The sequence below is a fragment of the Dama dama genome, chromosome 22, assembly GCF_033118175.1.
Source record: "Dama dama isolate Ldn47 chromosome 22, ASM3311817v1, whole genome shotgun sequence".
NCBI classification, from domain to species: domain Eukaryota; kingdom Metazoa; phylum Chordata; class Mammalia; order Artiodactyla; family Cervidae; genus Dama; species Dama dama.
The window spans coordinates 59,211,887-59,283,975 of record NC_083702.1 but is presented as its reverse complement, the minus strand read 5'-3'; the positions used below and the strand labels follow the sequence as shown (position 1 = coordinate 59,283,975).

Below are 72,089 nucleotides of genomic sequence, written 5' to 3'. Positions count from 1 at the left end.
GGCCCAACCGAGTCTGGTCCTTTGTGGAGTACCCGAGAACCTGAGGGGCTTAGGCCTGAGAAGTGCATGCAACTCAGGGCCCACTCCCTGTAGAACAGCCTGGAGCCTGAGCAGTGTAGACGGGGGAAGCACACACCGGGAGCGGGGGCAAACCCAGTGTGGCCGGAACACTGCGAGTGCGCCCCACACACGCCAGTGACATTTGTCTGCAGCGTCCCTCCCTCCCCGCAGCGACTGAACAAGCGAACCTAAAGAAGAGACCACCTCCACCCACTTGTGTCAGGGCGGAAATTAGACACTGAAGAGACCTGCAAACCGAAGCCAAATAAACAAAGGGAACCGCTTCAGAAGGGACAGATGCAACAGACTAAAATCCCTGTAGTTAACATCGACTACACAGGAAGGGGCCTATAGATATCGAGAAGTGTAAGCTGGAACAAGGAGCTATCTGAAACTTAACTGAACCCACACTGCCCACAACAGCTCCAGAGAAATTCCTAGATATATTTTTACTATAATTTTTTTATTTTTTAATTAAAATTTTTTTCTTTTCTTTTTTAAAGTCCTCTATTTTCACGTTTCATGCATTGGAGAAGGAAATGGCAACCCACTCCAATGTTCTTGCCTGGAGAATCCCAGAGAAGGGGAGCCTGACGGGGGGCCATCTATGGCGTCAGAGAGTCGGACACAACTGAAGTGACTTAGCAGCAGCAGCAGCAGCAGCAGCAGCATTACTCCTCTATTACTGCTTAATTTTCATAACCTTGCAAAAAAACTTTCTATAACCGTGTGAAAAAAAGGAACCTATTTTTAAAGCAAACTTCACACATATTTCTTAAATTTTTTGTGTTTTTTGTTTTTTTTAATATTGTATTTTTAAGAATATAACTTCTACTCTAGATTTTTAACCTTTGTTTTTCAGTATTTGATATCAATTTTGGACATTTAAGGATACAACCTTCAGTACCCATTTTTACTCAGGAGTGTGATTACTGGCTTGATTACTCTCTCCCCCTTTTGACTCTCCTTTTTCTCCCCCAGATCACCTCGATTTCTTCCCTCCCCCTTTTCTTCTCAATCCAATTCTGTGAATCTCTGTGGGTAGGGAACAGAGTACTGCCTACATCTGTCTCTCTCCTCTTGAGTCACCCTTTTTCTCCTCCTGCTCACCTCTATCTCCTTCCTCCCTCTCCTCTTCTTCATGTAACTCTGTGAACCTCTCTGGGTGTCCCTCACGGTGGAGAATCTTTCACCATTAACCTAGAAGTTTTATTATCAGTGCTGTATGGATGGAGAAGTTTTGAGGCTACTGGAAGAATAAAACTGAAATCCAGAGGCAGGAGGCTTAAGCCCAAAACCTGAGAACACCAGAGAAATCCTGACTAAAGGGAACATTAATTAATAAGAGATTATCCAAAAGCCTCCATACCTACACTGAAACCAACCACCACCCAAGAGCCAATAAGTTCCAGAACAAGACAAACCACGCAAATTCTCCATCAACGCAGGAACATAGCCATGAGCATCAATATACAGCCTACCCAAAGTCACACTAAACCCATAGACCCATCTCAAAATTCACTACTGGACACTTCATTGCACTCCAGAGAGAAGAAATCCAGCTCCACGCACCAGAACACTGACGCAAGCTTCCCTAACCAGGAAACCTTGACAAGCCAATTGTCCAACCCCACCACCTGGGAGAAACCTCCACAATAAAAAGGAACCACAGACTACCAGAATACAGAAAGGCCACCCCAAACACAGCAAACTAAATAAGCTGAAAAGGCAGAGAAATACCCAGAAGGTAAACGAACATGAAAAATGCCCACCAAGCCAAACAAAAGAGGATGAGATAGGGAATCTACCTGAAAAAGAATTTAGAATAATGATAATAAAAATGATCCAAACTCTTGAAAACAAAATGGAATTACAGATAAATAGCCTGGAGACAAGGATTGAGAAGATGCAAGAAATGTTTAATAAAGACCTAGAAGAAATGAAAAACAGTCAGTTAAAAATGAATAACACAATAATGAGGTCAAAAACACTCTGGAGGGAACCAACAGTAGAATAATGGAGGCAGAAGATAGGATAAGTGAGGTAGAAGATAAAATGGTGGAAATAAATGAAGCAGAGAGGAAAAAAGAAAAAAGAATCAAAAGAAATAAGGACAACCTCAGGGACCTCTGGGACAATGTGAAACTCCCCAACATTCGAATCATAGGAGTCCCAGAAGAAGAAGACAAAAAGAAAGGCCATGAGAAAATACTCGAGGAGATAACAGTTGAAAACTTCCCTAAAATGGGGAAGGAAATAAAAGTCCAAGAAACCCAGAGAGTCCCAAACAGGACAAACCCAAGGTGAAACACCCCAAGACACGTATTAGTCAAATTAACAAAGATCAAACATAAAGAACAAATATTAAAAGCATCAAGGTAGAAACAGCAAATAACACAAAAGGGGATTCCCATAAGGATAACTGTTGATCTTTCAATAGAAACTCTTCAGGCCAGAAGGGAATGGCAGGACATACTGAAAGTAATGAAAGAGAATAACCTACAACCCAGATTACTGTACCCAGCAAGGATCTCATTCAACTATAAAGGAGAATTCAAAAGCTTTACAGACAAGAAAATCTGAGAGAATTTAGCACCACCAAACCAGCTCTTCAACAAATGTTAACGGATATTCTCTAGACAGGAAACACAGAAAGGTTGTATAAATGCAAACCCCAAACAACAAAGTAAATGGCAACAGGACAATACTTTTCAATAATTGCCTTTAATGTAAATGAGTTGAATGCCCCAACCAAAAGACAAAGACTGGCTGAACGAATACAAAAACAAGACCCCTATATATGCTGTCTACAAGAGACCCAACTCAAAACAAGGGACACATACAGACTGAAAGTGAAGGGCTGGAAAAAATAGTTCACACAAACGGACACCAAAAGAAAGCAGGAGATATATCGCAGTACTCGTATCAGATAAAATAGACTTTAAAATAAAGGCTGTAATAATAGCAAATGAAAAAAAAACAGACAAAGGATTAATCTCAAAAATATACAAGCAACTCCTGCAACTCAATTCCAGAAAAATACAAGACCCAACCGAAAAATGGGCCAAAGATCTAAGCAGACATTTCTCCAAAGAAGACATACAGATGGCTAGCAAACACATGAAAAGATGCTCAACATCACTCATTATCACAGAAATGCAAATCAAAACCACAATGAGTTACCATTACACTCCAGTCAGAATGGCTGCTATCCAAAAGTCTATAAGCAATAAATGCTGGAGAGGGTGGGGAGAAAAGGAAACCCTCTTACACTGTTGGTGGGAATGCAACCTAGTACAGCCACTATGAAGAACAGTGTGGAGATTCCTAAAAAACTGGAAATAGAACTGCCATATGACTCAGCAATCCCACTCCTGGGCATACACACCGAGGAAACCAGAACTGAAAGAGAAACGTGTTTATAATAGCCAGGACATGGAGGCAACCTAGATGTCCATCAGCAGACGAATGGATAACAAAGCTGTGGTACATATACACAATGGAATATTCAGTTCAGTTCAGTTCATTCGCTCAGTTGTATACGACTCTTTGCGACCCCATGAATTGCAACACGCCAGGCCTCCCTGTCCATCACCAACTCCCAGAGTTTACTCAAACTCATGCCCATCGAGTCGGTGATGCGATCCAGCCATCGCATTCTCTGTCGTCCCCTCCTCTTCCTGCCCCCAACCCCTCCCAGCATCAGGGTCCTTTCTGATGAGTCAACTTTTCACATGAGGTGGCCAAAGTACTGGAGTTTCAGCTTCAGCATCAGTCCTTCCAATGAACACCCAGGAACGATCTCCTTTAGGATGGACTGGTTGGATCCCCTTGCAGTCCAAGGACTCTAAAGAATATTCTCCACCACCACAATTCAAAGGCATCAATTTTTCTGTGCTCAGCTTTCTTCACAGTCCAACTCTCACATCCATATATGACCAGTGGAAAAACAATAGCCTTGATCAGACGGACCTTTGTTGGCAAAGTAGTGTCTCTGCTTTTTAATATGCTATCTAGGTTGGTCATAACTTTCCTTCCAAGGAGTAAGCGTCTTTTAATTTCATGGCTGCAATCACCATCTGCACTGATTTTGGAGCCCCCAAAAATAAAGTCTGACACGGTTTCCACTGTCTACTTATCTATTACCCATGAGGTGATGGAACCAGACGCTATGATCTTAAGTTTTCTGAATGTTGAGCTTTAAGCCAACTTTTTCACTCTCCTCTTTCACTTTCATCAAGAGGTTTTTAGTTCCTCTTCAATCTCTTCCATAAGGGTGGTATCATCTGCATATCTGAGGCTATTAATATTTCTCCCGGCAATCTTGATTCCAGCTTGTGCTTCTTCCAGCCCAGCGTTTCTCATGATGTACTCTGCATATAAGTTAAATAAGCAGGGTGACAATATATAGTATTGACGTACTCCTTTTCCTATTTGGAACCAGTTGGTTGTTCCATGTCCAGTTCTAACTGTTGCTTCCTAACCTGCATACAGGTTTCTCAAGAGGCAGGTCAGGTGGTCTGGTATTCCCATCTCTTTCAGAATTTTCCACAGCTTATTGTGATCCACACAGTCGAAGGCTTTGGCATAGTCAATAAAGCACAAGTAGATGTTTTTCTGGAACTCTCTTGCTTTTTTGATGATCCAATGGATGTTGGCAATTGGATCCGGTTACTCTGCCTTTTCTAAAACCAGCTTGAACATCTGGAAGTTCACAGTTCACGTATTGCTGAAGCCTGGCTTGGAGAATTTTGAGCATTACTTTACTAGCATGTGAAATGAGTGCAATTGTGCAGTAGTTTGAGCATTCTTTGGCATTGCCTTTCTTAGGGATTGGAATGAAAACTGACCTTTTCCAGTCCTGTGGCCACTGCTGAGTTTTCCAAATTTGCTGGCATATTGAGTGCAGCACTTTCACAGCATCATCTTTCAGGATTTGAAATAGCTCAACTGGAATTCCATCACCTCCACCTGCTTTGTTCATAGTCATGCTTTCTAAGGCCCACTTGACTTCACATTCCAGTATGTCTGGCTCTAGGTGAGTGATCACACCATCATGATTATCTGGGTTGCAAAGATCTTTTTTGTACAGTTCTTATGTGTATTCTTGCCACCTCTTCTTTAATATCTTCTGCTTCTGTTAGGTCCATACCACTTCTGTCCTTTAGCAAACCCATCTTTGCCTGAAATGTTCCCTTGATATCTCTAATTTTCTTGAAGAGATCTCCAGTCTTTCCCATTCTGTTGTTTTCCTCCATTTCTTTGCATTGATCACTGAGGAAGTCTTTCTTATCTCTCCTGGCTATTCTTTGGAACTCTGCATTCAAATGGATATATCTTTCCTTTTCTCCTTTGCTTTTCACTTCTCTTCTTTTCACAGCTATTTGTAAGGCCTCCTTACACAACCATTTTGCCTTTTTGCATTTCTTTTCCATGGGGATGGTCTTGATCCCTGTCTCCTGTACAATGTCTTGAACCTCTGTCCATAGTTCATCAGGCTCTCGGTCTATCAGATCTAGTCCCTGAAATCTATTTCTCACGTCCACTGTATAGTCATAAGGGATTTGATATAGGTCATACCTGAATGGTCTAGTGGTTTTCCCTGCTTTCTTCAGTTTAAGTCTGAATTTGACAATAAGGAGTTCATGATCTGAGCCACAGTCAGCTCCTGGTCTTGTTTTGGCTGACTGTACAGAGCTTCTCCATCTTTGGCTACAAAGAATATAATCAATCTGATTTCAGTGTTGACCATCTGGTGATGTCCATGTGTGGAGTCTTCTCCTGTGTTGTTGGAAGAGGGTGTTTGCTATGACCAGTGCATTCTCTTGGCAAAACTCTATTAGCCTTGCCCTGTTTCATTCCATATCCCAAGGCCAAATTTGCCTGTTATCCAGGTGTTTCTTGACTTCTTACTTTTGCATTTCAGTCCCCTATAATGACAAGGACATCCTTTTTATGTATACTAACGCATATATATGGAATTTAGAAAGATGGTAACAATAACCCTATATGCAAGACAGAAAAAGAGACACAGATGTATAGAACAGACTTTTGAACTCTATGGGAGAAGGCGAGGGTGGGATGATCTGAGAGAACAGCATCAAAACATGTACATTATCAAGTGTGAAACAGATCGCCAGTCCAGGTTAGATGCATAAGACAAGTGCTCGGGGCTGGTGCACTGGGATGACCCAGAGGGATGAGATGGGGAGGGAGGTGGGACGGGGGCTCAGGATGGGGAACACTTGTAAATCCATGGCTGATTCATGTCAATGTATGGCAAAAACCACTACAATATTTTAATTCATCTCCAACTAATAAAAATAAAGGAAAAAAAAAAAATAAAGGCTATGAAAAGAGACAAAGAAGGACAGTACATAATGATCAAAGATTCAATCCAAGAAGATATAACAATTATAAATATATATGCACCGAACATAAGAGCACCACAATATGTAAGGCAATTGCTAACTAGTATGAAAGGGGAAATTAACAATAACACAATTATAGTTGGTGACTTTAATACCCATACCTCACACCTATGGATAGATCAACTAAACAGAAAACTAACAAGGAAACACAAACTTTAAATGATGCAATGTACCAGCTAGACCTAATTGATATCTATAAGACATTTCACCACAAAACAATCAATTTCACCTTTTCTCAAGTGTACACAGATCCTTCTCCAGAATAGATCACATCCTGGGCCATAAATCTAGCCTTGGTAAATTCAAAAAAATTGAAATCATTCCACTCATCTTTTCTGACATCAATGCAGTAAGATTAGATCTCAATTACAGGGGGGGAAAAAGCTATTGAAAATTCCAACTTATGGAAGCTAAATAACACGCTTCTGAATAACTAACAAATCATAGAAGAAATCAAAAAAGAAATCAAAATATGCATAGAAACAAATGAAAATGAAAACACAAGAACCCAAAACTTATGGAACACTGTAAAAGCAGTGCTAAGGGGATGGTTCATAGCAATACAGGCTTACCTCAAGAAACAAGAAAAAAAATCAAATAAATAACCTAACTCTACACCTAAAGCAACTAGAGAAGGAAGAAATGAAGAACTCCAGGGTTAGTAGAAGGAAAGAAATCTTAAGAATTAAGGCAGAAATAAATGAAAAAGAAACAAGAGACTATAGCAAAAATAAACAAAGCTAAAAAGCTTTTTTTTTTTTTGAAAAGATAAATAAAATTGACAAACTGTTAGCTAGACTCATCAAGAAACAAAGGGAGAAGAACCAAATCAACAAAATTAGAAATGAAAATGGAGAGATCACAACAGACAACACTGAAATTAAAAAAAAGGATCATAAGAGACTACTACCAGCAGCTGTGTGCCAATAAAATGGACAACTCGGAAGAAATGGACAAATTCTTAGAAAAGTATAACTTTCCAAAACTGAACCAGGAAGAAACAGAAGATCTTAACAGATTCATCATAAGCACAGAAATAGAAACTGTAATCAGAAATCTTCCAGTAAACTAAAGCCCAGGACCAGATGGCTTCATAGCTGAATTCTACCAAAAATTCAGAGAAGAGGTAACACCTATCTTATTCAAACTCTTCCAGAAAATTGCAGAAGGAGGTAAACTTCTAAACTTATTCTATGATGCCACCATCACCCTAACACCAAAACCAGACAAAGATGCCACAAAAAAAGAAAACTGCAGGCCAATATCACTGATGAACATAGATGCAAAAATCCTTAACAAAATTTTAGCAAACAGAATCCAACAACATATTAAAAAGATCATACATCATGACCAAGTGGGCTTTATCCCAGGAAGGCAAGGATTCTTTAATATCCACAAATCAATCAATGTAATACACCACATTAACAAATGGAAAGATAAAAACCATATGATTATCTCAATAGATGCAGAAAAAGCCTTTGACAAAATTCAACATCCATTTATGATAAAAAAAAAAAAGAAAAACTCTCCAGAAAACAGGAATAGAAGGAACATACCTCAGCATAATAAAAGCTATATATGACAAACCCACAGCAAACACCACTACTATTCAACATAGTTTTTGGAAGTTTGGCCACAGCAATCAGAGCAGAAAAAGAAATAAAAGAAATCCAGATAGGAAAAGAAGAAGTGAAACTCTCGCTGTTTGCAGATGACATGATCATCTACATAGAAAACCCTAAGGACTCTACCAGAAAATTATTAGAGCTAATCAATGAATATAGTAAAGTTGCAGGATATAAAATTAACACATAGAAATCCCTTGCATTCCTATACACTAACAATGAGAAAACAGAAAGAGAAATTAAGGAAACAATACCATTCACCATTGTAACAAAAAGAATAAAATACTTAGGAGTATATCTACCTAAAGAAACAAAAGACCTATACATAGAAAACTATAAAACACTGATGAAAGAAATCAAAGAGGACACAAATAGATGGAGAAATACATCGTGTTCACGGACTGGAAGAATCAATATTGTGAAAATGACTATACTACCCAAAGCCATCTATGGATTCAATGCAATCCTTATCGAGCTAACAATGGTATTTTTCACAGAACTAGAACAAATAATTTCACAATTTGTCTGGAAATACAAAAAACCTTGAATAGCCAAAGCAATCTTGAGAAAGAAGGGAACTGGAGGAATCAACCTGCCTGACTTCAGGCTCTTCTACTAAGCCATGGTCATCAAGACAGTATGGTACTGGCACAAAGACAGAAATAAAGATCAATGGAACAAAATAGAAAGCCCAGAGGTAAATCCACGTACTTATGGACACCTTATCTTTGACAAAGGAAGCAAGACTATACAATGGAAAAAGACAACCTCTTTAAAACGTGATGCTGGAAAAACTGGTCAACCACTTGTAAAAGAATGAAACTAGAACACTTTCTAACACCATACACAAAAATAAACTCAAAATGGATTAAAGATCTAAATGTAAGACTAGAAACTATAAAACTCCTAGAGGAGGACATAGGCAAAACACTCTCTGACATAAATCACAGCAAGATCCTCTATGACCCACCTCCCAGAATACTGGAAATAAAAGCAAAAATAAACAAATGGGACCTAATGAAACTTAAAAGCTGTTTTACAACAAAGGAAACTACAAGCAAGGTGAAAAGACAGCCCTCAAATTGCGAGAAAATAATAGTAAATGAAGCAATAAACAAAGGATTAATCTCAAAAATATACAAGCAACTCCTGCAACTCAATTCCAGAAAAATACAAGACCCAATTAAAAAAAAAAAATGGGCCAAAGATCTAAGCAGACATTTCTCCAAAGAAGACATACAGATGGCTAGCAAACACATGAAAAGATGCTCAACATCACTCATTATCACTGAAATGCAAATCAAAACCACAATGAGGTACCATTACATGCCAGTCAGAATGGCTGCTATCCAAAAGTCTACAAGCAATAAATGCTGGAGAGGGTGTGGAGAAAAGGGAACCCTCTTACACTGTTGGTGGGAATGCAAACTAGTACAGCCACTATGGAGAACAGTGAGGAGATTCCTTAAAAACTGGAAATAGAACTGCCATATGACCCAGCAATCCCACTCCTGGGCATACACACCAAGGAAACCAGAACTGAAAGAGACACGTGTACCCCAATGTTCATCACAGCACTGTTTTTAATATCCAGCACATGGAAGCAACCTAGATGCCCATCAGCAGATGAATGGACAAGAAAGCTATGGTACATATACACAATGGAATATTACTCAGCCATTAAAAAGAATATATTTGAATCAGTTCCAATGAGATGGATAAAACTGGAGCCCATTATACAGAGTGAAGTAAGCCAGAAAGATAAACACCAATGCAGTATAGTAACGCATATATATGGAATTTAGAAAGATGGTAACGATAACCCTATATGTGAGACAGAAAAAGAGACACAGATGTATAGAAGAGACTTTTGGACTCTATGGGAGAAGGCGAGGGTGGGATGATCTGAGAGAACAGCATCAAAACATGTACATTATCAAGTGTGAAACAGATCTCCAGTCCAGGTTAGATGCATAAGACAAGTGTTCAGGGCTGGTGCACTGGGATGACCCAGAGGGATGAGATGGGGAGGGAGGTGGGATGCGGGTTCAGGATGGGGAATACATGTAAATCCATAGCTGATTCATGTCAATGTATGGCAAAAACCACTACAATATTGTAAAGTAATTAGCCTCCTACTAATAAAAATAAATGAAAAAATAAATAAATAAAATTGTTTAAAAGGTGAGAAACAATTAAAAAAAAACATTATAAGTCAAGTGTGGAATAGCAATAAAGCTGAGTACAAGTTAGCACAAAGAATTAAACTATGGAGAAAGGGAACAAAATGGCAGAGGAGTAGTTGGATGTGGTGCACATCTCTCTCCATGGATACATCAGGAATACACCTTCAGACACAGACGTGCATGCAGAACACCAGCTGAGAGCAGGCAGGAGTACCTGACCAGTGAGCGGAAAAGAATATATAGACCCACACAAAACTCAAGATCAAGCCCTGAACCTTTGGAATGGGAGCACTAACTCCAAGACCATAGACTACCAGAGAACTAACCCTGGGGAGTATAAAATAATGAAAACTCACACAAAGGAAACCACTGGAATACAAGACCCAGCATCACCCAACCACCTATAGCACCCTCTGCAGGATGCCTCATTTAGACAACAAACAAAACAAAAATACAAACCCAATTATCAGCAGTCAGGATTACCACTTCACTCAGCTTTGCCCATCAGAGGAGAAACAAACAAACAAACAAAACCTCAGCATAGATCTCACCCTATAAGAAGCTTACGCAACCCGCTGGACCAACCTTAGAGGGAAGAAACCAAAAGGAAGAAAGAATTCAACCTTGAAGCCTGGAGAAAGGAGACCTCAAATACAATAAGTTAAAAAAAAATTAAAAGACAGTGAAATACACAAATGAAGGAACAAACTAGAAACACAGAAGTCCAAATAAATGAAGAGGAAACAGGCAAACTACCTGAAAAAGACTCAGAATAATGATAGTGAAGATGACCAAAAACCTCAAACGCAAAATGGAGAACATGCAAAAATCAATTAGCAAAGACCTATAAGAATTAAATAATCAACATGCAGACACAAACAACACAATTACTGACATTAAAAATACTCTGGAAGGAATCAATAGAAGAATATCTGAAGCAGAAGAGCAAATCAGTGAGCTGGAGGATAAAACGGTGGAAATAACTTCTAAAGAGCTGCTGCTGCTAAGTCGCTTCAGTCGTGTCTGACTCTTAACGATCCCAGGGACTGCAGCCTACCAGGCGCCTCCTTCCATGGGATTTTCCAGGCAAGAGTACTGGAGTGGGTTGCCATTGTCTTCTCCATTTGAAGAGCAGGGTAAAGTAAAAAAAAAAAAAAAAAGAAAATAACTGAGGATAGTGTCAGAGACCTCTGGGACAATATCAAATGCACCAACATTTGAATTATATGGTTCCCAGAAGAAGAGAAAAAGAAAGGGTATGAGAAAAATTTTGAAGAGAAAATATTTGAAAATTTCCCCAACATGGAAAAGGAAATACTCAATCAAATCCAAGAGTGCAAATGGGAAGCAAAAGAAAGCTGGAATAGCAATCCTCATATCAGACAAAATAGACCTTAAAATAAAGAAGATTACAAGAGATAAGGAAGAACACTACATAATGATCAAGGGATTCATCCAAGAGGAAGACATAATAAATGCAAATATCTGTGCACCCAACACAGGAGCACCTCAGTACATAAGACACACTAACAGACATAAAAGGAGAAACTGACAGTAACACAATAGTGGTAGGAGACTTTACACCCCACTCATACTAATGGACAGATCATCAAACAGAAAATTAATAAGGGAACCAAAGCCTTAAATAACATTTTAGATGAGATGGATCTCATTGATATTTTCAGGGCATTCCATCCAAATGCAGAAGAATACACCTTCTTCTCAAATGCACATGGAAGATTCTCCAGGATAGATCACATCTTAGGTCACAAATCAAACCTCAGTAAATTTAAGAAAACTGAAAATTGTATCAAGCATCTTCTCTGACCACAACACTATGAGAATAGATGTCAATTACAAGAAGAAAGAAAAAAAAAAAAAAACAGTAAGAAACACAAACACTTGGAGATTAGACAACATGTTTCTAAATAACCAACAGGTTACTGGAGAAATCAAAAGGGAAATAAAAAAAATTTCTAGAAGCAAATGACAATGAAAACACAACTCAAAACCTATGGAATGCAGCAAAAGCAGTTCTAATAGGGAAGTTAATAGCAATACAATCCTACCTCAAGAAACAAGAAAAACATTGAATAGACAGCCTAAATTTATACCTAAAACAACTGGGGAAAGAACAACAAAATGAAAGAAAGAAAGAAAAGAAAACCCAAAATTAGCCAAAGGAAAGAAATCATAAATATCTGAACAGAAATAAATGAAAAAGAAACAGTAAAGATTAATAAAACTAAAAGCTGGTTCTTTGAGAAGATAACCAAATTGACAAACCTTTAGCCAGACCCATCAAAAAACAAAAAAGAGAGAATAATCAAATCAACAAAATTAGAAATGAATAAGAAGAGTTTACAACAGACAATGCAGAAATACAAAGGATTATAAGAGATTATTATGAACAATTATATGGCAATAAAAGGGATAACCTGGAAGAAATGGACAGATTCTTAGAAAAATTCAATCTTCCAAGACTGAACCTAGAAGAAATAGAAATTATGAACAACCAATTACAAGCACTGAAATTGAGGCTGTGACCAAAAATCTGCCAAAAAACAAAAGCCCAGAACCAGATTGCTTCACAGGAGAATTCTATCAAACATTTAGAGAAGAGCTAATGCCTGTCCTAAAACTCTTTCAAAAAAATTCCAGAGGAAGGAACACTTCCAAACTCATTGTATGAGGCCACCATCACCCTGATACTAAAACCAGACAAAGACAACACACAAAAAGAAAACTACAGGCCAATATCACTGATGAACATAGATGCAAAAATCCTCAACAAAATTTTAGCAAACAGAATTCAGCAACACATCAAAAAGCTCATACACCATGATCAAGTTGGATTTATTCCAGGAAGGCAAGGATTCTTCAATATACACAAATCAATCAAGTGATATACCATATTAACAAATTGAAAGATAAAAATCATATGATAATCTCAATAGATGCAGAAAAAGCCTTTGACAAAATTCAATACCCATCTATGGTTAAAACTCTTCAAAATAGGGCATAGAAGGAAGCTACCTCAATATAGTAAAGGCCATATATGATAAGCCTACAGCAAACATTATTCTCAATGGTGAAAAACTAAAATCATTCTCTCTAAGATCAGGAATAAGACAAAAGTGTCCACTTTCACCACTATTATTCAACATAGTTCTGGAAGTCCTAGCCACAGCAATCAGAGAAAGAAAAGAAATAAAAGGAATCCAGATCAGAAAAGAAGAAATAAAGCTCTCACTGTTTGAAGATGACATGAACTATCCATAGAAAACCCTAAAGATAGTATCAGAAAATTAAATAGAGCTAATCAGTGGATTTAGCAATGTTGCAGAATACAAAATCCATACACAGAAATCACTTGCATTTCTATATACTAACAATGAAAAATCAGAAAGAGCAATTAAGGAAACAATCCCATTCACCATTGCAACAAAAAGAATTAAATATCTAGGAATAAACCTACCTAAAGAGACAAAAGAACTGAACACAGAAAATTATAAAACACTAATGAAAGAAATCAAAGACAACATAAACAGACGGAAAGATATTCCATGTTCCTGGGTAGGAAGAATCAATGTTGTGAAAATGACTATACTACCAAATGCAATTTACAAATTCAATGCACTCCTTATCAAATTACCAATGGCATTTTTCACAGAAATAGAACAAAATATTTCATGATTCATATGGAAACACAAAAGACCCCGAATAGCTAAAGCAGTCTTGAGAAAGAAGAATGGAGCTGAAGGAATCAACGTTCCTGACTTCAGATTATACTACAAAGCTACAGTCATCAAGACAGGATGGTACTGGCACAAAAATAAAATAAAAACCAATGGAACAAGATAGAAAGTCCAGAAATAAACCCACGCACCTATGGGTACCTTATTTTTGACAAAGGAGGCAAGAATATACAATGGGGCAAAGACAGACTCTTCAATAAATGGTGATGGGAAAACTGGAGAGGTACATGTAAAATGAAATTAGAATACCTCCTAATACCATACAGAAAGATAAACTCAAAATGGATTAAAGACCTAAATGTAAGATCAGAAACTATAAAACTCTTAGAGGAAAACATAGGCATAACACTTGATGACATAAATCAAAGCAAGATTCTCTATGACCCTCCTCCTGGAGCAACTGAAATAAAAAAAGAGGTAAACAAGTGGGACCTCATTAAATTTAAAAGCTTTTTCACAGCAATGGAAACTATAAGCAAGGTGAAAAGGCAACCCTCAGAATGGGAGAAAATAATAGCAAATGAAACAACTGATAAAGGATTAATTTCCAAAAAACACAAGCAGCTCATACAACTCAATGCCAAAAAAAAACAAACAACCCAATCAAAAAGTGGGAAAAATACATAAACAGACATTTCTCCAAATAAGATATACAGATGGCTAACAAACACATGAAAAGATGGTCAACATCACTCATTATTGCTACTGCTGCTAAGTCTCTTCCATCGTGTCCGACTTGGCACGACCCCATAGACGGCAGCCCACAGGTGCCCCCGTCCCTAGGATTCTTCAGGCAAGAACACTGGAGTGGGTTGCCATTTCCTTCTCCAATGTGTGAAAGTGAAAAGTGAAAGTGAAGTCGCTCAGTCGTGTCCGACTCGTAGCGACCCCATGGACTGCAGCCTACCAGGCTGCTCCATCCATGGGATTTTCCAGGCAAGAGTACTGGAGTGGGGTGCCATTGCCTTCTCCATCACTCATTATTAGAGCAGTGCAAATCAAAACCACAATGAGATATCACCTTATACCAGTCAGAATGGCCATCATCAAGAAGTCTACAAACAATAAATTCTGGAAAGATTGTGGAAAAAAGGGAACGCTCTTGCACTGTTGGTGGGAATGTAAATTGACACAGCCGCTATGGAAGATCGTATGGAGATTCCTTAAAAAACTAGTAATGAAACCACCATATGACCAAGCAATCCCACTCCTAGGGATATACCCTGAGAAAACCAAAACTGAAAGAGGTACATGTATCCCATTGTTCACTGCAGCGCTATTTACAATAGCTAGAACATGGAAGCAACCTAGATGTCCATCAACAGATGAATGGACAAAGTTGTGGTATATATACACAATGGAATATTACTCAGCCATAAAAAGGAATGCATTTGAACCTGCTCTCATGAGGTGAATGGACCTAGAACCTATTATACAGAGTGAAGTGAGTCAGAAAGAGAAAAATAAATATTGTACTCTAATGTACATATATGGAATCTAGAAAAATGGTACTGAAGAATTTATTTACAGGGCAGCAATGGAGAAACAGACATAGAGAATAGACTTATGGACAAGGGGAGAGGTGAGGAGAGGGTGAGACGTATGGAAAGAGTAACATGGAAACTTACATTACCATGTGTAAAATAGATAGCCGAAAGGAATTTGCTGTATGGCTCAGGAAACTCAAACAGGGGCTCTGCATCAACCTAGAGGGGTGGGGTGGGGAGGGTGATGGGAGTGAATTTCGAAAGGGAGGGGATATATGTGTACCTATGGCTGATTCATGTTGAGGTTTGACAGAAAGCAAAATTCTGTAAAACAATTATCCTTCAATAAAAAATTAAATTAAAAAAAATTAAACTATGAAAAAGTAATATTATGAAAGAATCTTAAAATAATTTTCACTGAGTGAAAATTAAGTGTCACTTAAAAATGACGCTGCATTATTCCAGTTATATAAAGTCCAATACATTACAAAGTAATCTACAGTGGCAAGAAGTAGACAAGTAGTTTCTGAAGAATGGCGGCAGAGGGGTTGGAATCAGGAAATACAAACTTGCATTAATGAACTGCTGGTGGTGATTGATATCTACATGATCATGATTGTGGGGATGATTTCAGTCTTATAAAAGTCTTATAGAATCTAAAATATTTTAAAAATTTATAAAATATTTTATAAATAACAAACTATAAGTATACATAATTTATTGTATACCCTACCTCAATAAATTTTTTAAAGTGTATTTTCCCTAAGTTAATGTATCATGGAAAGTAAATACTGCATAATAAAATGGGCCTGTTGTCTATATCTACCACTGTTTTCTAAAATTGAGTTATGAAATAAATACAACTTGTTTCACAGAAACAGTGTCAATTAAAATTATTAATTGATTAGTAAAGTTTAATTCTCAAACCCAGTCTCGATTCCAATTCCTTTTCCACCTGAGAAATATATGTTAAATAATTCTGATCTGGGAAATAACAAATACTGTTCTCTTGTGGCAACACTGTTGTGGGTCTGTATATTTACAATTTCAACAAACTTCCACCCTACTTTGTCCACTAACTTGCTTTTAGAGGTGATAGTATCTATTTTCTCTCCTTTCTTTTATTTATGATTATAAGATGTTGTAATTCTTCCACCTGTTGTTTAGCCCAGCATAAATTCATTTGGCCCCAGTTGTTGGTGGCTATTTTTAGTATCTGCTATACCATGCCCTGTGTTCATACCTTAATATCAATTGATGGGCAACAGCAAATTCTTATTTCATGCACAAATTTTCAAGGTACTTAATTTTTTTGCATGCATGCTCAGTTGTGTCCAATTCCTTGTGACCTCACAGACTGTAGCCCACAGGCTCCTCTGTCCATGGGATTTTCCAAGCAAGAATCCTGGAGTGGGCTGCCATTTCCTCTTCCAAGGGATCTTCCCTACCCAAAATAGAACCCACATCTCCTGCATCTCCTGCATTGGTATTGGTACAGAATCCACCAAATCACCTGGGAATCTCTAATATTTAATTACTATTATTATCATTGAATGATTCTGCAAATCTAATGCTATAAAATTTCTTCCAAATGATCTACTCTCATAATTCTATTTTTATTTTCTTTCAAAAGCATCTTTGTTAGATATTTCAGCCACAGAGAAACAAAATTATGGTGTAAATCATGGAACTAATAGTCTCAAATTGAATCATTTTATTCACTAATAAAGGTCACAGTATGCAACTTGTTTATATATATATATATGTGTGTGTGTGTGTTATGTTATACATATTATACACACACATACACACACACACACACACACACACATACAGATTGTTAAGGAAAGTTTTCAGAGTTTGGTGAGATAAAGATTTGTCTGGAATGCCAGGTCCGCATGGTGCTAACAGTGCCTTACAGGGCTAGCAAGATTCTTTAAGCTTTTTATAGTTGTAAATCAAATTTCTCATAGTTAATATAGGTTGGCAGATTTAATACTTTAAGAAGAAAGAAGTATGCAGAATATTTATTAAGGGAAATATTTTCAGCACACACAATTTTTAGGATCTTCTACCCTACAGTTTAAGACCCAAATGTAATTCTTCTACAAAGATGCTTTTATTCAATGAACCTTTCTCTCTGTAATCAATAAAACTATATACATTCAATTTCAAGAGCAATGTCTTGCATGTACCCTTCAAAAATCATTTCAGGCCCCTAGGATTTTTGAGGCAATGTGTAAATAAATAAGTGAATGACAAATGGAAAAAAGGAAAAACAATTCTATTTCCAAGGTCTGGGATTTGTGAGTATAAAAATTTACACTAGAAGGTCTTGCAGCAAAGGACTTATTCCCCTTTCCCAATTTTGAACCTGTCCATTCTTCCATGTCCTACTCTAATTTTTGCTTCTTGACTTGCATGCAGGTTTCTTAGGAGGCAGGTAAGGTGGTCGAGTATTCCCATCTGTTTAAGAATTTTCCACAGTTTGTTGTGATCCACACAGTCAAAGGCTTTAGCATAGTTAGTAAAGCAGAAGTAGATGCTTTTCTGGAATTCCCTTGATTTTTTTCTATGATTCAAAGGATGTTGGCAACTTGAATTCTGGGTTCCTCTGCCTTTTCTAAATTCACCTTGTACTTCTGGAAGTTCTCAGTTCATGTACTGTTGAAGCCTAGCTTGAAGGATTGTGAGCATTAGTTTGCTAGCATGTGGAATGGGTGCAATTGTGCGGTAGTTTGAACATTCTTTGGCATTGCCTTTCTTTGGGACTGGAATAAAAACTGATTTTTCCAGTCCTGTGGCCACTGCTGAGTTTTCCAAATTTGCTGGCATATTGAGTGCAGCACTTTAGCAGCAGCATCTTTTAGGATTTGAAATAGCTCAACTGGAATTCCATCACTTCCACTAGCTTTGTTTGTAGTAATGCTTCCAAAGGCCCACTTGACTTCACACTCCAGGATGTCTGGCTCTAGGTGAGTGATCACACTATCATGGTTATCTGGGTCGGTAAAACCTTTTTTTTTTTTTTTTTTTTTGTACAGTTCTTCATATATTCTTGCCACCTCTTCTTAACATCACATGATAAAATGTGCCTTTTGACTGTGCTCCAGGTTCTCAGTCATGTCTGACTCTTAGTGACCCCATGGATCACCATTTTCTAAAACTGAGTTATGAAATAAATCCAACTTTGTTTCATAGCAACACAGTGTCACTTTACATCAGTAGCTAACATAAGGTTTAATTCTCAGTCAGTTTTCTCTCAATTCCAGTTCCCTTTCTTTATAAGTTAAGTAATTCTGATCCATGAAATAAGGAATATACTCTTTTCTTGTGGCATCACTAGTGTGGGTCTGTATATTCACTATTTCAGCAAATTTCTAACCAAGAAAGATATATTTTCTTTGTGCAGCTATTCCATCCACTAACTTGCTTTTAGAGGTGATAATATCACACCTTTTCTATCTCATTCTCTTTGTACATACTTATAAGACCTTATAATCCTTCCACCTGTTTGTCAGCCCAACATAAATTATTTGGCACCAGTTGTGAATGGCTGTTTTTAAAATCTGATATACCATGCCCTGTGTTTGTACCATTATATCAGTCTATGGGCAACAGTGAATTCTTATTTCATGTACAAGTTTTCAAGATACTTTTATTTTTACACTGGTGGTGCCAGCAGTAAAGAACCTACCTGCAAATGCAGGAAACAAAATGAGATGTGGGTTCAATCCCTCACTTGGGATGATCCTCTAGAGGAGGGCATGGCAACCCATTTCAGTGTTCTTGCCTGAAGAATCCCATGGTCAGAGGTGCATGGTGGGCTGCAGTCCGTAGAGTCACAAAGATCAGATACGACTGAAGCAACTTAGCACTCATAATGTTTAATTACTATTATTATCATTGAATGATTCTGAGAATCTAATGCTATAATGTTTCCCCAATGATCTATTCCTATAATTCTATTTTTATTTTCTTTTGAAAGCATCTTTGTTAGATATTTCAACTACCTAGTTATAAGATATAACCCTAAATTGAATTATTTTATTCACTAATAAAGTCCATTTTATTCAATTTGTTTAAATATGCATTTCTATATACATGTATATGTGTATATATACACATATACATATATGCAAAGATTGTTAAGGAAAGTCTCTAGAGTTTGGTGAGACAAACATTTGCCTGGAATTTCAAGTCTACATGGTGCTAACAGTGCCCTACTAGACTAGCAAGATTCTTTAAGCTTTTAATATTTGCAAATCAAATTTATCGTGGTTAACATATTTTGGCAGCTTTACTTCTATAAGAGGTAATGACTGTGCAGAGGAACATTTATTAAGGGAAATACTTTCAATACAGAGAACTCTTAAAACCTTCTATCATGTGGTTTAAGACACAAATGTAATTCTCAAATCAAGATGCTTTTATTCAATGAGCCTCTTTCTGTGTAATCAATTAAATTATAAACATTCAGTGTCAAGAACTACGTCTTGCATGTACTCTTCTACAACATCAAGCTCTTAGATTTGTTGCAATGATGAATGAAAAGTGAACACCGTTCTCTTTCTATCAGTTTGCTGAATATAAAGAATTTATAATATGGGACTTCCCTTTCTTCCTTTCCAGTGGTTAAGATTTCACCTTCCAATGCAGGGGGTGTGGGTTCAATCCCTGGTCGAGGAGCTAAGATTCCACATGCCTCCTGGCACAAACCCCAAACATAAAACAAAAACAATATTGTAACACATTTAAAAATGGTGCACATCAAAAATAATCTTTTTTTTAACAAATAATTTATCCTAGATCTTCTAGGTCTTGTTCTCCTTTAGACATACTTCTATCTAGACTTGTATGAGCCACAGGGGAAACTTGTTACTTTAATAGCAATATACATTTTTTTTTAACTTTTATCACTCTTTTCTTTATTCTTCCCTTCATCAGAAACCCCATCTACTATATCCTGTAGAAACATGACTTTCAATCAGGGTGCCAAAAGTGTTTGAAATAATATAAATAAATTACTTCAATTTAAGCATTCGTAATACCAAAATCTTTGAGCACTCTTCTATATAATGAGGGTGAGTTGAACAAGAAAGTGCAAAAAAACTCAGGTGTTCTAACTTGCTCCTAATACTGACATCATTTGTCAGACAGAGCTAGTGATAAAGGCAAAAACTTGCAATTCTAAGCCCATATTTCTGGTTGTTTTCAAATTATCTGCATTGAATTCTCTGTTGCCAAATCACCATGTATGACTTTCTGAGAGGTTTTCTAAGTGTGATGGAGAAACCAGGATGCCTTTTTCTAGAGTTTTTTCCCTTTATGTTGCTTATTTACAGTTTGTCTGTGAGAGGTACTGGTACAAAAGTCGGAAATTGGAAGAGAAGCAGAGGTTATTATTCTCCAGAAGTATCTGTGGCCAGACAGGTGAGCAGAGGCAAGACCCATGGTCAATTCTTAGTAAGGGAGAACTACAAACTTTACTCTTAAGGCTATTAATTAGTAATTCCTAAGAAATTACTGAGAGCTCCTGCCTTTTCCCACAAGATTTCCTGAACCACTCTCTACACGGCTGTAAGCTGAGATCTTCCATATTAGTTTTCTCAATATGATTCTAGCCAACATATGCACACTGTTTTTCACTTTTCAACACTCAGGTTGAGTCTTGGAACCTATTGCATTAAAATGAACTAGTAAACTAAGTTGGAATTGAGACGGACTCATAAATGAAGAACCAAATGATCAACGGTGTTGCTCCACATGTATCCTTCCTTTCTCTGTAGGGACACTTTCTGTTGCTTCTACTGCTTTGGAGAATAGGGAGTGAGCAGTAGCGTCACCAGGATACAGAGGAGCAAACCCTTTCCATCAAGTTCCTTCTGGCAGACAATTATTTCAAAGGACATTATGGGACAATAGATTTTTTTCAGTGAATGGCATTTTAAAATGTGGCATGTGTTGATTTTTCAACTGGTTGTTATAAATGATTCAGTATTGATGAAGATTCCTCAGAGTAACAATACCAAGGCCTAAGAATAGGAGACAGAATACAAGCTGTGACAAAAAAAAAAAAAAAAAACCCTAGAGATTCTGCTAAATTATATCAGAAAATGCAATGAACTAAGGATGCAGGGATCAGCTTGGGTAAACCTCAACACCTTTATGATGAGTAAGTGAATCTTACCATACATGATTTTTTTTTTTAATAAGAAGTTACAAAAAGGTATAACTCATCTATAGTGATTGAAAAGATGTCAGTGGTGGAATGGGGTGAGGTGATGACTATGAAGCAGCAAAGGGAACTACCTAACAAGATGTAAATGATCTCTATTTTTATTGTTGCATGGGTCTCAATATTTGTTCAAATCCACTGATTTTATATATGCACTATCATGTATAAAATAGACAGCTAGCAGGAAGCTGCTGTATAACATAGGGAGCTCATTCAGTGCTCTGTGATGACCAAGAGGGGTAGGATGGGGAGGCTCAAGAGGGAGGAGTTATAGGTGTAAGTAAATTCTTTTGTATAGCAGAAATTCACACAATCCTGTAAAGCAATTAGATGCCAATAAAAAAATCTAAAATGATAGTGTGTGTTTGTATGTATGGTGTACTTCATAAATTTGATTAAATTGATATAGCAGCATGGATTATGACATCTATAATTTACAAATGTTTTTTAAAATATATAGAAAGATCCCAAAACCCAGATATAAATCAGTTACCTTGAATTTGTTTCACAGGTTACCATCATTGTAGGCCTAAGACTATATTGAATATAAGCAATTTTAACCAAAGCATGGGGTTTAATTACTTTTACACAAAATAATGATAATTTATACAAATACTGATGCCATATTTTAAAACATTCTAGCTCTCTAGGTGAAGCTTGTTTAGTAGAATCTCAGTTCCTTTACACATTTTATGCCTCTGGTTACAGCTCTTTTAAAATATTTATTTCCTTATTCATCTTTCAAGGTTGATATCAATAAGCATTTCTCCTGGAAGGGCATTTTGATCCTTAAAATTAATCAGATTTCTATCTGATTTCCATCACAATGTCATTATGTAAGGTAATAATGATCACACTTTTTAATGGAATAAAATACTATAAGCAGATGCAGTGCTTATCATTTAGCACAGATGTTGAAGTATTTAGTTAAGAATATACCGTAAAGTTCATTTTTAGAAAGCAGTCAGCACATGATAACATCATTAATGAGAAGGGATATTTCTAGTCAGAGGTAGAATTTAATATTCTGCATTGAAGAAAGCAGTTTACTATTAAAGAATAAAATTATCTACCCAGAAAGAACAGGAAAAAAAAAAAAATGCAGAGATTCATAAGGTAGAGTAAACCCGATGTGATGTGAATCAATGAGCAGAGAAATGTCAGCTTCCCCTGTAATTTATGCATTCCATGATGGAAAAGTCTTGAGGCTACTGTAAGAATAAGACTGAAAACCAGAAGTAGGAGGCTTAAGTCCATAACCTGAGAACACCAGAGAACTCCTGACTCCAGGGAACATTAATCAATAGGAGCTCATCAAAAGCTTCTATACCTACACTGAAACCAAGCACCACCCAAGGGCCAACAAGTTCCAGAGCAAGACACACCATGCAAATTCTCCAGCAACACAGGAACATAGCCCTGAGCGTCAACATACAGGCTGCCCAAAGTCACACCAAACCCACTGACATCTCAAAACTCACTACTGGACACTCCATTGCACTCCAGAGAGAAGAAATCCAACTCCACCCACCAGAACACCAACACAAGCTTTCCTAAGCAGGAAACCTTGACAAGCCACCCGTCTAACCCCACCCACAGCGAGGAATCTCCACAATAAAGAGGAACCACAAACTGCCAGAATACAGAAAGGCCACCCGAAACACAGCAATCTAAATAAGATGGAAAGGCAGAGAAATACTCAGTAGGTAAAGGAACATGAAAAATTCCCAGCAAGCCAAACAAAAGAGGAAGAGATAGGGAATCTACCTGATAAAGAATGTCGAATAATGATAGTGAAAATGATCCAAAATACTGAAAACAAAATGGAGTTTTACATTTATTTACAGATAAAGAGCCTGGAGACAAGGATTGAGAAGATATAAGAAATGTTTAGCAAGGACCTAGAAGAAATAAAAGAGTCAATATATAATGACTAATGCAATAAATGAGATCAAAAATACTCTGGAGGGAACTAACAGTAGAATAATAGAGTCAAACGATAGGATAAGTGAGGTAGAAGATAGAATGGTAGAAATAAATGAAACAGAGAGGAAAAAAGAAAAAAGAATTAAAAGAAATGAGGACAACCTCAGAGACCTCTGGGACAAAGTTAAACACCCCAACATTCGAATCATAGGAGTCCCAGAAGAAGAGGACAAAAAGAAAGACCATGAGAAAATACTCGAGGAGATAATAGTTGAAAACTTCCCCAAAATGGGGAAGGAAATAGTCACACAAGTCTAAGAAAACCAGAGTCCCAAACAGGACAAACTCAAGGCAAAACACCCCAAGACACATACCAATCAAATTAACAAAGATAAAACACAAAGAACAAATATTAAAAGCAGCAAGGGAAAAACAACAAATAACACACAAGGGGATTCCATAAGGATAACAGCTGATCTTTCAATAGAAATTCTTCAGGCCAGAAGGGAATGGCAGGACATACTTAAAGTGATGAAAGAAAATAACCTACAGCCTAGATTACTGTACCCAGCAAGGATCTCATTCAAATATGAAGGAAAAATCAAAAGCTTTACAGACAAGCAAAAGCTGAGAGAATTTAGCACCACCAAACCAGCTCTTCAACAAATGCTAAAGGATCTTCTCTAGACAGGAAACACAGAAAGGGTGTATAAACTCGAACCCAAAACAACAAAGTAAATGGCAATGGGATCACACTTATCAATAATTACCTTAAATGTAAATGGGTTGAATGCCCCAACCAAAAGACAAAGACTGGTTGAATGGATACAAAAACAAGGCCCCTATATATGTTGTCTACAAGAGACCCACCTCCAAACAACGGAAACATACAGACTGAAAGTGAAGGGCTGGAAAAAGACATTCCACACAAACAAAGAATAAAATTATCTACCCAGAAAGAACAGAAAAAAATTGCAGAGATTCGTAAGGTTGAGTAAACCCAATGTGATATGAATCAATGAGCAGAAAAATGTCATAGCTATGAACTGTTGAATTGAAAACTGTTTTCAATTCATTCACTCATATTTCAACATCTTATTGATATCTACATTTTTGTCTCACTGTTTTGAAAATAACAAAACCTTTGAAGCACATCTTTGAGAGCTTCTTTCACCTGCTGTCTCTTTAAGGTGTTAATAAAGGGGGTTAGTAAAGGACCAACAGAGGTCCTGAGCACAGCTACAACTTTAGTTAAAGTCATGCTTTTCTTAGCTGATGATCACCTTTTTCTAGCTGATGATTTCATATATGTAAAAATACAACTCCCATAAGTGATAGATACAACAACCATGTGCAAGAAACAGGTGGAAAAGGCTTTTGTTCACTGTTGAACAGAAGGGAATTTTAGGATGATTTTGAAGATGTATGTGTAGGAGAGGACCACCAACAACAGAGTGACTACAAGTGTCACCACAGCTAAGACAACAGCCATTAATTCTGGGACATGTGTGTCTGTGTAAGAGAGCTGAAGGATAGGGGAAGTGTCACAGAGGAACTGACCAATTACTTTGGAAGCATAGAAATCCAGCTTAAGTTCTAAGACCAAAGGAGGAAATATAGTTAGGAAGCCAGTTATCCAACAGCTGAGTACAAGCTGATGGCACACTTTTCTGTTCATAATGATTGGGTAATGCAATGGCTTACAGATGGCAGCATAGCAGTCATAGGATATGGCAGCCAAAAGATAAAACTCTGTAGCTCCTAATAGAAGAAAAAAAGAATAATTGTGTTACCCAGACACTGTAAGAAATAGTTTTGTCTCCAGTTAGAAGGCTGATCAAGAATTTTGAAATGCAGGTGGTTGTGAATGAAATCTCCAAGAAAGAGAAATTTTGAAGGAAGACATACATTGAAGTCCTGAGACGGGGGTCCAGAAAGGTGAGGAGGATAATGATTAAATTCCCCATTACACTCAAGATGTAGTTGAAAAATAGAAACAGGAAAATCACAATTTGCAATTGTGGGTCATCTGTCAATCCTAGAAGTGTGAAGTCTATTTCCATTGAATTGTTCTTCATTTTTCCCCCTCTTATAAAAGCTAGAGGAAACAAAAACTGAGTTACAAGTTAGAAAAGAGTTTTCTTCATTCTCAGCCATACAATGTTTCATATTCAGAAACATAACTATGTGCAAATATTTTCTCAAGTCTACTTTGATTCCATCAAAATGAATATGTCAATCATTTATATAAGTACTGAGATTTTCCCCTTGACAAAAGTCCTATTTACCATTAATAGAAGACTTAATTATTTGAAATTTAGCTCTGCAATTTAGCATCAATCATTGAGCCACCATTAAGACCTTATCCTAACAGATTCTTTATATGTTCATACTTTCTGTTTTCTGATTCTAACAAATATCTCATCATTATTATATCTTTTATTCATGACTAAGTTCCATTTCTATTTCTTTCTTATTTATTTTGTTATTATCTTCTTTCAGATATTTTCTTAACAGTCTTCCCTGTTGGGTCACAGGTAAAGAATCCACCTGCCAATGCAGGAGACTCAAGAGACGCTGGTTTGATCCCTGGGTGGGGAAGATCCCCTGGAGAAGGAAATGGCAACTCACTCCAGTATTCTTACCAGGCAAATCTCATGGACAGAGGAGCCTGGTGGGTTATAGCCCATGGGGTTACAAAGACTCAGACATGACTGAGCACAGAGAGTGCATTTTCTTTAACTCCATTTGCTTGTCTCTCCATATACTTTATTAACAGGGCTTCCTTGGTGGCTCAAAGAATCTGCCTGCAACAGAGGAGACCTGGGTTCCACCCCTGGGTCAGGAAGATCCCCAGGAGAAGGGAATGGAGACTCACTCCAGTATTCTTGCCTGGGAAATTCCATAGACAGAGGAGCCTGGTCAGCTACAGTCCAGGGGATCGCAAAAAGTTGGACACGACTGAGTGACTAACACTCTAAATTCCACATTAGAAAATTCAGTCATTAACGATCTCTTAAATCTGTATGACTAAGGAAAAAAACAGAAAAGCTAAAATTAGTATTTCTATATTTTAATCTTGATTTTATTTCATTCAGCTTATAATAAACTTATATTGCTTTCCTTAGTTCTGCAGGTACATTAAGAAGCCTTATATTTTCATTTGTATATAAAATTATTTTTAAGTACAATTTTCCTCACTGACTAGTGCTACAGCAGTATTTCATGTGTGTGTGTATGTGTATGTGTGTGTGTTTGTGTGTGTGTGTGTGTAAGTCACTCAGCTGTGTCTCACTCTTTGTGACCCCATGGACTGTGGCCTGCCAGGCTCCTCTGTCCATGGAATTCTCCAGGAGAGAATATTGGAATGGGCTGCTGTTTTCTTCCCCAGGGGTCTTCCCAGGGCAGGGATGGAACCCGGGCTCCAGCGTTGCAGGCAGATTCTTTACCGTGTGAGCCACCAGTGAAGCACACAGCAACGTTTCATAGTCACCAGTTCTAATCTGTCTTTTTCTAACTATATTATTTATACTAGAGACTATTTTTCTTGACTAATTTCCATAATTGGCAGGTATTGTTCAAAAAACTTTTTTTTCTTTTTTCCTATTTTAAAATAAAAGCTATCATTCAGTTCAGTTAAGTTGCTCAGTCGTGTCAGACTCCTTGCGACGACATGGACTGCAGCAGGCCAGGCCTTCCTGTCCATCACCAACTCCCGGAGCTTACTCAAACTCATGTCCATTGAGTCGGTAATGCCATCCAATCACCTCATCCTCTGTTCTCCCCTTCTCCTCCCACCTACAATCTTTCCCAGCATTAGGGTCTTTTCAGATGAATCAGTTCTTCGCATCAGGTGGTCAATGTATTGGAGTTTCAGCTTCAGCATCAGTCCTTCCAATGAACACCCAGGACTGATCTCCTTTAGGATGGACTGGTTGGATCTCCTTGCAGTCCAAGGGACTCACAAGAGTCTTCTCCAACACCATAGTTCAAAAGCATCATTCCTTCAGTGCTCAGATTTCTTTATAGTCCAACTCTCACATCCATACATGACTCCTGGAAAAACCATAGCCTTGACTAGATGGACCTTTGCTGACAAAGTAATGTCTCTGCTTTTTAACATGCTGTCTAGATTGGTCATAACTTTTCTTCCAAGGAGTAAGTGTTTTTTAATTTCATGGCTGCAGTCACCATCTGCAGTGATTTTGGAGCCCAAAAAATAAAGTCTCTCACTGTTTCCACTGCTTCCCCATCTATTTGCCATGAAGTGATGGGACCAGATGCCATGATCTTAGTTTTCTGAATGTTGAGCTTTAAGTCAACTTTTTCATTCTCCTCTTTCACTTTCATCAAGAGACTCTTTACTTATTCTTCACTTTCTACCATAAGGGTGGTGTCATCTGCATATCGTAGAAAATATAAAAAACCATAGAAGCATTTCCCCTTTCCTTTCAATTAATTTATATATATATTACTCTAGTTTTCTTGATAGCAATATCATTCTTTATTTAAAGATATTCTCTTAAAGTTACTGAATCACTAGAAACTTGGTGTTAAACATATCTGAATACTTGCCACCACAGTGAATATTTACTGTTCGTGAATAATATGGTAAGTCCTTGCATTTCAACATAAAAGTATTTCTATATGATTGTCCCTTAAGATAGTTCATTAATCACATTCCTTTCACTATGAGGAAATATGAATCTGAGTTTTTTATTCTTTATCTGTAAAATGTATATGACATGGGTGACTAAATATAACAAATACATTACTTCTTCATTTCATCATTGTATCCTCTTTTTCATAATATCCTGAATGTCACTATGCATACTAATTATTTTTATCCTTGAATTGACTGCAAATGTGTTTGTTAAATTTCCTCAAGCTATAGAGCAGTTGCTCTTAATTTTTCCTTCATAATTCATCCAATGCCACCATAAGTTTGTAAAGTTAGATAAATAAAACTGGAGACTCCTGTATATTGAGAGAGAGGCCAAGGCAAAAGCCAGCACCAACTTCCAGAGAGATGCTTGTAAAAAGTAGATAATACAACAATATATGGAAATGCACATGATTTAAAACAGAAAAATGTTATATGTGTGTGTGTGTGTGTGTGTGTGTGTGTGTGTGTATATATATATATATATATATATTGCATATCGTGAAATTGCATAGAAAAATGTACCTCTTCATCAAAAGGAATAGATCAGATAATACAACTTAAAGACAAATTTAATTCCTTACTAGTACGTCCAAAACTTTTCCCCAACTTCTGATTCAGGGGAAAAAATTAAAATTAGACTTACCTTATATAGGATATATTAGAGTATCTTTTTTATTGTTTTTGTTTGGTACATAAAAGTATATATAGACCAACTAAATTAAGTGTGATGATCATCATTTCAAGATATTATCCAATTATGAAAGAAATAGAGAAAATCTAATTTGTCCTTCAGAAGGATTAAAAAGTTGAGATGTTTTATTTATTTTTCAAAATATTTCCCATTGTTTACTTAAGTTCACATTTACTGCATCTCAGTATTCACATACTAAAGAGTACTGATTTATCTCTAGTATCCTTTCATTCTGGTTTGTCAGGAAATTTTTCATAATCTTTAAGTGGAAGTGTTATATCAAAAATAAAAACCTAGAAATAAATACAATATTTAAGTACAGAAATTTAACATATCCCCTGAGTCTGAGCTAAAGTTTTACCTTTTGGCTTAATAAAGACACAAGGGAACCTACTGAATTTAGCAAATTTAGAGTCTGGTATTCAGAAAATTCTATTTACTACAAAAACAAAAACAAAACAAAACACTCAGTTGTTGCTGTTGAATGTGGGAAATAAGGAACAACATCAGCTGCTTCATAGTCCTAAGGCAATAGGAGACATCAGGTGTAAAGAAGACTTTAATGCTGCAAATTGACTGTATCTTATAATGAGAGTTTCAATTCTTTATTTACTAGAATTTTCAGGTCTTTTTTTTATTTTAAAAGAGTGCTTCCTTTTGAAATATGAAAATAAAACCAATAACGATACCTTTGTTATGTGACAATGAGAGCCTCAGTTCAGTTCAGTTGCTCAGTCATGTCCGACTCTTTGCAACCCCATGGACTGCAGCACGCCAAGCTTCCCTGTCCTTCATTAACTCCCGGAGTCCACCCAAACTCATGTCCATTGAGTCGGTGATGCCATAAAGCCATCTCATCCTCTGTCATCCCCTTCTCCTCCTGCCTTCAATCTTTCCCAGCATCAGGGTCTTTTCCAATGAGTCAGCTCTTCGCATCAGGTGGTCAATGTATTGGAGTTTCAGCTTCAACATCAGTCCTTCCAATGAACACCCAGGACTGATCTCCTTTAGGATGGACTGGTTGGATCTCCTTGCAGTCAAAGGGACTCTCAAGTGTCTTCTCCAACACCACAGTTCAAAAGCATCAATTCATCAGTGCTCAGCTTTCTTTATAGTCCAACTCTCACATCCATACATGACTACTGGAAAAACCATAGCCTTGACTAGATGGACCTTTGTTGGTAAAGTAATGTCTCTGCTTTTTAATATGCTGTCTCGTTTGGTCATAACTTTCCTTCCAAGGAGTAAGAGTCTTTTAATTTTATGGCTACACTCACCATCTGCAGTGATTTTGGAGTCCCCACTGTTTCCACTGTTTCCCCATCTATTTGTCATGAAGTGATGGGACTGGAATGAGAGTCTATTCAGGAGAAATTATATATCTGAAACATTTGCCCTCAATATAAAAGAGTATGCTCCAAATGTACATTTATACGAGACATAATTCTAATATATTATTAAACAAAGTCTCCTACAGCTTTGTTGAGACCACCAAAAGTCACTCAAAGCTAATTGAGACTTGTTATTGGTGTTTAAATAGGAAGAAAAAATGTTTACTGACATTCATTCTCAAGGCAATTTCAGGTCTACTATAGGAATTCAGAATTGAATGGCAGCCGACTCCTTTGTTATAGAGAAAACAATATAGATCAATTTCTAAAAAAAAGAAAAAAGAAAAAATCTCTTTCCAACTGATCTGCCTTTTGCCCTTTGTTAAAAAATCAGCTATCTATATAGGTTTTGTCTATTTCTGGAGTCTCTATTATGTTCTACAGATGTATTTATTTACTTTAATACCATGCCACACTGCAATGATGACTGTAACTTTACAATTAGTAAAAAATTAAGTAGCTCAACTTGTATTCCTCGAATCTGCCAAATCATTCAACAGTTCTTTGGGAAGGACTGCAACCCTCTGTAGACCAGGGAGGGACTCATGGAGAGTTGTGGCCTCTCCAAGTTAGTGTTTTAGAATTCTCAATAACTATTTACAGAAGACCAAATTCAACTGAATTACGGAGGGATGGCTACTAGAGATTTTGTCTAATGATCTCTTCCTCTTTATCAGGCCACCTCTGCCTGCCAATAAAGTCTCTAAAATATCTCACACATTTACCTAAAAGATATATATGAAGTTTTACATAATATTTTGTTTTAGGATTGAATGTGACAAGATTGATCCTTCTTGATTTTGGAGAGATCCCATTCCAACAAATACTTCTAAAGTGAAAGAATCAAGGTAAAACTCTCTTATAGAAGCATAAGTGCTGTATTTTCTGGATTCTGGAAGCAGATATCCATGTGTAGTTAAAACCATATTCTGTAAACATTGCCTAGTGCCAATTATAGGATTCTCAGTTCTTACTAAATTTTATTGGCAGGAGTGGGCAATTTATTTACTTGGTTATCACATGTAACTCTTAATTTGAACTGCGTTTGAAGGACACTGTTGATGTGAGGTACTTGCATTAGCTGAGGGATAGCAGCATTATTAATATAAGCTGCATATACAATATTCAATAACTTCCATATTATATAATGAAGCTACTGTCACAAATTTAGTATCCTATTATATGTCCTATTTATGTAATTTACATTTTCTGGATTTTTAAAATATATTTATTGACTCAATTTATTTTCTTTCTAAAAAAACTACAGATTTATTCAAATGTCTCATTATCAATTTATATTTTAGTTCCTTCATTTGCTATGTGTCATTCTCTGCTTGAATTTCCATGACTCTGCATGGTTAGAAAACAATAGAGAATAATTAATTGCATTTTTAAAATGTGTTAATGTCACAACAAAGTTATTACCATCATTTTATTTTTGTTATTTAAGACCTTTGTAGACATTGTTAAGGGGCTTCCCTGGTGGCTCAGTGGTAAAGAATCTGCCTGCCAATGCAGGAGATGCGGGTTTGATCCCCATGTTGGTAAGGTCCTCTGTAGGAGGAAATGGCAGCCCACAGCAGTAGTCTTACCTGGGAATCCCCTGGATAAAGGAGTCTGGCAGGTTATAGTCAATAGGGTCACAAAAGAGTTGAACACAACTTAGCAAGTAAACAACAACAGCAAAGTCATCTAACATCATTCATTTCTAAAGCCGTTTGGCTGTTACTAGGTCCTTTACATTTCTGAAAGAATTTAAGAATTGGCTTGTCAATTTCCACACACATTCCACAAAAAAAAAAAGTCATTTTAGAGATTTTCAGTGAGATTGCACTAAATCAACAGATCAATTTCAAACTGACATCTAAAAAATATTGAGTTTCTGAACTATTAACCCCATCAGACCCATGAACACAACCATTTTATCTCTTTATTTAATTTTGGATCTTCTTCATTTGTCTCAACCATGTTGTACAGATTTTAGTGTACATTATTTATACATTTTGGATTGACAGGTAAGTATTTTATGTTTATATATTGAAAATTGCATTTTAAAATTAATTTCCAATTTTATAGAAATATGAATATTTTTTGTATTTTTGTATTCTGGAAATTGTTCTCAATTATTTATTAATCATAATAACACTTTCATAGGTTCATTGGAGTTTTCCACTTTGACAATTATGTTATTTGAATTAAGAAAATATATTTCTAAATTTTTAATTTGGATGTCTTTTATTTACTTTCTTAGACTTGTTGCACTGGCTAGAACTTCCAAGTTAATGTTAAATGACAGTGAGAAAAGTAAACATCCTTGTTTGTTTGCTTTTCCCTGATGTTGGGAAGGAAAAAAAAATTTTTTTTTAACTTAGGCATGCTGTTAGCTAGGCTTCCAGGTGGTGCTAGCGGTAAAGAACCTGTGGGCCAATTGAGGAGACATAAGAGACATAAGTTCAATCTCTGGGTGGGGAAGGTCCCCTGGAGGAAGGCATGGCAACCCACTCCAGTATTCTTGCCTGGAGAATCCACGGACAGAGGAACCTGGTGGGCTATGATCCATAGGATTGCAAAGAAACATGACTGAAGTGACTTGGCAAACATGCACATGCTCTTATCTTCAGGAGCCTTGGAATTCCTTCATCTAGTTTAGGGAGTTCCTTTGTATCCCTAGATTTCTTAAAGTTTTTCTCAGTCATGGATATTGAGTTTTTTAAATCATTTATTTGTGTATGTTTAAATGACTTTTCTTTTGTTGTTGACACAATGAAATATATTTTCCCCCTAAAGTTAAATCAACAATGCATTCCTGAAAGAAACTTTAGTTATGATAAAATAACATTTTTATATTGTTGGATGCCATTTGAAATAGCTTTAAATGTATTCATGAAGATTATGCTATATAATTTTATTTTATTTTAATGTCTTTGCCTGCTTTTGATATCAAGGTAATGATGACTTAAAAATGAATTGGTAATTTTTCCCTCCTATGCAAATTTTTGGAAGAATGTGTGTATAATTATAATTTCATAAAATTTTTGTAAGAATCTGATTTGTAAAATCTGATTTTAGTTATTTCTTTCCTGAGGGGAGTTTGTGAACTACATACCATTTCAATTTACTGAAGTTTTTATAAGGTTGCTGGAGGCACCCAAGTCAAACCTACTTCTTTCAGATTACCTGTTAAATGACACCACCTGAACAGCAGAAAGGGAAGAGGCACTTAAGAACCTCTTGATGAAGGTGAAAGAGGAGACTGAAAAGCTGGCTTAAAACTCAATATTCAGAAAACTAAGATCACGGCATTTGATCCCATCACTTCATGGCAAGTAGATGGGGAAACAATGGAAACAGTGACAGACTTTATTTTCTTGGGCTCCAAATCACTGAGGACAATGGCTGCAGCTATGAAATTAAAAGATGTTTGCTCATTGGAAGAAAAACTATGGCAAACCTAGAAAGTGTATTAAAAAGCAGAGACATCACTTTGTCACAAAGGTCCATATAGTCAAGGTTATGACTTTTCCGGTAGTCGTGTACAGATGTAAGAGTTGGACCATAAAGAAGGCTGATCACCCAAGAACTGATGCTTTCAAACTGTGGTGTTGGAGAAGCCTCTTGAGAGTCCCTTGAACAGGAAGGAGATCAAACCAGTCAATCCTAAAGGAAATCAGTCCTGAATATTCATTGGAAGGACTAATGCTGAAACTCCAATACTTTGGCCCCTGATTGTGAAGATCTGACTCACTGGAAAAGACCCTGATGCTGGGGAATATTGAGGACAAGAGAAGAAGATGAGAGAGGATGAGATATTTGGATGGCATCACTGACTCGGTGGACATGAATCTGAGCAAACTCAGGGAGATAGTGAAGGACAGGGAAGCTGATGTGCTGCAGTCCATGGGGTCACAAAGAGTTGAACACTACTTAGCAACTGAAGAACAACAATACAGTAGTATATTCCTCAGTCATAAAAGAAATAAAATAAAACTGGGTCATTTGCAGTAATCTGAATGCACCTAGACTCTATCATGCAGAGTAAAGTAAGTCAGAAAGAGAAAAACAAATATCATATTAACACATATGTATGGAAACTAGAAAGACATTACAGATGAGCCTGTTTGCAAGGCAGAAATAGAGATGCAGATGTAGAGAATGGACATGTGGACACAGAGGAGGTAGGGCAGGGTGATATGAATTGGGAGAGGATTGACATATATACATTACCATATGCCAAACAGGAGCTAGTGGGAAGCTTCTGTATAGCACAACTTGGTACCTATGAAGACCCAGAGAGGCGGGATGGGGACAGTGGGAGGGGGGTTTAAGGAACAGAGGATACATGTATACATGTAGTTGATTCACTTCTTTGTACAGCAGAAATTAACACAAAATTCTAAAGCAATTCTAATTCAATAAAAATAAAATCAGCCAGTAATATAAGGCATCTTTCATCTGTATTTTGAAATACTTGTAATGTTAAAAGCTCTTTCATAGATACTGACAACTAGTTTTACAGAAATGCTTTAAGACAACAATTTTTAAACTACACATACTCTAATTTGAGCATTAACAATAATGGTTAATGTCTGCTACCATTAGTTTTAATTTCATTAGATAATGTATGCACAAATAAACTGGTAGTGTTACAAAAAAAAAATACAAAAAAAGCTCATACTTATGAAGAATCTCAAGAAATTCCTGCAGTTTCTTAGTTTCTGAAGCCAAAATTCAACATTTAAGCTTTGTCAAAGTGGAAAATTCTGGATCAGAACTTAGGCGTTTAGTTCAGAGCACTGAAATCTTATCCCCTAAGAAGCACAATGAATCCATCATTTCTCAAAAAATATGTGAAACACAGGTTTGAAAGATCTCATTCCTTATTTTGATTAAGATTTCCTGCCTTAACTGTGGACAATCATAGATTACATCTTATTTGTATTGTTAATTATCATACAGAGCCCTCAACATTTGCATACAGTTTTGAGTATGCAGTAGAAGAAAAGAAAGAAAATTCATAATCATACCAGAGGGAGATTCAGAGAACAGAAGCCATGAAAGTAACAGAAATAAAAAGAGACTCAAGAATATCCACACATATTTACCTTACAGTTTGAAAATAATGAGAAATAATTTCAATAAAGAACTAATTACCAATAAAAAATAATTGGTATAAAGAGTCCAAGGAATACTCGGCCAACAATGAGAAGCAGAAGAATAAATGGTCATGAAAGAAGACAACATGAAACATAGAAGGGAACAGCTACCCACTCCAGTATTCTGGCCTGGGGAATTCCATGGGCCATATTCCATGGGGTCACAGAGGCAGACAGGACTGAGCGACTTTCACTTCACATCACTTCACTTCACAGTGGTTATCAGGAATTTATAGATCAGTGGGAATGAGATTCTGTAGAAGGAGAGATTTCAGAGGATAAATATATTAAAATGTTTAGGAAAAGATTCAGCAGGATCAAGAGGATAAGCTCTCAATCATAGTCTACATTATTTTTCTTGCAAAATAGAAACAGGAAAATAACAATTTGCAGTAAGGTTAATCTGTCAGTTTAAGCTGAATGATCTCTATCTCCAGTCATTGGTTCTCACTTTTCTTTTATGTATTTACTGAAACCACACAATTACTAGTTAAAAGTAATATTAAACCGACAAGCAAAGAAAGAAATTTTTCAGAATCCTATTCATGAGCACCTATTTTTTTTCTGCATAAGTATCACATGATACAGTCATGTAACAAACTGCTTTTGAGATCATGATATTCTAAGACTTCTTTCCCATTAAATAATTTGTATAGTCCCTATTTGTCAAAACACAATTTGTTCTAATATTTCCAGTGTGACTCCTACAATATGAATGTTTTAAAGAATCAGGGCATATAAGTCTTTTGAATTATACTTTCTAATGACATTAAAAAATAGTTGTAACATATTTTAAAGAGCTTCACTTGTAGTTTAGTTGATAAAGAATCTGCCTGCAATGCAGAAGACCCAGGTTCAATTCCTGGGTCAGAAAGATCCCCTGAAGAAGGAAATGACAACCCACTCCAGCATTCTTGCCTGGAGAATCCTATGGACAGAGGAACCTGGTAGGCTACAGTCCATGGGGTCGCAATAGTCAGACACGACTTAGTGACTAAATCACCACCAATATATTTTAAATGTTTCTGGCTCAGCTGGTAAAGTATCTGCCTGCAATGCAGGAGACCTGGGTTTGATCCCTGGGTTGGGAAGATCCCCCAGAGAAGGGAAAGGCTATCCGCTCCAGTATTCTGGCCTGGAAAACTCCCGTGGACTCTAGTCCATGGGGTTGCAAAGAGTCCAACTTTAGGCAGAAGTAAGTTCTGCCTAAACTTAACAAGCTGTTGAAAGGTTGTTGCTGAACGATAAAGCGCTGGGATTCTTGGCCTCCAGAGGAGACTAATTCAATCCAGGGCCAGAGACAAGGCTGGATTGCTCAGAGCTTTTGTGTAATAAAGTTTTATTAAAGTATAAAGGAGATAGAGAAAGCTTCTGACATAGGCATCAGAAGGGGACAGAAAGAGTACCCTCCTGCTAGTCTTCAGCTGGACGTTATATAGTCACTCGCAGTCTGTTAATGAAAAGAAAGAAATGTCTTACAACTCAGAATGGCACCAGGCCCCTCATCCATAAGTTGCATTCTGTGATAATCTTGGCACCAGATAATTCATCCGGCCATAAAACAATTGACTTGAATCTTGTCGAAGGGCAGATTACCATACAAATAGTTTCATTTACATAGATTAGGGGAACAATATCTGAGTATAACTTGCTGGTCTGTCAAGTAGTTTCTGAGCCATTTGGGGGAACTTACAGAGTTGGGGTAAATGCATAGCACATTAACATAGCTTGAGACAAACATTTCCATAAGAAAAATTTATTGGTTAACTCAACGTTTTGAGAATAGTTAGCTTCAGGTGAAACCAGGTGTCATGGCAACACAGTATTTTAAGAGAAACCTCCTTTTAAATTTGTATAGAGAAGGAAATACATATATATATATATATCTTGCCAGTTTGTTTCCTCCTGCTGCTTAAGAGAGATTAAAATGTCTGCCACTTGCAGCCTATTTCCTCCTTTTGGGGACCCCTGGCCTTCCTGCCTGTTACCCTCTCATTCCCCTCTTTTCTTTTAGGAGAATTATGTTGCCTAGGGAAAAGGGGCATCGTTCTCGTTCCATAACTGCTTCCGAGCTGACAAGGGGCATTGTCCCTAAACTGGTGAGGCAACATATTCTCCTAATCCTCATACTGAGGATGTCTGATCCAGGGGCCCCATAGAGTAGCCGGAAGAAGCTGCAGTGATGCAGGAGTTTGAGCAACCATTTGTAACTTAAAAGCATTCATGCGACTAGAAACAAATCCAGTTGTACAGTTACAGATGCAGGGAGCAAACAGCAAAAACAAAACAATCAGAATTATTGTAATTAAGATAGTTTTCCACCATGGGGAACATAGCTAGTTAATGTCTCCCAAAGTAAGGCAATTGAGGCTTCAGGAGTATCCATGGCCCCAATCATCTTGTTCATGTGTTTAGTAAAATGAGTAACATTAGTGCTCATATCAGGTATCTATATGCAGATTGAGTATGAATAATGGCACAAGTTCCTCCTTGAGCAGCTGTCAGAATATCTAAAGCCAATCTGTTTTGTAAAACCACCTTTCTAATTTGTGCTTGTTCAGCATTAAGAGCTGAAATAGCTTTTTGAGAATCTTGTAATGCCTGTTGAGTAAAATTAGTCAAAGCATCCACTCGTAGTGTAACATCTGTGGTTCCCAAAGAGGGGACAAACACTGCAGCCAAATAATCATACCAGTGAGATACAGACCTTGCCCACCGGGTTTTAAGGTGGGGTAAATTAGCAGGCTTCTCTGGAAACTCTGAAAATATGAAGCTGTGAGTAAAGGCTAAACCCAGGGTGCACTTCCCTATCCAGCCAGGGGGAAGCCAAGCCCATAGGTAAGAGCGACATATCCAATAAGTCCCGTTTGGAGCAAGACAGCGTGACTGAGATATCCAGTCCCAATTAGTGCCTGGCCAGACAAAGGGAGGTCCTGAACTGGGGTTGGAAACACGGGAATGATTACATTACATATTTCCTGAGGCAAAAATCCCAGTTGTTTCCAATCATTGTAATTAAGTTGCTGGCTAACTTTTGGTGATGGCTCCCTTTGTTCCCAGCATATAGGGGCAGTAGATAATAGACGTCCTTTTTCAGGAGTTAGCCATATAACCTCATCCCATGTTTGATAAATGTCAGGTAAAAAACCATCAGATCTAGACCTATTTGTCTTACGTGTAGCAAAATAGTCATTAAACCAAGACAATGTATAATCAAAATTAAAAGTCACATTATGTCCATAGTTAAAGTACAAAGTGTTGCACCAGTCCATTTTAGGGTTGTTAGATGTCATCAGATGAAGAAGAGGCATCACATATGATTGTTGTCGAAGGTATTCGCAGACTTGGAGAAGTCTTTTCCTTGAAGTGGAGATGTCCACCACGGGAAGCCTTCCACTGATGAAGAGGGGAGTGCTCCGCAGACCCAGCAGTTAGACCGATTGTGGAATGCAGCGTAGGAGTGAGCCCAGGACAGGAATGCATTGTCTTGAGGATCAAACGGAAGATTCAAGATCTTTGGTGTCAGCAGAAGTAGGCTCACATAGATTATCAGGCCCATCTGAAAAGTACAAAGTCAGAGCATAAAAAGTAAAGACATAAAATGACATCACTTAGTTCTGGTCACGGTGCCACCTCTTGTGATGTGTGATGTACCCACGAATCAATTCCTGGGACTTTGACAGCTGTGGGAGAAGAAAGAATAACCTGATAAGGGCCTTCCCAGAGGGGCTCGAGGGTTGAGCCCCCAGATCCCAATGTTTTTATGAGAACCTCGGTTCCTGGCTCAAATAGAGGCTTGCTGGATTCAGAGGCTGGGTCAGGAGTCGTCTCCCGGAGTTCTGTTAATGCCTGTTGAAAAGCTGAGAGCTGAGTTACGTGACTAGTTAATTCCAAGGCTTCAGGGTCTATAACAATGTCTGTGCGTTAGAAAGGCCTTCCATTAAATACATTGAAAGGGGGACAGTCCCTCCTTTTGGGGGGCAGTTCGAGCCCTCATTAAAGCTATGGGTAGGACTTTAATCCAGTTGTCCTGCGTTTCTTGAGTTAATTTGCGCAGATGTCTTTTGATAATGTCATTAGCTTTTTCAACCTTTCCTGAGGATTGGGGTCTCCAGGAACAGTGTAAGTGATACTCTATTCCTAGAGCTTTAGACACCCCCTGAGTTACAGCAGCTTTAAAGGCGGAGCCATTGTCACTCTGAAGGCTCTGTGGCAGCCCAAATCTGGGGATGATTTCATGGATTAAAATCTTTATAACCTTCTTAGCTTGTTCACTATGACAGGGGAAAGCCTCAATCCATCCAGTAAAAGTATCCACCCAAACTTGTAAGCAAGAATATCCATTAGCTTTTGGCATATGAGTAAAATCAATTTCCCAGTCCTCTCTAGGGTACTTTCCACTTCGTTATAATCCAGATTTTGCTAGCTTCTCAGTCTTTGGGTTATTTTTCTGACAAACCACACACCTTTTGATAATGTTCTTTAAAGTTTTCATTACATTTTTACCTTCAAACAAACGAGAAGCCATCTGGTAAGTACCCTCTGCACCCAAATGAAAACTCTGGTGTAAACCCTTAAGAATTTCCCACTGAGCTTTTTCAGGAATTATTAATCGTCCATCCTCGAACTGTAACCATTCTTTATCAGTAATCTTTGCTCCTTTTCCATATCTTTCTAATTCTTCCTCAGTATATTGTGGTTTTTCTTGTTCCACAGGACCTGTCCAGATCAAAGGTGTCTGTAGTGAAGGGGTTTCCTAAAGTGTCGCTTTTTTGGCTTGAGTCAGCTAACAGGTTACCTGCGGCTATTTTACTCCCATCCCTGCTATGGCCTTTGCAATGCATAACCGCTACTTCTTTAGGACAATAGATAGCAGTTAAAAGTCTCTAATCTCTCTGAAATGCTTAATAGGTTCTCCAGTTGCTGTTTTAAATTGTCTTTCTTTCCAGATTGCAGCATGAGCATGTAAAGTCAAATAAGCATACTTCGAATCAGTGTAAATATTTACCCGCTGCCCTTTGCTTAACTCTAGAGCTCAGGTCAGAGGCACAAGCTCCACCAACCGGGCACTGGTTCCCTGGGGGAGAGATTTTGCTTCTAAAACCTGTTCGGCAGTCACCACGGCATAACCTGCTTTATGCTTTCCATCCCGAACAAAAGAACTGCGATCTGTAAATATTTCCATGTCAGGATTATCTAAGGGGATATCCCATTAGTTAGGAATTGGGAACAATCATGATCAGGTGTTTCATTTTCCTTCTCAGGAAGGAAAGTGGCGGGATTTAAATTTCCACAAACTGTAAGCTTAGTTACTGGTCCTACTAACAACAGTGACTGATATTTAAGAAGGTTACTGTCTGTCATCCAAATATTAACCTTAGAATTTAAGATTCCACTCACATCATGAGAAGTCAGTACAATAAGGTTTCGTCCATTAATTATTTTTAAATCTTCAGGGGCCACCCACATGCAATTACATCTAATTCTCTGCTTAGATAAGCAATAGGTTGCTGATGAGGCCCTCGGGGTTGTGTCAAAACTCCCAAGGCCGTACCTTTTCTTTCAGTGACAAACAAGTTAAATTCTGACCCTGTGGGCAAGCTCAAAGCGGGAGCTAGCAGGAGAGGGGTCTGAAGAATCTTAAAAGCCTTTTGAGTATCTGGAGACCAAATCAGTTTGTTGGTTTGGGCCTGCTGAGTTTCAGCTATAAGTTTATATAAAGACCGGACAAGTTCCCCATAGCCCGGAGTCCAAATACAACAGTAGCCTGTGAGTCCCCAAAATCCTCTCAATTGTCTTAAAGTCATAGGTAGGGGATGATTTAGTATAGGTTTAATTCTCTCAGGGCCTATGGCCCTAGTCCCTTCTGATATGATTAGGCCCAGATATCTAACAGATTGTTGACAAAGCTGAGCCTTTTCTCTTGATGCCTTGTAACGGCAGCCTGCCAGAAAGTTTAAGAAATCTGAGGTTGTGAACAAGCTTCCTCTTTCTCAGCACAGAGCAAAATATCATCTACATATTGTAACACACCACTTCAGAGCTATTAAAGTTTTGTAGATCCCGTGACAAACTTTGTCCAAATAAGTGAGGACTGTCACGAAATCCCTGGGGCAAAACTGTCCAGGTTAACTGAGAAGCTGGCTGCACGGGGTCTTCAAAGGCAAATAGAAATTGACTTTCCTCTGCCAAAGGCACTGAATAGAAAGCATCTTTCAAATCAATTACTGAAAAATACTTGGCTCGTTCAGGAATTTCAGACAATAGAGTGTAAGGATTAGGCACCACAGGGAGTAAAAGAACTACAGCCTCATTTATTATTCGCAAATCTTGAACTAGTCTCCGTTTATCATTCGATTTCTTTATACGCAAAATAGGAGTGTTGCATGGACTGTTACAGGGAACTAACAGTCCCTGCTCCTTTAAATTCTCAATGATGGGTTTTAACCCTTCCTTAACCTCAGGTTTCAGTGGATACTGCTGCTTATGTGGAAACAAGAGCGGGTCTTTGAGCTTGACAACTACAAGAATAGCATTTTGTGCTCGACCCAAAGATTTTCCATCAGCCCATACTCTAGGATTTACATTTTGTTCAACTGAAGAAGGAATTCATACGGCCTGGACACCATCTCAGGCCCGTCCATGCTGATCGTGCTCAGCCACCTCTCAAATGGACTCTGAACTCTCTGCTTAGTGCCTATGGGGACAATGGAAGGATAAGACCCCCTGCGGACAGGGGAACCTTGAAGATCATATCCAGGTTACTCATCGCCTAAGAGAAAACATATTCTAATCACCCCTGCCTCCAGACAGTATCTATCAGAAAGTAACCACAGGCTTATCTGTTATTAACCGGTTGGAATGTAACTGCGGGCTTATTGATTATTAACTGTTTGATCACATAACATGTGAATGATGGGGTTATTGTGATTGTATTTACCCTTCCTTTGTAAGTCTCAAGGAATTTGGGGTGGTGGGTTCGGACACATACACATGGGGTATAAAAGGTTTTCACAAATGCTGGTCGGGGTCCTTGGCTAAGAGGAGACTCTGCCTTGGGCCCGCCGGTGTAATAAACTGCACTCCACTATCTGTATTGTCCTTCTGAGTGAGTTTGTTTTCCGGAAAGCGTGGCTATAACACAACTAAAGGGAGAGAAAGGGAGGGCTCCATATTCATGAAAACAGAGGCATGGACCTTGCTCAGTATATCCCTCCCCAAAAGGGGTGAGGGTGATTCTGGCACGATCAGAAACTCGTGTGAAAATAGCACAGAATCCCAGTTGCAAGATAACTGAAGTAATACCTTTTGGCTCATCCAGACAGTCCCATTACGGAAGCGGATCTGGAGGAAAGTGGGCCAGGGGCTTCAGTAAGCACGGAGTAAGTTGCCCCAGTATCTAAAAGGAGATGGACGGACTGGCCTCCCACCGTTATCAATACTCGAGGTTCCTCAGGTGTAATTAGGATGGGAGCTTGTGTGGGGACCCCCGGGCACCTTCAGTCCTGGTTGTCTTGAGAGTCCAACCCCTGAGACCTATGTCTCTGGGGGCAGTCTCTCCTCCAGTGTGGTCCTTTGCAGGCCGACATAGAGCCGGGGGCAGCCTAGATGCCTGAGGGCAATCCCACCTGAGATGCCCCTCCTTTCCACAGTAATAGCAAGCCCATCCCTTTTCACCTGGGTCCCTCTGGACATTTTTCTCAGGCTGTTTAAGAACGGTTTTCATAGCCATTGAGAGGGCTTCTGCTTGTTCCTTTGTCTTTCTCTGCCTTTCTTTTCTTTTCCTCATATTCCCTTCCATAACAGACTGTCTGAGCCAGTTGTAACAGATTATCTAAATTTTTCTCAGGCTGTTTAAGAACGGTTTTCATAGCCATTGCGAGGGCTTCTGCTTGTTCCTTTGTCTTTCTCTGCCTTTCTTTTCTTTTCCTCATATTCTCTTCCATAACAGACTGAGCCAGTTGTAACAGATTATCTAAAGACTGATTTGGTCCATATGCCCATTTTGATAACTTACGGCAGATATCTGGAGCCAACTGAGTGAGAAATCTATTCTTTTAAGATCACTTTTCCCTCTTCACTTTCGGGATCAATCTCAGTGAATCTGCGAAGGGCTTCTCTCAGTCTATCTAGGAATTTACCAGGAGCTTCCTTCTCCTCCTGTTCTGTCTGCCGGTTTGCCGTGGTTTAAAAGCTTAGCACGCGCCTGCCTGAGTCCTTCAAGAATGCATCTGATGGGACTCTGATCCCATCTTCCTTGTTCTCTACAGAACTGGTCTAATTGTAAAACAGTATTGTACTTAAGAGACCGTCCAGCTTGCCACTGTTTGCCATCCTCCAGTGGGTACCGCGGCCATGCAGTATCACATAGGAAGACCAGGTGTGTCTTCTTTAAGCCCTGGGGATCAAATCTATCCCAGTTTTTCAGGATACAGTTCAAAGGAGTGAGGCTGGAATTGTTAGCTCCCACCTGTAAGAGAGAAAAAAAGCGACCAGCGCCATTTTTCTACCGGAGGCATCCCTCCCTGCTCTAGATGGGAGTGTAGACAGACTTTACACAAAAAGCTTTTCCTTCCTGGCCGGACTTAGTCTGTCCCTCACCGACGCAGGCGTCACACTCGTCCCTCCCGGTTCAAACACCGAGACAGGGTGGGGATGCACCAGGGGTAGACCTGATGGCATCCCTGACTGATGTCCAGCTCTTCACCTCGCTTGCCTCTGATGCCAGCCAGGGTGCAATCAGAGTAACCTTCCGGAATGCCTCCCAAGCTAAGACCGCTGGGGGAAACAGTCGTCACCTGAGTGCCTGTGCATGACCCTGAGTGTATTCCTGACCACAATGAGACCCGTACGAACTTAAAACTGAGATGCTCCTTCTAAGCGTCACCACACCAGTGTAAGAGCCTCCTCTGGTCCACTAAGAGCCAGTGTTACCAAAAGAAAAAAAAAAAAAAAAAAAAAACCATTGCTGTTCTAACCTGGGTAAACTTTAACCTCAGAGATGCTCTTGGAGTTAGAGCTCCATCTAGTTTCTGAACTTTCGAGTCCTAGGGAGGCTAGGCGTTTCCTGACTACCAATCCAAGTTTGGGACCTAGGCCACAGTACACAGTAGCAACATAGATTACAAGTCCCTTGAAAGCCTATGATCCAATAGATTAGGTTAGTACTTCTAATTCCCAAGGAGTTATGAAATGGTCAAAGAGACCAAAAAGTTTGACCGAGAAAGGAGAGTTCGGTCCACACGCTTTGCCCATTTCTGGTCGGTTCTCGAAGGAGACATTGGTTGCCTCTTGGCATTGGCAGATCGGTATAAACCCCCGACAGGTTTCTGCCATAAGCTGTATAAGACAATTAAAAACAATAGCAACACTAGTAAACTACTGGGAATCAGAATTCAGAGGTCATGGGAGGTGATATATCATAGACTATTAGAAGTAGTAGAGAAGATTGAGAATATAACTTTAATCTGCCTGAAATTGGGAAGATAAGACTGGGACTGAGGATGCCTGTTCAATAATGCTAGGTCCTTATTAGGAGTGTGAGAGTATCTTTTATGGTAAGTAACTAATAGATGACAGATATTGAAAAATATTTAAATGAAGCATTTCAGAGTACTCTAATGAAAAATTAATGGCTTAACTGGAAGATAATGTATTTATGTATTTTTGATCAAACTCATCTTGGTTAACACATAACAGAATCATAACTTGAGAATATTGAGAGATTCTTAAGATTTTCCTGTGTTAGACTGTCTCAATATGGTACATGCAGACACACACACACAGACATATATATATATTATATATATATATAACTTTCACTTACTGTGCTCTTAAAACTTCCAGAAGTTATGTCATGCTCCATGATCATTATATCTATTTTCTCAAAATGGAAAATGTAGATATACAAATAATCAAGAGAAAATGTAATTATTTTACTCTTTCAAAAAAACTATTCATGAATCAAATATCTGTTAATGTTCACCTCATTACCAAGCTGAACAGAAATCTGTAAAATAATCCAATCAGTTACATACTATATGTATATTTCTCCCTGACTACATTTTATTCTATTCTTTTAGATAGTATTCAAAAGTAAAAACGAAGTAAAAAATATATTATAGCTTAATGCTCACATATTTTTGGCAAAACATCATGAAACATACCTGTGAAAATCTTTTAATTAATTAATTTATTTAATTGTCTAATTACTTTACAATATTGTGGTGGGTTTTGCCATACATTGACATGAATCAGCCTCTGTGAAAATGTTTTAATTATATTTCATATTTTAAAATTTTGGTCAAACATAGAAATTGTTTTGATGAATAAAATCCAGATTATTACCAACAAAGGTATAATAGGAATAATATGTATAGGAATTTCAAAATTACTTAAGGAAGGAAAAATTCAGCTTATTCTACTATTTGGTTTCATTGTTAGGAAATATAGGTATATATCTTTATGTGTCTGTGTATGATACTCTGAAAGGAATAAATACATTTTGTTAGCATTGTTCTCCTTCATTTAACAGATATTTACAATCACTCTCCAATTAGCTTCAGAAGTGTCCCAAGTTATTGAAGGGGGTGCTTATTGGGTATGTAAACATCCAATGATTATTATATTTCATTTTTAATTTTAATTTTTAAAATAAACCAGCAAGATAAAAATGCACTCTTCTTTCATAATTGAACTGCTTATAAAACTTAACAATTCTCAAATAGAAACTAAACAACTAGTTCCTATGGAAAGTCACATAATCATTTTTTAAAATATTTCCTAATTTTAGCAATAACACTAATGTTTAATCTCTGCTACATTTTTCTCTCAGCTCATTAAATAGATTATACATGAATAAATTGGTAGTATTACAAAATATAAATTAATATTGATCTTTAACCTCAGATATGCATATGACACCACACTTATGGCAAAAAGCAAAGAAGAACTAAAGAGCCTCTTGAAAGTGAAAGAGAAGAGTGAAAAAGTTGACTTAAAACTCAACATTCAGAAAATTAAGATCATGGCATCTGGTCCCACCATTTCATGGCAAATAGATGGGGAAACAATGGAAACAGTGAGAATTTATTTTGGGGGGGCTCCAAAATCACTGCAGATTGTGACTGCAACCATGAAATTAAAAGACACTTGCTCCTTGGAAGAAAAGCTATGACCAACCTAGATAGCATATTAAAAAGCAAACACATTACTTTGCCAACAAAGGTCCGTCTAGTCAAAGCTATGGTTTTTCCAGTAGTCATGTATGGATGTGAGAGTTGGACTATAAAGAAAGCTGAGTGCTGAAGAATTGATGCTTTTCAACTGTGGTGTTGGAGAAGACTCTTGAGAGTCCCTTGGATGCAAGGAAATCAAGCCAGTTGATCCTAAAGGAAATCAGTCCTGAATATTCATTGGAAGGACTGATGCTGAAGCTGAAACTCCAATACTTTGGCCACCTATGGGAAGAGCTGACACCCTAGAAAAGACCCTGAACATTTGAAAGATTAAAGGCAGGAGGAGAAGGGGACGACGGCTGGATGGCATCACCGACTCAATGGACATGAGTTTGAGTAAACTCCGGGAGTTGGTGATGGACAGGGAAGCCTGGCGTGCTGCAGTCCATGGGGTTGCAAAGAGTTAGACACAACTGAGTGACTGAACTGAACTGAACTGAACCTATATACAAAAGTAACATAATAATATTTACATTGCTTGCTACATTAAATATAACTTACATAAAACTAATTTATATTCCTGATAACTAAAACTCAAAGAGAAAAGAAACACTTTGAAAACTAGGATAACTACTTTCACATAATCAGAGGAAAAGGAAGAGAGATGAGAAAAACAGTTTCTATCAAAGAACATGAAGAAAATTAGCTTCATTGGAACAAGGCTTTTGTAAAAACAAGTGTGAAAAGAGAGACAGATGATTATCAAATGTAATAAAAGGGAGGAAACTACAATTATATACACTATTATTATTATTATAGACATCTTCATTTATTTACTTAATACATTGTGCAATAACAAATTCACTTGTTTGAAAAAGAAACAATTGTGTGTATCATATTCATGAAGGCTTTTTTCACTTGTTGGTTCCGTAAGCTATAGATGAAATGATTCAGAAGTGGGGCAATGGAGGTATTGAGTATTCCCCTGTAAAAAGATTCTCTTTGACTGGTGGTTTAACATACATGAAGATGCAGCTGCCATAAGAAAAGAATATCACAATCATACGAGAATAACATGTTGAAAAAGCTTTTTTCCTTTCATTAGTTGAAGGGATTTTCAGAATTGTTAATGCAATATAGGTATATAATGTGATCACCATTGACAATGGATGACACAAGAGTCATCAAAGCAGAAATGAATCCCATTGTCTCAGTGGGTTGTGTGTCTGAGCAGGAGATCTGCAGGAAGGTAGTTGGGTCACACATGAAATGATCAACAATGTTGGAAGCATAAAAGTCAAGGTTTAGGGTTAAGAGGAGAGGTACAAAGATGATCAAAAAGCCAGCAATCCAACAACAGAAGACGAGAAGTGTGCAGATTTTACTGTTCATGATAGCTGTATAACGCAGGGGCTTACAGATGGCAACATAGCAGTCATGGGATTCAGCTGCCAGGAAGTAAAATTCAAATGCTCCAAGTAATAAGCTAAAAAAGCAATTGTGCAATGCAGCCATTATAGGAAATATTTTTGTCCTCCATTTCCATAATAACTATAACTTTAGGGATGCATGTAGTAGTAAAGAATATTTCTAAAAAGGGAAAATTCTGAAGAAAAAAAGATATGGGGGTCTTGAGGTGAGGATCCACCATGGTGAGAGTGATGATGGTGAGGTTACCAGTGATGCTTAACAAGTAGATGAGAAGTAGGAAGATAAATAACACAATTTTCATTTGTGGGTCATCAGTCAAACCTGCCAAGATAAACACTCTCACTCTTGCGTGATTTCCCATTAATGCCCTCTACTTTTCGAGGTCTACATAGGGAAAAAATGGAAAGGAAGAAAACAATGTTGCCAATGGGAAAATGACAAGGGAGATAATTAGTGTCTAAGTTAGCAAATTGAAATTTCAGATGGGTAACACACTGCTCCTTCATTTATAAAGATGGTTAAGGCCAGGAAGAACAATCCTTTGCATTTCCAGGGTATCTGGACAGTTGATTCAAAATTTCCTTTCTAATTTCACCACTAAATAATATATGTGATCATATTAATTGTTGGTTGATTTTAAGTGAATAAATTCAAGGAAAATTAAGGGGACTATTAAAGCATAGAAACGGGCTTTTCCACCCTTAAATTTGGACAAAAATTATGATAGATGTCATTTTCTGTTTTGCATACGAGCACCTGAATACAAGTCATTACTTCATGACTTTTATTTAACACAAACATACACACACACACACACACACACACACACCCCTAGCTATCATCAGTAAATAGGACTAGTACACTTTTGCCATTTTACTCAATCAAACTCAAATGTCTGATTTATGTTTCATCTACTTTCATGGCAAATGAGATCCAGTTTTATGTATATGCATATGAGACATCAGGAATATACTTATTTGGTGTCCTTACTGGTACTTCCATTCCCTTGATATCTATCACCATCCTCATCCTTTCCGATTTGTGTTCTGAAAAAAATATAAGCAAGAATATTCTGATGACCTGAATATATAACAAAAAGCGGCAGTTTTCCTCTACATGGTTTGACTCTGAGAGTAGGTTAGCTAAAGTGAAAATGAAAAAAAAAAACAAAAAACAGGATTTAGGAGTGGATAGAAATGCATAACTATGTACTCAGGAAATTATATGAGGTGTCAGAATTAAAAACAAGAGAAAGATAAAGACAAAGCTTATGAAAACCTAGAAAGTTGGGTTTTCAGTGATAAGACAGTGAATTTGAGGAAAGCTTTTAAAAATGTGTAAATAATACATAAAATTTAAGAAAATAAAAACTGTACAAATTATTTAAAATGTGCAGCTTAGTAAATAAACTTAATAAATAAAATTTACAAGAAGAAAGTAGTTACCAATGAAATTTCTCTCCATGTACTTCTATTGTTTACACTTGCCATTTTATTCTTTGTCTACAACACAGACTAAAAATAATGACCAGTTTTGAGATCAAAACGCCTAAGAGATGAGGAGTAAGCATTTGGTAAATTTCAAACACATAATAATTCTCAGAATTGTTGACAAAAGTTTACGAAGCACACATTTCCATATCATAAGGATATTAAAATGTATGGCTAACATGTAAGTTATGAAATAGTACCTAGATATAACTATTTTCAATGACAGGTATATTTCAAGTGAGGGTGAATTTTTCAGGGTTGGATAGCTAGCAACTGGGGAATGGGAAGAGCTGAAAGAGTGTATTTTCTAAAATTGTCTTCTTAGAAGTGTCAAAGTTTATATAAATAGTTTTAGACCAAATATAGCATATTTCTTAAACAAAAAATGATTAATGATATGTCTAGGGAAACGTTACTTCCTTGGTATCTTCCTCATCAAACACATAAAATGATTAAGTTTTTGTGATGGGAGATAGAGAAGACAATGTTTTCTCTATTTAGAATATCCAGGTTTATTTCTAATCTCTGAAACATATACTATTATTGAAAATACAATTATACAAATGAAAATAATCATATATGGACAAATAAGAGTTGTTTTCAGTAATATCCAGAGGAGTTTATAGGAGAATTCTAAGATAAGGAAATAAGATTTGCTGATGAAATCATGCAGTTAATGCAGATAAATGTGGGTAAAGGAAGAAACTATTATTTTTCCTGGACATTCACTTTATATGCAAATAATTATGGAGCAACCAATGATAGATGTTTATTTACACAAATGACTCAATGACAAAAATTGTAGGAATGCATATACTAAACACCTAAATCAAACTTTTGCCATGTCAAATTATCTTTCTTCAACTTCAACAATTTAACACAAAAACTCTCCCCAACACACACTGTAAAAAAAAAAAAAAATTAATAAAGTTCAATTACAAAACCATTAGAAGTCAGCCTATGAATGCAATAATGTTTAGTTGTATTAACTATTATGAAAGTGAAATATATTTGAAAAGGAAAAGTTTCTCAATAATAAATCACCCGTGTATTCCATATGCCTTTCCTAAAACACAATTTAAAAGATTGGAAAAGTGAGGTTAAAGTTTAATGATAAAAATAGAACAGAAGTGAATTAAAACACATCTAAAAGGAAATCTAGTTTTTAAATTTAATTTTTTTACATATCAATTATTTTCATGTTTTTCAGTGCTAAATCAGTCTCTCCAAAATACTTAAAATTTCTAACATATTTTTAAGAAGATATATACACAGATTTATTCAGACAAAATAATCTCTGCTCAGTAGTTAATACTTTCGTCATCATGCTGAACAGAGCACACTGATATTCCATTCTTCTCTGAACGGATCTCACTCAACTCCTCAACATGCGATTCTTCTCTCAGATGGCAACTTTGTGCATGCTTTGATTAGCACTTTGTTTTATTTCAGGTTTTTTGATTACTGTATTAAATTTTCCCATTACTAAATGAACAGTCTAGAAGAAATGGACAAATTCTTAGAAAGGTACATAAATAAATACATATTTATGTAGTGAATACTTTTCTAAGATCACCCAAAATGCCATAAAATAAATCAACACTTGACCCATGGAGTATTTACGCTTTCTGTGCTCTGTAGGAAGATATCTAAAATTTGTGAATTATTCTCAGGAGGACAGGAAATCTAAGAACATCAATTGAAAAGATCAAACATTTATTATTCAAATGTTCTCCCCAGGCACTAAATATTTTTAACAGTAAAATTATGTATTTAAAAAAACTTTGACTATGTCCCCAGAGATCTCAGTATAGATATCTCCAATAAGAATTTTTCTTCCACACACTCATGTTTTGAAATCCCAAACACATAGGTAGGATCTGGAAGCAGGTAAAGAAAAGATTGCTTATGTTGATAACAAGAAGTAACAATATAAGATGATTAGCCTGTCCAGGAAACATTAAACCACAGTATAAATGCAGTATCATTAATTCTCCAGACACACCTAACATTTCATGTCCTATATGACCTCAGTTTCTTTTTTGAAAACTGTCTTTTATCCAAATAGTCTTTGTGATATTTTTTATTTGATCTTCAACTAAAGGTTCATAATAACTAAGCATTCTCCACTTCTATAGTTTTAAACCCTTTATGTATGTCTATACCTGGCCAATCATGCAACCTGTTGTGGCCAAGTGCCTAAATTCTGTCCAAAGGATGTAAATGGAGATATCTGTGCAACTTCCAGGGATCATACTCTGAATAATGGAATTTTCACTCCTCTTCTTCTTGATCCCCCTTACTCTGAAATGAGATGTGATAGCAAGTCATTTGGAGCCATGACTATGATCAATTACAGTAGAAATGATGAATAAACAAGATAGAACACACATAGGTTCCTGACAGGATGGTAGACCATACCGACAAAAAGACAGAATCACATTATGGAGGAGTTTTAGTGTACCAGCTGAGAGAGTAACAGGCAAGAAGGCTAGGGGCCCCCAAAAGGAGAAAATAGGCTGCAAGTGTCAGGTATTTTTTATATCTTTCTTAAGCAGCAGGAGGAAACAAACTACAAGTGCCAAATTTTTTCCCCTTCTCTATACAATATTAAAAAGAGGCTTTTTTAAAAAAATTCTGTGTTGCCATGATGACACCTGGTTCCACCTGAACTTCACTTTTCTCAAACCTTGAGTAACCAATGCGTTTTCCTTATGGAAAGGTTTTTCTTAAGCTATGTTAATGAAGTAGGTATTTACCCTAGACACCAGACCACCTGACTCATCTCTTGAGAAATCTGTATGCAGGTCAGGAAGCACCAGTTAGAACTGGACATGGAACAACAGACTGGTTCCAAATAGGAAAAGGAGTACGTCAAGGCTGTATATTGTCACCCTGCTTATTTAACTTATATGCAGAGTATTGATGAGAAACACTGGGTTGGAGGGAGCACAAGCTGGAATGAAGATGGTCGGGAAAAATATCAATAACCTCAGATACGCAGATGACACCACACTTATGTCAGAAAGTGGAAAGGAACTAAAGAGCCTCTTGATGAAAGTGAAAGAGGAGAGTGAAAAAGTTAGCTTAAAGCTCAACATTCAGAAAACTAAGATCATGGCATTGGTCCCATCACTTCATGGCAAATAGATGGAGAAACAGTGGAAACAGTGGCAGACTTTATTTGGGGGGGGGGGGGGGGAGGGGCTCCAAAAATCACTGCAGTTGGTGACTGCAGTCATGAAATTAAAAGACTTTTGCTCCTTGAAAGAAAAATTATGACCAACCTAGACAGCATATTAAAAAACAGAGACATTACTTTGCTAACAAAGGTCCATCTAGTCAAGGCTATGGTTTTTCCAGTAGTCGTGTATGGATGTGAGAGTTGGACTATAAAGAAAGCTGAGTGCCGAAGAATCGATGCTTTTGAACTGTGGTGTTGGTGAAGACTCTTGAGAGTCCCTTGGACTACAAGGAGATCCAACCAGTCCATCCTAAAGGAAATCAGTCCTGAATATTCATCGGAAGGACTGATGCTGAAACTGAAACTCCAATACTCTGGCCACCTGATGGAAAGAGCTGACTCATTTGAAAAGACCCTGATGCTGGGAAAGATTGAAGGTGAGAGGAGAAGGGGATGACAGAGGAGGAAGTGGTTGGATGGCATCACTGACTCAATGGACATGAGTTTGAGTAATCTCCGTGAGTTGGTGATGGACAGGGAGGCCTGGCGTGCTGCAGTCCATGCGCTGGTAAAGAGTCAGACACAACTGAGCGACTGAACTGAACTGAACTGATCTGTCTTTCTTCAAGTCTGTTCCAACTAAGACTAGAACCGATAATGGCTCAACAAACCAGTATGCTTTACTCATACAATTATTCTCCTAATCTATGTTAATAAGACTATGTACTTGCTTGGAAACCTGCCTTTCTTCAAGAGTCATGTCAATTGTTTTATGGCCTGGGATGACTCACCTGGTGCCAATGTTGTCTCAAAATGCATGTTGGTGGGTGAGAAGCCTGGTGCCTCTCTCTGAGTTTTGAGATATTTCCTTTCTCTAATTAGCAGACTGCTAGTAGGCATATATGGAGAAGGCAGTGGCACCCCACTCCAGTACTCTTGCCTGAAAAATCCCATGGATGGAGGAGCCTGGTAGGCTGCGGTCCATGGGGTCGCTAAGAGTTGGACACAACTGAGCGACTTCACTTTCACTTTTCACTTTCACACATTGGAGAAGGAAATGGCAACCCACTCCAGTGTTCTTGCCTGGAGAATCCCAGGGACGGGGTCGCCTGGTGGGCTGCCGTCTCTGGGATCACACAGAGTAGGACACGACTGAAGTGACTTAGCAGCAGCAGCAGGCATATAACTTCCTGCTAAAGACTAGCAGGGGGGCACTTTTTCTGCCCCCTTCTGATGTCTATGTCAGAAGCTTTCTGTATCTCTTTTATACTTTAATAAAACTTGATTACACAAAAGCTCTGAGCAATCAAGTCTTATCACTGGCCCTGGATTGAGTTCCTCTCTTCTGGCAGCCAAGAATCCTGGCATCTTTCATGGTTCTCCAATAACCTTTCACAGCCTGACTATTAAAGATAGAAATAAATTATTTTTTGCTTTACATGCTATGCTATTTTTCTCATACTACATAAAATATATATCTTCAAAACCTGTTTACTTGAACTGATATTTCATATTTGTTTAATTTGTTTACTATGTCCAAGTGTCTTCTCTCATGATCCTTTATTTTTCTGCTTATAATGAATGGATATATATGCCTTTAATCCTTGCAGGCAAGTTTGGCCTTGGAGTACAAAACAAAGCAGGGCAAACGCTAACAGAGCTTTGCCAAGGGAACACACTGATTATATCAAACACCCTCTTCCAACAACACAAAAGACGACTCTATACATGAACATCACCAGATGTTTAATACCGAAATCAGATTGATTATATTCTTTGCAGCCAAAGATGGAGAGGCTCTATACTGTCAGCAAAAACAAGATCTGGAGCTGACTGTGGCTCAGATCATCAATTATTGTGATATTCAGATTTAAATTGAATATGGTAGGGAAAACCACTAGGCCATTCAGGTATGACCTAAATCAAATATCTTATGATTACACAATGAAAGTGATGAATAGATTCAAGGGATTAGAGCTGTTAGGGTGCCTGAAGATCTATGGACAGAGGTTCATGACATTATAAAGGAGGTGGTCACCAAAACCATTCCCAAGAAAAAGAAATGGAAGAAGCCAAAATAGTTGTCTAAGTAGACCTTACAAATAACTGAGTAAAGAAGAGAAGTGAAAGGCAAAGGGAAAGATATACTCAACTGAATGCAGAGTTCCAAAGAATAGCAAGGGGATATAAGTAAGCTTTCTTAAGCGAACAATGAAAAGAAATAGAGGAAAACTATAGAATGTGAAAGACTAGAGATCTCTTTAAGAAAGTATGGAGATATCAAGGGAGCATTTCATGCAAAGAGGGGCACAATAAAGGACAAGAAATGGCAAAGACCTAATAGAAGCAGAAGATATTAACAAGAGGTAGCATGAATATACAGAAGAACTGTACAAAAAAGCTCTTAATGACTCAGATAGCCATGACCGTGTGATCACAAACCTAGAGCCAGACATCCTGTGTATGGCTCAAGTGGGTCCTAGGAAGCATTACTACAAACAAAACTAGTGGAGGTGATGGAATTCCAGCTGAGCTACTTCAAGTCCTAAAAGATGATGCTGTTAAAGTGCTGCACTCATTATACCAGCAAATTTGGAAAATTCGGCAGTGGTCACAGGACTGGAAAAGGTCATTTTTCATTCCAATCCCAAAGAAAAACAATGCCAACGTTCAAACTACCTTAAAATTGCATTCATTTCACATGCTAGCAAGATTATTCTCAAAATCCTTCCAAAAAGGCTTCAAAAGTACTTGAACTGAGAATTCCAATTGTGCAAGCTGGATTTAGAAAAGGCAGAGGAACCAGGGATTAAATTGCCAACATACACTGAATCATAGAAAAAACAAGACAACTCCAGAAAAACATTGATTTTTGCTTTGTTGACTATGCTAAAGCCTTTGACTGTGTGGATCACAACAAACTATGGAAAATTCTTAGAGATGGAATACAAGACCCCCTGGAATGGAATAGCTGCCTCCTGAGAAACCTGTATGCAGTTCAAGAAGAAACATTTAGAACTGGACATGGAACAATGGACTGGTTCAAAATTCAAAAAGGAGTATGCCACGGCTGTTTATTGTCACTCTGCTTTTTTAACTTATATCCAGAGTACATCATATGAAATACTGCACTGAATGACTCATAAGCTGGAATCAAGATTTCCAGGAGAAATATCAGCAACCTCAGATATGCAGATGATACCACTTTAACGGCAGAAAGCAAAGAGGAACTAAAGAGCTTCTTGATGAAAGTGAAAGAAGAGAGTGAAAAAGCTGACTTAAAACTCAATATTCAAATAACTAAGATTATGGCATTGGGTCCCATTGTTATAGCCATGCTTTCCGGGAAACAAACTCACTCAGAAGGACAGTGCAGATAGTGGAGTGCAGTTTATTACACCGACGGGCCCAAGGCAGAGTCTCCTCTTAACCAAGGACCCCGACCAGCATTTGTGAAAATCTTTTATACCCCATGTGTACGTGTCCAAGCCCACCAGCCCAAATCCCTTGAGGCTTACAAAGGAAGGGTAAATACAATCACAATAACACCATCATTCACGTGTTATGTGTTCAAACAGTTAATAATCAATAAGCCTGTGGTTACATTCCAATAGATACTGTCCGAGGCAGGGGTGATTAGTGTCTGTTTTCTCTTAGGCAATGAGTAACCTGGATGTGATCTTCAAGATTCCCCTGCCCAGAGGGGGTCTTATCCTTCCATTGTCATTCCCACAGGTGCTAAGCACAGAGTTCAGAGTCCATTGGAGAGGCAGCCTAGCATGATCAGCACAGACAGGCCTGAGATGGAGTCCAGGCCCTATGAATTCCTTCTTCACCATCACTTCATGGCAAACAGATAGGGAAAAAGTGGAAGCAGTGACAGACTTTATTTTCCTAGGCTCCGAAATCACTGCAGAAGGTGAGTGCAGCCATTAAATTAAAAGACACTCACTCCTTGGAAGAAAAGCCATGAGAAACCTAGAGAGAGACATCACTTTGCTAACAAAAATCCAAATAGTCAAAGCTATAATTTTTACAGTAGTCATGTATGGCTGTGAGTGCTGAATCATAAAGAAAGCAGAATGCCAAAGAACTTGCCAGGAGCAGGCACACGAGATCCCACCCATGACAAGATCGTGAGGAGAAGACCTGACAAGCAAGGCCGATCAGCACTTCAGGGATTTCGAAAAGCTGCCCCGGCGCTCACCTTAAAGATGATCTCTGTCTTTCTGATGCTTGCTATATTAGACTACTCCCTAATTTCTGTGACACAGGTAGACAGCCTTCCCCAATCTCTCTCCAAACAGAATCAACTTGGAACTTTAATCAATATGTCCCCTGGATGGTGGTATCCTATAAGATTATCCAGGATGAAAGGAGTGTTTCAATTTAGACCCCTCTGCTGGCATTCTAGCCTGGTTGGCAAATGCATACTAATACACATGACTGCTCACAACACCTTAATCATAAACAGCATAAAGAACCTGATCACACAAAGGCCCTAATAGGCACAGAGCCCTTTGGGGGTGAGGAAGCCCTATTAGAGAACACAAAAATATTATTCTAAAAGTGGTTATAGTGAAAGATTTAGAAAAACAAGAGTTTAGAATTGTTAATTTTAACCAGGAATGCTAAACAGGGGCTGCCTCACCAGAGCTGCAGAGTCTTTGTGTGGTAAACCTTTTAGATAAATTTAACTGATAACTTCTGCAAAAGGACTGACCTTTGTGTTCATTAAAGAATAGATTACGGAAAACAGCTTTGCATTCAAGTAGGTCAAAAAATGTCAATAGGCCCCAAGGCTAGAAGATAATGTACAAGACTCTTACAAAGAAGTATGCAGAAAACACCCTGGTCTCGGGAAGAATAAGCTGATGTATTATTAAACTATCTTCCCCTTAAAATGTACTAACTTAGAATATAAAAGCTATGGTAAAAAAATAAAGATTTGCCAGACTCTGCTGCACACCCCCAGTCTGCTCTCTCTCTCTCTCTCTCTCTCTCTCTCTCTCTCTTTCTCTCTGTCTGTCTCTTTCTCTCTCTCTTTCTCTCGCTGACGCCATTCATCCTGAGGGTACCCTTGGATCCTGCCGAGACTCGACCCTGGCAGAACTGATGCTTTCAAACTATGTTGCTGGAGAAGATTCTTGAGAGTCCTTTGGTCAGCAAGGAGATTAAACCTGTCAACCCTAAAGGAAATCAGCCCTGAATATTCATTGGAAAGACTGACGCTAAAGTTGAAGCTCCAATACTTTGGGCACCTGATGTGAAGAGCTGATTGATTGGCAAAAAGCCTGATGCTGAGGAAAGATTGAAGGCAGGAGGAGAAGGGGATGACAGAGGACGAGATGATTAGATGTTATCACCGACTCAATGGGCATTAGTTTGAGCAAACTCCAGGAGATAATGAAGAACAGGGAAGCCTGGCATGCTGCAGCCCAAAGAGTCGGACACGACTGAGCAACTGAACAATAGCCAGCTCTAACAGTTGTTTTTTTTTTTTTTTTTTTCCCATATTTTCTAGTGCCTTGTTAAAATTATCACTCTGTTCATCTATTCTTTTCCCTAGTTCAGTTAACATTTTCATTACTAATATTTTGGACTGTTAAATTATTTATTTTCATTTCACTAGTTGTTTGTTCAAATTTCTTTTGTTTGATTTGAAACAAATTACTCCATCTTCTTGTTGCCTAAACTTCTGTCTTTAAGAAATTTGGTGAAACAGTCATAGCTATCCCTGTCTTGAAGGCTGTCTTGTGTGGGTGCATCACTATACAGTCTGTGTGTGACTATGGTCAGAGATCTGAATCAGAAGTGAGCACAAATCTTATCTTCCCCTGGAGTGTGCTGGCGGCTATTAACTTGGTGGGATGGTGGTTGGAGATGAAAGGGCTAGAGTCAGAGCCAGATGTGAGCTGGGGCTTTTTCTATGGTCAGAGGCCAACACAGTCCCACCAGGGATATGGACTGTCTCTTGGTGCTAAAGGAGAAGCACTGAGGGTCAGGTTATACCTGATTTCCTGTTCCCTTTAAGTGTGTGCTCTCCCTGCCTCTCATCATCAACACCTTTATCCAGAAGGAGCTAGAGCTGGAGTAAGAGGGGCCAGAATGGTCACCTGTTGCAGGCCTACCTTGTTCAGATGTAGTGCCAGATCTAATTGACTTTATCCCTCACTGTTGCCTGTCCTCAGCAATGACAGCCCTTGCCCTAGTTGGAAGCCGCACCATGGAGCGAGAGGCGCTGAAGTGAACACTTGACATCGGCCAGGGCACACCTGTGGCCATCCTGGGAAAATGACCAGAGTCACAGGCAGTCTCCATCTGCTTCTTCCACCTTGTTTCAGGAGCAAGAAAGCATATGTGCTCTTCACAGAGTCTAAGTTTCCCAAAGCCCTGCTGCCAGCTCCATGGGTTTTCCAGTCAGCCAAGAAAACTTGTTTTCCCAGTGTTAGACTCTAGGACTGTGGTGGATATGTGGTTCAAACTGCTCACTCCCCAGAGAGGATTTCTGAGTCCATGTAACCTCTCCCCTCTTCAGTGTCCCCTCCTAGGGGTGCAGTTCCCTACCTGATTGCTTCTTTTTCCTTCCTACCTGACTCTGAGGGGATCTTTCTTTACAGCTTTGGTGGTATAGCAATCTTTCTGGCAATCTCTGATTTGATTTCAGTGAGAATTGCTCCATAGGTAGATGTGTTTTCGATGTATTCATTAGGGGAGGTGATCTCAGCATCTTCCTACTCTGACATTTTCATCTCCCTAAGTAATTTGTTTTAAAAATAGCACTTCATATCTTTTAATCCTCTTCACCTATTTTAACCCTCCACCAACTTCTCTTCCCTTTAGTAACCCCTACTTTCTTCTCTGTATCTGTCAGTCTCTTTCTGTTCTGTCAAATTTGTTTGTTTTATTTTTGATTCCACATATAAGTGAAACATTTGGTATTTGTCTTTCTCTGCCTGACTTCCTTCCTTAAGCATAACACCCTTCAGCTTCATCATGTTTCCACAAATGACAAAATTTCATTTCTTTTCATGGTTGAGTAATAAGTGCCTATATACAGGCACCCCTTTAGCTTATCCATTCATCTCTTGATGGACTTTAGGTTATTTCCATATCTCAGCTACTATAAATAATGCTACTATGAACATTGGAGTGCATATATTTTTTTTTTCAAACTAGTGTTTTTGCTTTCTTTAGATAAATATACAGGAGTGGAACGGCTGGATTGAATGGTAGTTCTATTTTTAATTTTTGAGTAATCTCCATGATGTTCTCCACAAGGCTGTGTCAATTTAAATTCACATCAACAGTGCACAAGGGCTGCCTTTTCCTCACATTCTCACCAACACTAATTATTTACTGTCTTTTTGATGATAGCCATGCTGATAGGTTTGACATGGCATCTCATTGTGGTTTTGATTGGCTTTTTTGTGATGATCAGGGATGTTGAGCACCTTTTCATGTGCCTGTTGGCCATCTGTATGTCTTCTTTGGGGAAAAAATGTCTATTCAGGTCCTCTGCCCAATTTTTAATTGAGTTGTTTGCTAGGGAATGGCAACCCAGTCCAGTATTCTTACCTGGAGAATCTCATGGACAGAGGAGCCTGGTGGGTGACAGTCCTTAGGGTCATGAAGAGTTGGACATGACTGAAGTGACTTAGCCATCATGCACTGTTTCTGGGCTTTCTGTTCTGTTCCATTGATCTCTGTGCCTTTTTTTTTTTTTTTTCTTTGCAAGACCATACTGATTTGATGACTGTAACTTTATAGTATGGTCTGAAGTAAGGGAGTGTGATATCTCCAGCACTGTTCTTTTTTCTGAAAATTTCATTGACTATTTGGAATCTATTGTGATTCCATAAAATTTTAGGATTATTTGTTCTAGTTTTGTGAAAAATGTCATAGGGATCTTAATAGGGATTTCATTAAATCTATAGATAATTTTGGATAGTGTGGATATATTAACATAATTAATACTTTTAATCCATAAACACAGGATATCTTTCCATATATTTGCATCATACTCAATGCCTTTCATCAATGTTTTATACTTTCAGAATAGAAATATTTCACATCGTTGGTTAAATTTCTTCTTGAGCAATTTATTCTTTTTAATGTAATTATTAATAGGATTGTTTTCTTGATTTTTCTTTCTAGTAGCTTCACTGAGCTAGCCTTTGCTCTTATGCATAATGATCACAATTTTTATATCACACTATTGTTTCCAAAATTATATGATTTACATAAAACACCTACCAGTTTCTGTCATTTACTGAGTAGTCAAGAAACTTAGTTCTTCTCTCTAATATCATATTTGTTGTTCAGCCTACTTCAGTAGAGCTGAAAAGGTGAAAGCATTTAAGGATAAAGTATTTTAGCATTTCACATGAAAGCCTTCTTTAGAAGTAAGTTGTACTTCTTTTTAAAAGTTGTGTTAGATATCCAATTTAATCAAAAACAAACAAAAAAGTGGCAGAAAACTCTCTGAGGATTCAGGACTCAGGGGTGATGGTACTGGCATGAATAGAAATAATCAAACTGATATTTCATGATAGACAGACAGTGACGAGGACAGATGGTGTGACTTTGATCTACCTTGGTACAGAAAGAAATAGGGACTGGAGCATTGTAGTTTAAAAACTGCTGGATCATTATCAAGAATTTCAAGACACGCTCTGTGTACTGAGTAGATGACAGATCTTTAAAATATATATGATATTTCAGAATAGCTAAATGATAAAGTAGTGGTTTAACTTGAACAGTATGTTTTTAAAGGACATTCCTCCCAATTAGCACATAACAGAATCAAAATTAGTCAGGAATTTAGAAAGCCTTAAGTCTTATTTTGATTAGATTGTCTCAAAATGTATATATATATATATGTGTGTGTGTGTGTGTGTTCTTCAACTTTTGTGTTCTTAAAATTTCTAAAAGCTTAATAACAGTTCAGGGTCATTAGCTCTACTTTCAGAAAATCGATAAAAATGATACTTAAATTATCACCAAAAATGTAACAATTTGTTTAAATATACATTTTCCCTAAAATTATGTTTAAGACCCAAATAGCCTTTAAAATATATTTCATTTTATGATTTTTAAATAAACATATAAAATTGTCTGGTCAATCACATATTATATGTGGTTTTCTTCCTGCCTATCATTTATTTTGCTCACAAGATAGTATTCAAATATACTTTCTCATAAAGAACTAATTTCTAAAGAATGTATTAAAACAATAATAATATTTTAATATACATTTTAAAAATATGTATATCAACATTATATTAATTTATGTTATAAATTTCTATTATTTTAAATAGAATGCATTAATAAATTAATAGTATGAAAAATATAAATTAGATTTAAGTAGGTATTAAGTGATAACAACTAAAGATAGTAATAACATGGCATCACAAGCTGCTTTAAATATAGTTCAAATGTAAGGATACTTTTAGGCTTGACTAACTAGAACTGAGAGATAAAGAAACAAATTAAAAATGTGTCTCAATTTCTTTCACATGTACAAAGAAGGTGAGATTCAAAATAAATCTCTATAGAAGAATATAAATAAAATTAAAATTCTAGCACAAAATTTGTGTAAAAATAAAGCTTTAAATAAAGATTAATATTGTAGAAACGAGAGGAAAAGTGGAGGAAATATGTATTAGAACTACATTGGCTATGCTGTTGTTGATTGATGCCCTTTTGCTTATCTTCTTTATGTATAGCGCAAATCATATTCATTTCTTTGAGAAAGAAAAAACTGTGTATCATATCCATGAAGGCTTTGTTCACTTGTTGGTTCCTTAAGGTATAAATGAAAGGATTCAAAAGCAGAGCAATAGAGGTACTGAGCACTGAAATTCATTTGGAAAAAGATATTCTTGGTTTGACTGAAGGTTTAACATACATAAAGATGCAGCTGCCGTAAGAAAGGGATATCACAATTATGTGAGAAAAGCACATTGAAAAAGCCTTTCTCCTATGACTAGGTGAGGGAATTCTTAGAACGGTCAAGGCAATACAGGTATATGATATGATCACCATTACCCATGTGATCACCAATGTCACCACAGCTGAGAAGAATCCCATCATCTCAATTAACTTTGTATCTGAGCAGGAGATTTGTAGGAGGGGAGTGGTGTCGCAATAGAAATGATCAACAAAGTTAGAGGCACAGAAGTCAAGGTTTAGGCCATAGAGAGTGGTGGAAAGATGACAAAGAATTCTGCAAACCAACAAGCTGCATGCAGATTTTACTGTTCATGATGGTTGTGTAATGCAGGGGCTTACAGATAGCAACGTAGCAGTCAAAGGACATTGCTGCCAGTAAGTAAAATTCAGATGCTCCAAGAAGAAAGGCAAAAAGCACTTGAGTCACACAACTGTTACAGGAAATGGTTTTGTCTCCTGTTGTCACCATAACCAGCAATTTAGGGATGCATGTAGTAGTAAATGAAATTTCTAAAAAGGAAAAATTTTGAAGGAAAAAGTACATGGGGGTGTTCAGGTGAGTATCTACCAGGGTGAGTGTGATGATAATCAGATTGCCAGTGATGCTTAGCAAGTAGGTGAGTAGTAGGAAGATAAATAAAACAATTCTCATTTGTGGGTCACTTGTTAAACCTGCTAGGATAAACACAACCACACTTGTATGATTTCCCATTCCAGTTTTCTGACGATTGCTCTGTCTGAATAGAAGAAAAAGGAAAAGGAAAAAAAAAAAGTACCCAATGGAGACATAACAGGGATAATCATTATTTAAGGTAAAGTTGGCAAAGCAATTTTTCATGTACAGCAAAACAGTGCTCATTCATGTTTTAAAAGTTTTTTTTTTTTTTCAGAGATAATAATAGATACATGTGCAAAATATCTGGATAGGTTAATTGAAAGTTCAGCTTGCAGTTCTTTTAGAGAATAATCTACATAACAGCACTAATTGTTGATAGTTTTTATGTAAGTCAATCAGGGATATAGAGAACTTTTAAAGTATAAAGAATGCTTTTTCTCTCTTTATATCATGCAAGAGTTTAGATATATGCCATTTCCTGTTCAATTAAGTTCTCAGATGGGAACCAAAATTATATCTATCATTGAAGCCCGGGTTTCATACACGTACACACACACACACACACACACACACACACACACACACACACACAATTCATCCTCAATAAACAGAGCTAGAGCATCTTTTCCATTTTACTCAATTAACCAAACTCAAATGCCTGATCTTAGACTCGTTTATGCTCATAGCTAACCTGATTCGATTTCATATAAATTAATATGGGGCGTTGGAAACAGTCTTATTTCTATTCTTAGGTTTCCCTGGTGGTCCAGTGGTTGAGAGTCCGCCTTGCAATGAAGGGAACACCAGGTCGACTCCTGGTTCAAGAGAATCTTGTATGCTGCCCAGCAAGTAGGCCCCTGCATCACAACTACCGACCCTGCTCTCTCGCGCCTGTGCTCTGCAAGGAGAGAAGCCACTCCAATGAAAAGCCCCTACCCTACAACTGTGCAGAGTAGACCACACTCCCAGGAACTAGAGAAAGCCCACACAGCAACGAAGACCCAGAGTAGCCAAAAATGTGTATGTGTCAGTCGCTCAGTTGTGTCCGACTCTTTGCGACCCCATGGACTGGCTGCCAGGTTCCTCTGACCATGGGATTCTCCAGGCAAGAATACTGGAGTGGGTTGCCATTCCTTTCTCCAGGGGATCTTCCCAACCCAGCGATCCAACCCAGGTCTCCCGTATTACCATCTAAGCCACCGGGGAAGCCCAGCCAAAAATAACTAACTAAATAAATAGAATTTTTTTTAAAAGTCTTATTTTTCGTTCTTTATAGTATTTCCATCTCCTTGGTCTCTGATGTGACCTATCCTTCCCATTTTGTATGCTAAAACAAAATCTGCCAAGTACAGTCTGTAAAGTCAATGTGTGTATTGAGAAACTGCAATTTTCCTCTGCTGGTTAAGATTTCTGAGAATGGACGTGGTAGAAAAAAGTGAAAAATAAGGATAAGGGATATAGAAGCAAAGAGAGAAATATAAATATGACATCATGAGATTGTATGAAGTGGAGGAAGTTAAAAGGAGAGAAATATAAACATAATGGTAAAGCTCTATGTAAATCAAGACAGGTAAGAAAGGTTTTTCAGGGATAGGGTAGTGAGTTTGAAGGAAAAATTAAAATAAGGTTAAAATATGTAGATATTAAAGGAGAAAATTTTTATGAATGAAATTTATCTCCATCTACTTGCATTCCTTATACTTACCTTTTTGTTCTCTATCTAAAATACAGACTGAAAACAATTCTGAGAGAAGCTTAGTCTAAAAAAAGACGATTACCTAATAAATTTCAATATATAATGAATCACATAGTAGGGTGACACAAATATTAAGAGACACATATGTCCCTATTGTAAGGCTATTATGTGTCTGGGTAATGTGCAATTAACTAAATATTGTCTATTTACAACTATTCCCCTCACTGGCATATATTGAGTGAGACAGATTATTCAAGCTTGCACAGCCAGTAAAAGTGGACATGAAGATTAATTAAAAATGTGTTCTCTCTAAAGTTGTCCTCTTAGTAGTAAAACATTTTTACAAATAATTAGAAGCCAGAATATAGTGTGTTTGCTCAAATTCATGTATCAAAACCATACATATTAGTATATAGAAATTTATGAATGAAAAGAGATGACTTATTTTTCTTGGACATTCTTTCAACATTCAGAAAATTGTGCAGCAATCTGTTATAATTTTTTTTTCTCATTTACACAATTTATCATAATGACAACAATTGTAGAATGCATATATCTAAATAATCTTATAAGAATTTTATCATGTTACATCATCCCTTTGTCCAGCTTCACCAATCATATCACACCAACGATTCCCCAACAGAGGTTATAAAAAATTTACATTACAAATCATTAGAAAGAAAGCCTATGAACACAGTTAGGGTTAGTTGTGTTAGATATTGTGAATACCAGCTAAATTACAAAAAAAAAAAAAGAATTTCAAGACTAAATTTTGTTATATTGCATTACATATATGCATATTCATTCATGTGAAATATCTTTGCCTCAATATTTAGTCTTTGTCATCATGCTGAATAGTGTACTGATATTTCATTCCTCTCCAAATGGATTTCACACCACTTCATAATCTGTGATTATAGTTTGTTACATATATTGTAAAGTTTGAAACAATTTGATTAGAACTTTTAACACAGTTTTTAAGCTACTACATTAAAGTTCCAATTATATACTGAATAATTTTCTATTTACTACACAGAGTGCCATTCAAATCAATAAACTGTTGACCACATGTAGTGTTTATGCATTCTGTGCCCCAAAGGAAAATATCTAAAGATGATGGAGAATTCTCAGGAGGATGAGATTCATGAACACCATTTCTCAAAGGACAAAAAATTTGTATATTATAAAGTGTTCTCTCTAGACCCTAAATAATTTAATATATATATAGATATAATTACTTTTAATGTATTTCCAAGGAATTAAGAATAATTTGCCTAATATATGATTGCCCTTCCACACATTCATGCTTTGAAATCCCAGATACATAGATAAATATTTGGAAGGATAAGGAGAAAAGATTGTTTTATTTTAATTCATAATAAAGAGTAAGAATATTAGATGGAGAACATAGCTTGTAATAGAAAACATTGTATCTTAGGCTAAATGCATAATTATTAACAATTCAGTCAGTTCAGTCGCTCAGTAGTGTCCGAATCTGTGACTCCATGAATTGCACACGCCAGGCCTCCCTGTCCATCACCAACTCTCAGAGATTACAAAAACTCATGACCATTGGGTCGGTGATGAGATCCAGCCATCTCGTCTTCTGTCGTCCCCTTCTCCTCCTTCCCCAAATCCCTCCCAGCATCAGGGTCTTCCCAATGACTCAACGTTTTGCATCAGGTGGCCAAAGTATTGGAGTTTCAGCTTCAACATCAGTCCTTCCAATGAACACCCAAGACTGATCTGCTTTAGGATGGACTGGTTGGATCTCCTTGCAATCCAAGGGACTCTCAAATGTCTCCTCCAACACCACATTTCAAAAGCATTAATTCTTTGGCACTCAGCTTTCTTCACAGTCCGACTCTCACATCCATACATGACCACTGGAAAAACCATAGCCTTGACTAGACGGACCTTTGATGGCAAAGTAATGTCTCTGCTTTTTAATATGCTATCTAGGTTGGTCAGAACTTTCATTCCAAAGAGTAAGCATCTTTTAATTTCATGACTGCAATCACCATCTGCAGTGATTTTGGAGCCCAAAACAATAAAGTCTGACACAATTTCCGCTGTCTCCCCATCTATTTCCCATGAATAGATGGTCCAGGTGCCATGATCTTAGTTTTCTGAATGCTGAGCTTTAAGCCAACTTTTTCACTTTCCTCTTTCACTTTCATCAAGGGGCTTTTTAGTTCCTCTCCACTTTCTGCCATAAGGGTGGTGTTGTCTGCATATATGAAGTTATCGATATTTCTCCTGGCAATCTTGATTCCAGCTTGTGCTTCTTCTGCCCCAACGTTTCTCATGATGTACTCTGCATAGAAGTTAAATAAACAGGATGACAATACACAGCCTCGAAGTACTCCTTTTCCTATTTAGAACCAGTCTGCTATTCCATGTCCAGTTCTAATGGTTGCTTCCTGACCTGCATACAGGTTTCTCAAGAGACAGGTCAGGTGGTCTCGTATTCCCATCTCTTTCAGAATTTTACACAGTTTATTGTGATCCACACAGTCAAAGGTTTTGGCATAGTCAATAAAGCAGAAACAGATGCCTTTCTGGAACTCTCTTGTTTTTTTCGATGATCCAGCGAATGTTGGCAATTTGACCTCTGGTTCCTCTGCCTTTTCTAAAGCCAACTTGAACATCTGGAAGTTCATGGTTCACGTATTGCTGAAGCCTGGCATGGAGAATTTTGAGAATTATTTTACTAACGTGTGAGATGAGTGCAATTGTGTGGTAGTTTGAGCATTCTTTGGCATTGCTTTTCTTTGGGATTGGAATGAAAACTGACCTTTTCCAGTCCTGTGGCCACTGCTGGGTTTTCCAAATTTGCTGGCATATTGCATGCAGCACTTTCATAGCATCATCTTTCAGGATTTGAAATAGCTCAACTGGAATTCCATCACCTCCACTAGCTTTGTGTGTAGTGATGCTTTCTAAGGCCCACCTTACTTCACATTCCAGGATGTCTGGCTCTAGGTGAGTGATCACACCATCATGATGATCTGGGTCATGAAGATCTTTTTTGTACAGTTCTTCTGTGTATTCTTGCCATCTCTTCTTAATATCTGCTTCTTCTCTTAGGTCCATACCATTTCTGTCCTTTATTGAGCCCAAATTTACATGAAATGTTCCTCTGGTATCTCTAATTTTCTTGAAGAGATCTCTTGTCTTTCCCATTCTGTTGTTTTCCTCTATTTCTTTGCATTGATCACTGAGGAAGGCTGTTTTTTTTTTTGTTTTTGTTTTTGTTTTTTTAAATCTCTCCTTGCTATTCTTTGGAACTCTGCATTCAGATGGGAATATCTTTCCTTTTCTCCTTTGCTTTTGGCTACTCTTCTTTCCACAGCTAAAGAAGAGGTGGAGATGTCTGACAGAATGTGGTCCACTGGAGAAGGGAATGTGCCGGGCCTGCCAGCAAAAGGAACAGGTCGAGGACGCAATCACCAGAGCACCTGAAAAATAAAAGACTAGGAAAGATGGGGTTGAGAGGGACGGAGTCAGCTTGTGACTGATTCCAACGACTTTATTGAGGGGTAACATACATATATATACTAACAGGATTCACCAAATTTTAGATCAAAGACTTGCATACGTGCAGAACTGCAGACACTAGTTTTAGCTCAGGAGTTTTATCTTAACTCCAGCAGAGCATGGCACCAGCGTCTTACAATCAGGTAAAGACTACCTAGACATAAACCATTCACAGGAGCCCGATAATCTTATCAGAGTCAGGAAAATGGGCAAATGGTGGCTGCAGCGATTTCCTTGAGGGAGGTGAGAAAGGCCAATTTGCACTTTAACAAATCAGGGGTGGCGGGACAGAGAGGGACCTCTTAGATCTCTCTCAGGGCCGAGAAGGGGCCTGAGCAGTCAGGCCGGCTCCCCGCAGGAATGGCAAACCACTTCAATATTCTTGCCTTGAGAACCCCATGAACAGTATGAAAAGACAAAAAGATAGGACAGTGAAAGAGGAACTCCCCAGGTCAGTAGGTGCCCAACATTCTACTGGAGATCAATGGAGAAATAACTCCGGAAAGAATGAAGGGATGGAGCCAAAGCAAAAACAATACCCAGTTGTGGATGGGACTGGTGATAGAAGCAAGGTCTGATGCTGTACAGAGCAATACTGCATAGGAACCTGGAATGTTAGGTCCATGAATCAAGGCAAATTGGAACTGGCCAAATAAGATGGCAAGAGTGAACGTCGATATTCTGAGAATCGGCGAACTAAGATGGACTGGAATGGGTGAATTTAACTCAGATGACCATTCTACTGTGGGCAGGAATCCCTTAGAAGAAATGGAGTAGCCATCATGGTCAACAAAAGAGTCTGAAATGCAGTACTTGGATGCAATCTGAAAAACGACAGAATGATCTCTGTTCGTTTCCAAGGCAAACCATTCAATATTACAGTAATCCAAGCCATGCCCCAACCAGTAACGCTAAAGAAGCTGAAGTTGAAGGGCTCTATGAAGACCTACAAGACCTTTTAGAACTAACACCCAATAAAGATATCATTTTCATTATAGGGGACTGGAATGCAAAAGTAGGAAGTTAAGAAACACCTGGAGTAACAGGCAAGTTTGGCCTTGGAGTACAGAATGAAGCAGGGAAAGGCTAATAGAGTTTTGCCAAGAGAACGCACTGGTCATAGCAAACACCCTCTTCCAACAACACAAAAGAAGACCCTACACATGGACATAACCAGATGGTCAACACTGAAATCAGATTGATTATATTCTTTGCAGCCAAAGATGGAGAAGCTCTATACAGTCAGCAAAAACAAGACTGGGAGCTGACTATGGCTCTGATCATGAACTCCTTATTGCCAAATTCAGACTTAAATTGAAGAAAGTAGGGAAAACCACTAGACCATTCAGGTACAACCTAAATCAAATCCCTTATGATTATACAGTGGAAGTGATAAACAGATTCAAGGGATTAGATCTGATAGACAGAGTGCCTGATGAACTATGGATGGAGGTTCATGACACTGTACAGGAGACAGGGATCAAGACCATCCCCATGGAAAAGAAATGCCAAAAAGCAAAATGCCTGTCTGAGGAGGCCTTACAAATAGCTCTGAAAAGAAGAGAAGTGAAAAGCAAAGGAGAAAAGGAAAGATATTCCCATTTGAATGCAGACTTCAAAGGAAAGCAAGGAGAGATAAGAACACTATCAATGCAAAGAAATAAAGGAAAATAACAGAAAAACACAGAATGGGAAAGACAAGAGATCTCTTCAAGAAAATTAGAGATACCAAGAGAACATTTCATGCAAATATGGGCTCAATAAAGGACAGAAATGGTATGGACCTAAGAGAAGAAGCAGATATTAAGAAGAGATGGCAAGAATACACAGAAGAACTGTACAAAAAAGATCTTCATGACCCAGATCATCATGATGGTGTGATCACTCACCTAGAGCCAGACATCCTGGAATGTGAAGTAAGGTGGGCCTTAGAAAGCATCACTACACACAAAGCTAGTGGAGGTGATGGAATTCCAGTTGAGCTATTTCAAATCCTGAAAGATGATGCTATGAAAGTGCTGCATGCAATATGCCAGCAAATTTGGAAAACCCAGCAGTGGCCACAGGACTGGAAAAGGTCAGTTTTCATTCCAATCCCAAAGAAAGGCAATGCCAAAGAATGCTCAAACTACCACACAATTGCACTCATCTCACACGTTAGTAAAATAATTCTCAAAATTCTCCATGCCAGGCTTCAGCAATATGTGAACCATGAACTTCCAGATGCTCAAGTTGGCTTTAGAAAAGGCAGAGGAACCAGAGGTCAAATTGCCAACATTCGCTGGATCATCGAAAAAAACAAGAGAGTTCCAGAAAGGCATCTGTTTCTGCTTTATTGACTATGCCAAAACCTTTGACTGTGTGGATCACAATAAACTGTGTAAAATTCTGAAAGAGATGGGAATACGAGACCACCTAACCTGTCTCTTGAGAAACCTGTATGCAGGTCAGGAAGCAACAGTTAGAACTGGACATGGAGCAACAGACTGGTTCCAAATAGGAAAAGGAGTACGTCAATACTATATATTGTCACCCTGCTTATTTAATTTATATGCAGAGTACATCATGAGAAACGCTGGGCTGGAAGAAGCACAAGCTGGAATCAAGATTGCCAGGAGAAATATCGATAACTTCATATATGCAGACAACACCACCCTTATGGCAGAAAGTGGAGAGGAACTAAAAAGTCCCTTGATGAAAGTGAAAGAGGAAAGTGAAAAAGTTGGCTTAAAGCTCAGCATTCAGAAAACTAAGATCATGGCACCTGGACCATCTATTCATGGGAAATAGATGGGGAGACAGCGGAAATTGTGTCAGACTTTATTGTTTTGGGCTCCAAAATCACTGCAGATGGTGATTGCAACCATGAAATTAAAAGATGCTTACTCTTTGGAATGAAAGTTATGACCAACCTAGACAGCATATCAAAAAGCAGAGACATTACTTCGCCAAAAAACCTCCGTCTAGTCAAGGCTATGGTTTTTCCAGTGGTCATGTATGGATGTGAGAGTCGGACTGTGAAGAAAGCTGAGTGCCGAATGATTGATGCTGTTGATCTATGGTGGAGAAGACTCTTGAGAGTCCCTTGGACTGCAGGAAGATCCACCAGTCCATCCTAAAGCAGATCAGTCCTGGGTGTTCATTGGAAGGACTGATGTTGAAGCTGAACCTCCAATACTTTGGCCACCTCATGTGAAGAGTTGAGTCATTATTAAAGACCCTAATACTGGGAAGGATTGGGGGCAGGAGGAGAAGGGGACGGCAGAGGATGAGATGGCTGGATGGCATCACTGACTCGATGGACATGGGTTTGGGTAGATTCTGGGAGTTGGTGATGGACAGGGAGGCCTGGCGTGCTAAGATTCATGGGATCCCAACGAGTTGGACAC

At 37.8% G+C, this 72,089-nt stretch overlaps 2 pseudogenes; both read right to left on the bottom strand.

Moving 5' to 3' along the window:
• Nucleotides 1-24,816: 24,816 nt before the first annotated feature.
• LOC133043146 (olfactory receptor 6C6-like) lies at nucleotides 24,817-25,789 on the bottom strand (annotated as a pseudogene).
• A 12,630-nt stretch (nucleotides 25,790-38,419) lies between these two features.
• On the bottom strand, nucleotides 38,420-63,560 carry LOC133043145 (olfactory receptor 6C74-like; annotated as a pseudogene).
• Between the last annotated feature and the right edge of the window lie 8,529 nt (nucleotides 63,561-72,089).